At 37.3% G+C, this 72,089-nt stretch overlaps 2 protein-coding genes across 2 annotated transcripts; one reads left to right on the top strand and one right to left on the bottom strand.

Annotated features, from left to right (window-relative positions):
* Positions 1–40,170: 40,170 nt before the first annotated feature.
* Positions 40,171–46,645, top strand: LOC139710118 (NTF2-related export protein 2-like). Its single transcript, XM_071622052.1, has 4 exons — positions 40,171–40,247; positions 42,931–43,020; positions 44,232–44,376; positions 45,675–46,645. The coding sequence occupies exons 1-4, from the start codon at positions 40,224–40,226 to the stop codon at positions 45,833–45,835; spliced, it is 420 nt and encodes a 139-aa protein (XP_071478153.1). The 5' UTR covers positions 40,171–40,223; the 3' UTR covers positions 45,836–46,645.
* An 8,710-nt stretch (positions 46,646–55,355) lies between these two features.
* On the bottom strand, positions 55,356–61,764 carry LOC139710117 (protein SGT1 homolog). The gene is made up of 7 exons (XM_071622051.1): positions 61,698–61,764; positions 60,665–60,823; positions 59,789–59,885; positions 58,197–58,304; positions 57,377–57,464; positions 56,367–56,566; positions 55,356–55,473 (listed from the first exon to the last, which is right to left on the bottom strand). The coding sequence occupies exons 2-7, from the start codon at positions 60,775–60,777 to the stop codon at positions 55,366–55,368; spliced, it is 714 nt and encodes a 237-aa protein (XP_071478152.1). The 5' UTR covers positions 60,778–60,823; positions 61,698–61,764; the 3' UTR covers positions 55,356–55,365.
* Positions 61,765–72,089: the final 10,325 nt, after the last annotated feature.

Genomic DNA, 72,089 nt, shown 5'->3' with positions numbered 1-72,089 from the left:
TTTTTGGGTAGCGCTCGTAGGTCTCATTATATTCCTAGTGTTCATGAGTCTGTTTTATACTGATTGTCCAGCTTGTGGGCCTGTTTTACTATTTTGATGTCTATAGCTCGTATTGGTGAATGATTCGCGGAATGACTCCGAACTATAATGTAGGTATTATACTCCAATGAGTTTGTGCGCCACGAGTGCCGTAGCCATAAAGACGCTATCAAAGGCGATATTATTAGTATCCATTACATGTGGCCAGTACGCATTAAATAGGTTTGACCAATTCACATTAAAATAGCCCGTTTAACAGTGTTACGTGTGGCCTTTTCATGGACCAGTTCAGCGCAAGCACTCCTAAGTGTACCTCGGGCGGCACCATATTTTCGCGATTAATTTCTTATAAACGTTGCGGAATACTTATGAAAATTGTGCGAGTAGAGCGATTTGCGATGTCGATTCATCGTTCTACTTTCATTGGACCGGCGAGTGCATAACAATTCAATTACCTTCACCCACATATCATTGTCACCATTAGCTGGAATCCAAGCGCTGTTCGAATCTAGTCGCCCGTACGGAGCAGTGTAAGAGGAACTGAGTGCAGAAGAAGCCGTCAGACTTGAGTCTGGAATGCTACCGTCCTGAACTCCAAGCTTCTCACCGCTGCTTGTTGGCAGGCAAGGTTCCACTTCAAAGGCAGCTTGAATAACACAAGACAATATTTCAGTACTCTGTTTCCAGACCTTAAGACATTAGATCTGCGACGCAAACGTTAAGACGACGCTAATTAGGCCAGAAATGGTGTTTAGCTCATGCATGAGGCTTTTTCCTTTGGTCAATCCGGATAGTGGCTGCGTCGTCTTAGCGTTCTCGTCGCAGACCTAAAGCTCACTATTATACCACAATATGTTTACGGTACCCCCATCCCTCTCTCTCTCTCTCTCTCTCTCTGTATACCAATATAATGTTATATATAAACAAAGAAAGGGAAAACTGACCAGAAACAAATGATAAATAGTGAAAACTTTGAGCAAAGAAAATAGGTTTTCTGGGAAATGGGAAAATGGGAACCATGATATCTCCTTCATTATAATTCAATGCGAGAAAATGAAGCTTTCAATGGACATATAGTTCAACGGGGTTTATTGCCAAGCTTTCGGTCTTTTCTTTAAACCCCCATCAGGGCTGTACAGAAGAAACACATAAGATGTCATGCATATACCATACAACACGAGGATATAAAATTGGCTGTTATTGTTGTATACCCTCATTTCTTGTTACCAAGAACGTGCGAATTGTTTAGCCTGATATCATTATTCCTTTATGAAATGTAACCAATAACATGAAGTGACCAATTTAAGATTATTATTGCATTTTGTTACATAACAACATAAAATGACTCTCACAGAGTCACGCTGGTTAGAGTTATACTGCTAACGGGTGCAGCCATTAAATTTTTGTGTACCAGTGAGTCATCTTCTGTATACTTTTGTACGACCCTGATGAAGGTCTAAAGACCAAAAGTATGGCAATAAACCACGTTGAACTATAGTTACGACCGTAGAAATCTTCATTTTCTCGCAATATACACACACATATATACATATATGAAGAGCTTGCTTCCAAAAAAGCGCTAAATCCATCATACGTATGCATATATATATGAATATATATATATATATATATATATATATATATATATATATATATATATATATATAGTGTTTGTGTGTGTGTGTGTGTGTGTGTGTGTGAGTGTAGAAAGGAATAATGAAAAAGACTCAGCCTGGCTTTGATGTTATCATTATCGAAGGATTGCACTGAAACTACCTTCGTAGAGGTTATCGTTAGATAATGCTACGTTATCTTCCACTGTGCTATATACAGAATAATAATGATGAATATGGTATTTTTGTTTAAGGTAATGGGCGTTTTGCTTGCCGATTGATACCTGCATACCTTTAAAGATTGATAAAATTTGGATCCACGACGTTCTCAAAGCGATGTATTACCTATCATGTTATGTGGATGCTGTCTATAAAATAAATGTCGCATATCCAAATAAATTGCATAATTATATCAAATCGTTTTGGTTGACATTGTTTTTCTTGGGCGGAAAAGGACCTTTGTAAAGTCGATCTGATGCAGTCATTCTGTTTAAGCCTGCTAAACCATCTAAAGTGTAGGGGCTTCCTCTGATAGAACCTCTCCTCCGCTCACCGATGTTTTCACGGAGTGGTCCGTATCCAAGGAGCTCCATCCTCAGAGATATGGAGGAACTCACATAGGTGCTAATGAGGATCTTCACAATACTTGCGATGACTGGTCTTTGAAGGTGATGTGTGACAGCGCTGGAGTCGTCATAATTTGCAGTAAATGTCTTTCGAGGAAATTAGGCGAGAAGAAAATTCGAACAAGACAAACAATTAAACTACACTCTGAAACTCTTCAGCAGTGATCGTGATTCATTCTAGGCTTTCAAAATGGATGGTTTAACTATATATACTGGAAGCTTGACATTCTTGAAATAAAGAAACAATATAACACAAATATCTGCTTCAAAAAAATTAAGAATTAGAACGTTTGCAAGCTTGTCACTCATATCTAATTCGTCTAACGCATTTGAATGAAGTTTTAGAAATCTTGTTCCAAATGACGGCACAAGGTATAACGTCTAGTGATTAGTCTTTTATCAGTGGTTGTCCTGATTCAAATCTTATTTGTGTATCTTCCGTTACTGATATTCAGTACATAGAGGAAATTCACTTTTAAATAGTTTTCCACCACTGACTGATTAACTAAACTGCAGCTGGTATAACTAAGTATATACTACACTTTTGTGCAGAATTAAAAGTTTGCAAAAATTGTGACACAACATTTGCTTCTGCAACAAATACTCCGGTCTTATTTACTCCAAGGACTCACGGTTAGGTTTAGGGTTGTGATAGGGCTGTAAGTTTAGCTTAACGTGAGGATAAGGATTATACTAAGGGTTATGTTTGTGAGTAGAATTATGTTTGGCTTAGCGTACAGATATTTTATGAGAGCAATTGTGGCCGAAGCATGCATCGTGAAACCTGCAAAGTGAGTGAGAAAAAAAAATAGAACACTCAACAACAGCACTCCCTCAACTTGCGTATCCATGCTTCCTTCCCCAAACTTGTCTGATACAATGGACGTAAACTTACATTAATTGTAATAATCCATTCTTTATATTTGCTCCTCATGACAGCTAATCTCGGAAAGCAATACTTGCAAATCCACTTTCAGACGCGAAATAAACAAAACCATGTTTAGTATTGAGGAAGGTATATGTAAAATCGAGCCATTGGTGGTTTTGACCTTCTATTCTGACTCTTGGGCGAAAGCCACTTTCATGATGATGCTTCATTTTACATGACATTGTTTGTAAAAGACAGCCATCTAATTTTTGCCTTACCTTTCCGCTTCCGGTATAAATGTTTGCGTATGTTGTCCAGATACCATTATTGTAAGACTCTACAGTGTATGACGTCACGTATTCGTTGTAACGTGCCCTCCCCTGGGTAATTACTCCTGTCACAAGATGCTTTGCGCCAAGAGAAACAGTAATATACCGGCCTCTTCCTGCAGGAGTGCGGTACGAGGAAGGTCTGTTTAATCGACCACGGTACGGAGGGGCGTAACCTGCATAGATATACCCTGTTATCATGGAGTCCGGAATGGCGCCGCTTTCAAGGCCGAGAGGGGATCCAACGGAAACGCGGGAATTCCCTGCATGACAGACGTCAAAATTAACAGAAGTCATAATTGTATTAATATTTCAGACCTGTGAAGATGTTACAACAAAAACATCGTAACAAAGTTTATACATTACATGTAGAAAATCAGTGGAATAAACAGAAGTACTGATGATGAGGCACTTTCCTTGTTTTGTTTTGTTTTGTTTTTTTCCAGGGGAAACCTATACTAAAAGGATCTATTATATACCAGGCCATGGAAGTGAACGTTGACCTGTATTGATTTATTATTCCTTGTTCATGGCTTCTTTGACCAAAAGAATATATCTAGATGTTATATGTCATGTATGTATTCAGAATAGATCTCATAATACTCCAAAATAGGTTAATGTATTATGTTCTATGCAAGGTGTATATGTAATATTGTATGTTATTATGTGTAAGTTTCAATCGCATTCTGCGATATGTCTGTGGTGTACCTGTGATGTATTTAATGTTTGTTTTGTTGTGATATCCAATGTATAAAGAATTTCAAGAGTGGACAATAAGGTAATCAATCATTCAATCAATAAAATCTTACAAACTAAGATTCCGTCGATATTATTATCTGTCAATTACTGCTATAGAGTATAACAATAGATATTGAATGTCCCTTCCCCTAGACTTGTGTCATGTAAGTACATGGAGGCAACTGTTTTAGATTCTTTTTGCGGGTGTAGGCCTACCCATGTAATGTGAAGAAAATAGTGTTTAAATCATATATGATATATAGTATATGTAATATAATATAGTACATAGATAATAATGAATGTATATTGTACTATTTTTGCCACAACATTGAAAATGAGTGTATCATGAATCAACACATGCCAACATGCATTATTTTGCACTGAAAAGGTCCTCTCAGAGTATCAGCCTGTGACAAAGTAGAAAGTAGTTTGCATCTAATTCCCTCAATATTGACAAAAGGGACACCATATAGCATTAGATTTAGCTATACTCTCGTACAGATGTCACATTGATATAACAATACTGATGTCGTTCTGTCAAACCTACGAGTGAAACTTTCAATTGTGATTAACATTAAGACGAGAAGGACAATTAAGTTCCTCACCATCACAACACACGATACCGATGCTCTGCTTTCGCCCGCCATATTCTCTCTCCTCCTCCATCCAGCAGTCTGTAATATTTGTGGCATCAGGGGGGCAAAAGACCACGCCCATTTTGGCATACACGTCCCGTGAAGAACCACCAAACGAATCTCCACCCACTGTACCGTAAACTCCTTTGAATCCCAAATAACGGCAGATGAGGATAGATGCATTTTTCATCCACTCCTCGTGATGGGCCAGTCTGAGTGAAGTTGGATTATTGCGAATAGTAAACACAACTCGCCCTTCGTTATTGCTCCGTCCTCCAAGGAGCTCTACAGAATGGATGAACGCATCTACAGAAAAAAAAATAATGTAGCAAAAAAGGATGACAAGAGAGCAGTTATCCGATTTGTATCATGCTGTTATGTAATTAAGCACATTATTGTTTGAATGGAATTCATTTATCAATATGTAATGCTTTCATAGACAGACACCGCTTTTCAAACTTAAAAACGTGCGTGATATCTAGTACTTATAATTTAATGTATATTATAATAATAATATAGACCTGTACCTTGACATCGTTGCCCTTCTCACTAATCTCTCCCGAGAGAGAGAGAGAGAGATAGAGAAAGAGAGAGAGACAGAGAGAGACAGAGACAGAGACAGAGAGATTCTAGCCTTAGCCTGCTGCTCATTTACTGCTTTCAACTCGCAGTTACACTTAATGTCGTAAGCTTAAAGGGACCACCACACTGTGGAAGGCTATTTTTCATCTTAAAAAAAAGAAAATGTTTTGGTTTCTTTCAGACCTTTCTTTTGCAATAGATTTTCATCAGATCTGTACAAAATATCATACTTTATTTTTGATATGTATCTATGCATTATTATGAATATGAATTAAAAAGGGCGTACCGTTTTGGCAGTTGCATGTTAAGCATTCATTTTGTACATTATTGCCAGTTCTGATGAAAAAAAAAAGTCAAATACGTATACGGGACTGGTAGCAGACTCAGGAAGATAGACACCGCCCTGGTAGAACCTTCAAGTTTGACACGGCGATGAACAAAATACACCGTTAGACTTCCCAATTCATTTTTTGGCTCCTTACTTTAAAGCAATTTAAAAGATAATACTCGCAGAAGGATCAGGTTAATGTAAATGATCACTTTCGTATCATGCATTATCAGAAACACAAGGGTTTTCAAGGTTTTGATTTATTCAAGGTTTTCATTTTCATCAACGATTCTTCCCAATCTCAAAATTGGTGGCCAAGGATTCTACAAGGACATGCAAATAAGATAATAGCCTCAGGGCCGTGAAAGAGCCAAGGTTGCTTCAAACTTCCGCGGCGCCCACGTCGCCGTGCGGAAGAAGGACTGCCAATTTTAAGCAAATGCTTGAACAGTCGGCAGGCCAGGAAACATATTACTTTATTTTGCAGAATGGGCAATACTACTCAACATATAAATGCATCAAGTTTTATACTCTACTGCATAATAGAATTAAAGTGAATTATGATTATGATGACAACAGGGTGATGATGACAAATACATATATATATATATATATATATATATATATATATATATATAATATATATATATATATATATATATATATATAATATATATAATATAAAATATGTATAATGTAATATATATATATAGGATATATATTAGATGATAATTAAGATAAAAGTGATGGTGATGATGATGAAGGTAACGGGAATGAAATGAAATGGTAGGCACAGAAATAGTGTGTATAGATTTTCCTACTGTAGAATTGTCATAAATGTATGTATGAGATTCAACGGCGTTAGTAAACTGGTCGATTTAAGGTTTCTCCGTCCATTTCCCTCATCACCTTATTCAATTCATCAACGTGTTTTTTCATACGAATTTTAATGCTTTGCATTCTTAAATTCGATTGACCAAAAACAATGTGAATATTAGCTGTACGAAATTGAACGTAGATTTGAACGCTGTTGTCTGGGCCTGAATTGAAAGGCTTGTAAGAAACTTTAGCTCCGGTTCAATGCAGCACCTGGAACCATGTGTCAGTGCCACCCATCCATGAGCCATATTTTAAGTAATGTTTGCAAAGTTATTTCCGTCTAAAAATAGCAAATGTTACTGTTGAGTCACGACCAAATTCTTGAAGTTTTGAAACACGAAGAAGGGAAAAATTGAACCCAGTTGAATACCTCGTTCACACCTTGCTCCTTTATATCCGTCCGGACAAGTGCAGTTGAAACCTTCATCAATCTCTGTACACGTGGTTCCGTTCCGACATGGGTTCGACAGACAGGCTGCGTTGTGATATATTGAAACATTTGGTGAAAGTTTATGCAAAATCTTAATACTTTTACGATCTTGTTTAATTCCGTTTCTCTCTTGAAAAGAATACCAATTTATCATGATTTTTTTTTGGCAAGATGCTCAAAGTATACAATTGATTTCAGAACTTCATTTTTCTCGGAGAGCAAAAGAGCACTTGATATAGCTCCCCTCGGGAATATTAAGAGATCAGCATTTGCCATGTATAACACAGTAACAGAGGGAATGCTTCGTTTTAATAAAAGTTACTATTTTCTGTATTGCATTTATATTTCAGGATGATACTAACTTTGTATTTGTCACTGCGGACACAAATTATGAATACCTGGCTTTGTACAATGATATCCGCTTGTTAGCTGGTCGATTCCTGGCGGCATTGACGGAAATGTCACCTGAGGATCCGGGATTGATGTCAGCTTCGCTATATACTGGATGGTATCGCCATCCTCTGTCAGCATGATCGGGCATGGTGGCTTGGTGAGATGTGGGCACGTCTCGGGATCTTCATAGCCTGCGGACAAGATAGTGATTAAGCACCACTTGGACATGGTCAATCAATTTAATGCAAATGTTTATGGAAATCGATATCAACATCCAAATGGGAATATTCACTCATTCACTCATTCATTCATTCATTCATTCATTCATTCATTCATTCATTTATTCATTCATTAAGTTTCCACACAAATTAGAATTGTAAAATACATGCAGAGAACAATGAATCATATGCAAATAATGCAAAGTTTAGAGGGCGTTTGTGGAGTTGTAGATGTGAACCTGTTCAACAACCACGCTGAATATATATATATATATATATATATATATATATATGTATGTATACATATATATATATATATATATATATATATATATATATATATATATATATATATATTATATAACTTAGAGGGCACCGAGCAACGTAATAGTCCTACATTTTTGGAAGGAGAAGATAATACTAGTATTGCAAAGAATGCTTTGGCAGTGTCCATTGTGTATATACTTACCTGATACCTGAAGAAAAAGCAGACCGACGCAGTGTACACTCAGCACAAGGCCTACGGGAATTACCTTCATAGCATAAAAATCAAACATGTACGCATTTTCATGCATTAAAAAAAAAGATTCAATAGCAGAAATCAAATTAGAACGATTTGTTCTTACTGATTTCGTAGAACGGAGTCACTACATGATTTTTTGTAGTGATACTAATTTATGCTCAAATGAACTCTCTATAGGCAAGGATTATCTATATCTATAATTATGAAGAGCTTAATTTGGAAAAGGGGCTAGATTCATTTTCGATGAAAACTGAGTTCAAGTATAAACAATGCTGATCCTACACCGTCCGACACCCACAAGTCACACAGTCCATTAGCTCGACACCGGGTATGTAAAGGTCGTAAGTCTGACACTTAAAAGGCACCAAAAGGGCCCATGAGACAAACATTATACATAACTTTTTTCCCCTAGTGTTGGACTCGCGGGCCACGTTTGCCTATAGGGTCGGACTCATAAGCCCTTTTTTTCCAGGTGTCGAGCTCATGGGCTTTATGAGTCATGAACCCTTTTTTTTTTCAATGTCGAACTCGCGTGCCGTATGACTTATGGGTGGCCGGGTTCGTGCGATGACCCCTTTAAATTCTTATGTAGAACTGACAGATATAATTTTGATACCACTGCGAGACCTGACAATAATAATCTATGGTAATTGCAGAATCGCGACTGAAGTGCAGTCACTACGAAATGAAAAACATGATCGATGGTCTGTTCATGAATGGAGCAATAGTAAGCAACTCGAATCCTATCACACAACCCGAATAATCGATGAGAGTATTTTTTTTTTTTAAACGGCTGATTTTTCTTGAGTAGGCCCTACTCAAGATCACTCACTGCTATTGGTGAACACGGGCGATACATAAAGGGTTCAATCAGAAAGTGTCACTGTAATGGTTTTCTATGGTTTTGAAAAGAATAGAATTGTAATTTCAAAATCCGATACTATAAAGGGAAAACAGTAATTGTTGGTGTTGCAGGGAGTCCTTGCTTGGTAAAGAACCTAAAAAATGGAAAGTTGAAAAAAAAGTCCACGAAAGTACTGCAAATCTGTTATCGACAGTGTTTTAATTCATAATTCTACTCTTTTAATGACTCCTTGCCAGAGGTTTAAGACTGAAATCAAATCCATACCATCATTGTATCTCGATGTTACACCTGACAGAAAAAAAAAATAAAATATATATATATATATATATATATAGATATATATTATTTCACATCATGCTGTATAGCGCGTTTGATAACGTTCCTTGCATTTACAAGACGTGCGACTTGAAGCTGGCACGCGTGATAGCTGCATAATGTCGTGTATGTATAGGACATTGAAATAAATGTCAAGGATTCTCTCATTATGTCAGTGAAGGTGGACACATTCTGTACCATAAGTGGTTTTTCTTTTGGATAATGCTGGAAAGGAAAAAGGTTGATGATATACAGGCACTCTTGCTTTTACAGGAAATATTTCAGCTTAAAAAGCTTCGTACACCAAGATTTCTTCAATGAAACAAACTGGCAGCTCATTCTTTCCATATCAATACATAATATCGTAATACCCTGTACCCACCTCTCCTTCTTGTAGCCTCGTAGAGAAAATATTGCATCCGAAGGGCAGAGAGGCAAACATATTTATTCGGAACTATACATCAATAATCAAATAATCGTTAACTTGCAATAAAAGTAATCATCGGCACCAACGCGAGCAGCATGGCTTCTAGTGGCAGCAATCGCTCGCACACTTATCTTTCGTGTATATAAATTTGATGCATTTTTCATGTACGCCGAAAGCGTTACTAATAAATTGTATTGCAGCCGTTTCAGTTCACATTCTTTGTCTATTTTTTTCCACTCTGTTTGTAAAATGCGTTATCAAAAGCACAAAATGATCTGCACCATGAAATTCATCATTCAGCTTCGCATTTCCGTCATTCATTTTCACACCTCGACTAAAAAGGCCATGGATCGAGAGCATTTAATTTTGCCAACGTGCTGGAAAGAGCCTCCTCGAGCGTTTGAATTCGCCGGTTTAGGCGCTATAGTTCGTAATCAATCTATTCAATTGAGCATGTATTTCAGTTGTTGTTGTTGTTTTTTTCTTTTTTTTTCTTTTTTTTTAACGGGGCACAAAACATTGAAAATAAATAAATTGTATAGGCAAATAAAGACTCAACTATACACAGCCCAGTCGCTTTAATTTTGCCAACGTGCGAGAAAGAGCCCCCTCGAGCGTTTGAATTCGCCGGTTTAGGCGCTATAGTTCGTAATCAATCTATTCAACTGAGCATGTATTTCAGTTGTTGTTGTTGTTGTTGTGTGTTTCTTTTTCTTTTCTTATTTCAACGGGGCACAAAACATTGAAAACAAATGAATTGTATAGGCAAATAAAGACTTAACTATACACAGCCCAGTCGCTGTCAAAACGCGTTTTTACAGCGACTATCATGTATAGTTAATAAAGACCATGGTTCGACGATACGCAACAAGAACTCACGAGACCGACACTACACACACACACACACACACACACACACACACACACACACACACACACACACACACACACACAAGAAAAAAACATGAGACCCACACTATGCAAAATAGACTCGAGAGACCGACACTATAACTCTTTGGTTTCAGCATGTTCAGTATAAAGGGATTGTTTTACTATACACTCTGGTCTTTCTTCACATTTGATTTTGTTTCATTTAAATGAGGACAATAGCTCTCTCATATTTGAGCAGTTTGATGTATCCCTCTTCCATAATCAAACGATCCAGTGACAACAGAGTGATATGAATGTTTCTGCATAACCTCCTACCTACTTTATATCTGCGCAATATATAATCTTGATCAAGAGTGCCATAAGTGCCATTAAGCCCTTATAACGGCATTCAAAGTTGGATATTGTATTTGACTTCCATGACATCATATATCATTTTCAACAAATCACGTTCATCCCAAATTTTCAGTCACGTAAAAAGAAGAAGGTTTGATTAAAATGGTATGGATACATCAATAATTCTGGTCTATACACAGTGACAGATATCTGACGACTTCATATGCACTGCAAAAAGTCCGGTGTTAAATATGAAACACCGAGCTGGTGTTAAATTTCCGGTGCTCATTCATGGTGTTAGATTAACACCTCCGGGTGTCATTTCAAAATATAAAATTTTTGTTTGAATAGTTTCTTAGTTACTCAACTTCTTGTTAAATTTGAACTTCAACAAGACGATAAAGAATTTTCCGATAAAGCACTTGAATTTTGAAAAAATGTGTAAACACATTTACACCACAGTAACACCAGTTGGTGTGGTCTCCTATTGAAGCTGGACGGGTGTTATACCATTGAAATTAACACCACCAATATCAAATCAACACCATGCGGTGTCATTATTGAATTAACTCTAGCCCAGTGTCAAAAATATCACCAGCCACAGTGTCAAATTAACACCACGAAGTGCCAGGTGAACACTTTTTAACACCATCACAATACATTTTCTACACCTGTGGGTGTGGTCCTCTATTGAAGCTTGATCGGTGTTAGATTTAAGACCCATGGTGTTAAATCTAACACCGATGTTTTTACAGTGTGGTCTTGCAACTGTCATGGACAGAATGTTACATCATTTTGAGGTTCAGAAATTGGTTCATTTTGTTCAACCACGTGAGATTGCTTTTCATTTGGCAAGACACATGAGACCGATTAAAATTTTTCAAGATTCGTCAACTTCAAAAGCCAGCAACTAATGAATATCAATATTAAATGTCAACGTTTGCATAGGATTCTTGTGAAATGTGATATGCGATCTTCAAATCGTCTTTCGTCATCTTGATCCGTTTATAGAGGAAAAAACTACCCACTTCCACAAAATAAAGGACATTATGTCATGAATTACCAAAGTTATTGGCGATTTAATTACTGCATGCAAACTTTGATTACTGCCACCAAGTCAGCTCTTGAAAGATTTCTTGGTTGCAAACATAAGATTTCCAAATCTTTTTGATGCTTTTTAGATAAAAAGAAAACACTTACCGTTAATGCATTCATCTTTAACGCGTACAAATAATGTGATGCCCGATGTAACACTTCCGACTGGACTTGCATAATGAGAATAAAAAAGTATTTATAGTTGCTTTTACATTCAACCTCTCGTACGCTAATCTCATAATGGGTATCTTTTTTTTAATTACTTTCTCCCGTCGGGGCGTATTGCGAAATGAAATGTCAACAAGGGTCGTCTCATTATAATTACAGTAATAACCGATGATGGGTTACAGCTCTGTTCTCTCAATTGGTATGTTGGTTGAGGGAGGGGGAGGGATGGCGTAGCTGCTGCGTGCATACATCACATATCTTTCCAATGTCAAACTTCAAAGCTTTTAACCCAAATGGGAGAGTTTCTGGAAAGTTTCACCCCTGCGTGACGCTTATCAAATTAGGATAAAAGCTCATGCACTGTGCTTCCATTTTAACGACACTATCACTGACAAGTGAGAGAGTCGTTATTGATGTTGTTGTTTGATGGATTATTTAACTGAAATTGAATATCTTGAAAGTCCTTGTTTAACCGTGGCGCTCCATGGATTAATCACAGACAGCTGCTTTATGAACAAGGTGGAATAATCACTTAGGTCCCAGGGGCGGGGGGGGGGGGGGGGGGGTTGCTTCGACATACCAACTGCACAGTGTACAACAGCGTCGCCAAAAAGCAATTAATAGCAAACAACATATTGTATAGCTTGTTTTTGGCCTTATGTCCCGTCAATGCTTATCGTATGCATATTTACATAGATACACACACACTCACACACACACACGCTTATATAAATAAATAAATATATATATATATATATATATATATGTATATATATATATATATACATGTATATATGTTGTATTATGCTGTATATGTGTATGCATACAATAAACACAAAACTTACTGAAAACGCACCGCAGTGCAGTTGGTGACAGCTATGGCAAAGTTGTACAGTAAGTGTCCAGCTCGTACAATAGAAAGGGTGGTAATTAAGATTATGATAATTAATGAATACGCCAAAAAAAGTATACGATACCAATGCAGTGTGAGTAAAGTGAGCTATTAATATAAATTAATATTTCGTTGCTCTGTGGTCAAGGAGATAGTTGATTGAAAATAACTTGAGTATTTCAGTAATGGATACAAAATTAAATTGATTATTACCAGAGTCGTTTGCACCCGTCTGTGGAAGACGGCATTTGTCTACATCTGCGTTCCTTCACGGTATCGAGTCATACGCCCTTCTTGGACCTACCAATATCTCATCAATAATAAAATTCTGCAAGATTAAGAGCAATGTATGAATTGTTATACAGTTTAGAGGATGTAATTTAATTATGGTCATGGACAGCACGATGCTACGAAGGACATCTCAGGATGGCAGACGTATAACAAGACCCCATGATGCCTGCATGAACCTCCTCGGGAACCTCCCAGCCCAGTGAGACTGTGAGAGGTACGAAAGAACAATGGTCCATGCACAGCACATAAAAACGCTTCAAGAATTAGATTGTAGCTATGATATATAGTTTTGTTGTTGCTTTTGAATATACAGTAATAGCTATCCCCACTTACAGGACAAGTTCACCTTCATAGGCATGTGTGTTGAGTGAATGCAGCAATATTAGTAGAACAATTCAATGAGAGTTTGGGGGAAAATCGGACAATCCGTTCAAAAGTTATGAATTTTTGAAGTTTCTGCTCAATCACGGCTGGATGAGAATACTACTTTAGCTTGTGATGTCACATGTGTACAACCATATAAAGAAAGCATAAAGAAAACTCAACATATTTTCACTTTGCTCGCATAACAAAAGAACACTCGACTACTCCCTTTCAGAAGGCAGTGGGAATAATATTACCTATATACGTCAGTGACAGGTCGAAGAAAATAAAATGTGCACTTTATTCTAAAAGTAAGGTTTTGTGATATTCTCTTGTTATTTTCCTTATATCGTTCTATGTACTGTTCACATCCAGCAGTGGTTGCACAGATACTTAAAAAAGTTTAAAAAAAAAACACCCACCAATATCTCATCAATAACAAACACTGCAAGTTTAAGAGCAAGGCATGAGCAATTTTTGTTAGAGGAGGTAATTCAATTATGCATGATGGCCATTGACAGCACAATGCTACGAACGACAGCTTGGGATGGCAGTTCTATAAAAAGATTCCATGATGCCTGAACCTCCCCGGGAACTTCCCAACCCAGTGAGACTGTGAGAGGCACGAAAGAACAAAGGCCCATGCACAACACATAAAAACGCTTCAAGAATTAGATTGTAGCTATGATACATAGCTTTGTTGTCGCTTTCGTTATACAAAACAATGCACAGTACAAATTGCTATCCCCACTTTCTGTTTAATAACAAGAGAAGGTCATGCCACCAACTGCAGCTGACGACTTGTGATCACCGTTATGATCGCAATGAAGGTGTAGAGAAAACAATTAGTGTGTGTGTGAGTGTGTGTGGGTGTGTGTGTGTGTGTGCGTGCGCGTGTGTGCGGGTGGGGGGGGGAGGGAGGTGGTTCCTAAGACATCGGGCAGTCTGTACGCAAAACAGCGCCATCTTACAATGTCTTATGTGAACAGCGAGCTTTAGTAGCGATTTGATCAGGAATGTGAAAAGCGCGTCTGATCTTCACATTAATTCTTGAATTTTATTCAATACAATACAATTCATTCAATAAAAGGAATGAAAATAAATGAATTTAACTGAATTGAATTAAACTGAATTGAATGGAATTGAATACAACCACCCAGTAACCCTTGGTGTGCTTCGAATACCGGTTGGCATGGAAAACACAATAGCATCATCAGCTATACATGATGTGAAATTTCAAGTTCGGTGCTAGTGCTATATGGTGTTAGTGCTATCTCAACACTAGCATCAGTGATAAAAACGAATGTGAAATCAGTTGGTGTTGCAGAGTTGGTGTTGGACATCAACACTAAGTTACTGCGCTCGATCCGTCGTTTGTGTTTGCAATTTTCCCCAAAATGCACACAATTTCGCAATATTTGTTTTGAAAATGTGTAATTTTGTTATAAACCCTAAATGTCTTCTTGGCTATATCACAAGAACAACGATCTCATGTAATAAACAAGCAGTGTTGCTGCTATTTTCAGGCCTTTTTTGTGTTGATATAATGACGAGGGGTTGATTCCTAATCAAAATCATTCGCCTCATCTGTAATTTTACTCCAATGTATACTGAGCCTTTTTTCTTGCTTAATTCTATGTTTCACCATGCTCACAGTCATTATTAACGTCTCATGACTTCACACGCAGACTTTATCTTACAGTTAAGTCTACTTTCTGTTTCTTTCTTTCTTTCTTTCTTTCTTTCTCTAGCTCTCTCTCTCCCTAAAGTAACTTCATGCCTATCTCATCCCCCATATTCAGTCTTTTTTTATCATACTTCATATTCTAAAAGAATTCTCACCACTTTCACTTGTCTATACAAAATATACTAGCAAAACAAAAACAAATCCACGTAATGATAAAGGTTGAATAAATAATGTACGAAAACATGATCAAATCGATCCCAACAAATCATTTTCTTGTTAAGTGCTATAAAAACGCTTCATATCTTATTTCGTTCTTCACTGACAAAGAAAAATGTCATCTGACAAAGCAATTCAAAATGTTTTTTTAACACTGTTTCAGACTCGAAAATGTGCTTACATTTCAAACATGTAATTGAAATTGTAACTTCATTTCAAAATTACATTGTCAGGTTATTATAATAACATAATTACATTTTGAAGGTATTTGAAAGATTAGATAATTGTATTTTTATACATAATAACGTTATGATTTAAAGCAAATTACATTCTAGGACAGGCCAGCTGCAGTCTGCAGAACAGGTTGAAATAATACTAAAACAGTAGTTTCTTTTTTTTCTCGTCTAGTTTCAGCTAGAGATTGAAGCAGAAGAAAATAATTCTTTTTAACACATACCTGTATCCCCTTAATTAACTTCAACGTCGATTACCTTTCATATTAGCACTTAAAAACGCACCAGTGATCACTATTTCTACGTTTAATCAATGAATTAGGACTTTGAGCAGTGTATCAAGGCTCTTGAGGTGAATAAATTGAAAGAATAGATTGATATTTTAATGAGAAATAAAAAGATCTAGAGATGAAAAGGGGTAAAAATAATTCAAGAAAATAGATAATTCTGTGGAACACACCTGCATCCCCTTAATTAAATCAACGTCCATTACCCTTCATATCAGCACTTAAAAACGCATCAGCGATCCCTATTTCTTTGTTTAATCAATAAATTATTGACTTTGAGCAGTGTATCATGGCTCATGAGGTGAATTCATTGAATGAATAGATTGATATTTTAATGATGAATAAAAAGATCTAGAGATGAAAAAGGCAAAAAATCATTCAAGAAAAACAAATAATCATGTGGAACACATATATACCTGCATCCCCTTGACATCAACGTCCATTACCCTTCATATCAGCACTTAAGGACGTTCCTCAGTTGAGTTTGTGCTCATCCTAGCTGCGCAGGTTTCAGTGACGTAACAAAGAGCGTAGAAGCCCACGCACGAGTGATGAGCTGAGGTAGCTGATCTAAAACTAAGATCTAAACTTGTCTTACTAATACAAAATATTGTTTTCTTTATTTTTGGTTACAAAATACAAGGTCACGACAGTATTACCAAATATGTGTTCATCACTTTCATCATTCAGGTATTAATTTTTGATTACAAATTTTTTGTAACGAAAGGAGAATCAAAGACTCATTCTTTTTTTTTTCGGAGGGGGGGGGGGGGGGGGAGTACTCAAGGAACATATCCATAGTTCACAAAACGCACTTTACCAACCACTGCAACAACCAACACATGCAATCTACAATCAACGTCATTATATTAAGATTTGATTTACCTTTGGTGGACCGTCAGACTAATGCCAAAACTCGCATTTCCTTATATTTATTCTTCTTCCTCTATTATAACTTTCCTCACATGGTTACAGCAAGTGGGTAAAACAAACAAACAAACAAGCATGTCAATGGGGAGTTTTCCACGCTTGCGTCCACATGATATGGCCGGTAAGGGAAATAACAAAAACGCACATGGACCTTCCTCTCTGAATATTTTTCCACCATATCACTGCAATCGTGACACGTTGTTTGTTGTTTGTTTTTGTTTTTGTTTGTTTGGGTTTTTTTTTTAAGAAAATGGAGTTTTGTGTGAACCGCAGGACATTCATGCATCCTCGCAGGGTATATCCCTGCATTGGTTCCTGACCAGATTTGGGTCTTACGATTATTTCTGTTGCATGGAGGCTCTGCTAGCACAAAAGCGAGCACATGAACCCCCTATTTTTACAGTTGTTTTGCATTGAGTAAGTCCTCTTCTACAATTTGATAAAGTTTCGTAAAAATGACATGGGTTTTGAATGTACAACATGACATTTATGAGCCCCACCTAATCAGGGCACCCATGTTAGGTTTGTAACCACATTTGGGGGTCCTAGGATGATTTAATAATAATAATAATTGCATTTATATGGCGCTTCATACTGACGTTTCTAAGCGCACTTTGCTACTCATACAAATAGACTAGAAAACACAATAACATTAACAAAATTAACGTTAACAGTAACAAAAGAAGAAGAAAGAAAAGAAAAGAAAAGAAAAATACATGTGATACAATGGTACAATAATTGATAACTGTGTGCGCCTCCAGAAAAAAAAAATTACAGCTGATTAAACAGGTGAGTTTTAAGAAGAATTTTAAATGATTCGACAGATGAGGCATTCTGAATATAAAGAGGGAGTTTATTCCAAAGAGTGGGAGCAATGGAAGAGAAGGCTCGGTCACCATAACGGGTTTTTGTACGTGGGCCATGAAGTAATTGGAGAGAGGAAGATGAACGGAGGGGTCTGGCAGAAGAGGAGCGGAGAGAGACTAGGTTTTGAAGATATATGGGTGCAAGATTACGTGTGATTTTGTACGTCAGAAGTAGGATCTTGAAAGTAATACGGGAATGGACTGGAAGCCAATGGAGTGAGCGGAGAACAGGAGATATATGGTCATGTCTCCTACTAAGGGAGACTAATCTAACGGCTGAATTTCTATCACATGGGGGTGCTCCCACCACAAAAGCTAGCACATGAACCCCCATTTTTTATTGTTTTTCTGGAACAAGTAAGCCTTCTTCTACAATTTGGTCAAGTTTCGTGAAAATGACATGGGTCTAAATGTACAGTGTGAGATTTATGAACGCATCCTGCCGGGGCATCCTTGCATATTTTCCTGACCAGATTTTGGGCACTTACGATGATATTATATATCACATGGGGGCGCTGCTAGCACAAAAACAAGCACAGGAACCCCCCCTTTTGATTGTTTTTCTGGAATAAGTATGCCTCTTTTCACAATTTTGTGAAGTTTGGTGAAATTGACATAGGTTTTGAATGTACAGTGCAAGATTTATGAACCCATCTTGTCATGACATCCCTGCAGAGGTTCCTGACCAGATTTTGAGGACTTACGATGATATATGTCGCATCGGGGCGCTGCTAGCACAAAAAAGAGCACATGAACCCTAACTTTTGATTATTTTTCTGCAATTAGTAAGCCTTCTTCTACAATTTGGTCAAGTTTTGTGAAAATGACATGGGTTTTGAATGTATATCATAAGTTTTATGAACCCACCTTGTCAGGGCATTACTGCATTGGTTCCTTATCAGATTTTGGGAATTTACGATGATATAATGTCGCATAGGGGCGCTGCTAGCACAAAAACAAGCACATGAACCCCCACTTTTTATCGTTTTTCTTGAATTGTTAAGCCTTCTTCTACAATTTAGTCAAGTTTTGTGAAAATGACATGGGTTTTGAATGTACAGCATACGTTTTATGAACCTTGTCCTCTTGCTCACCCCTAACAGAAAACGTCGATGAGAAGGATTTGAGATATTTCGGTGTTTCTTGCCGCGTGAGGGCGCTGCTCACTCAAGAATGAGAGTGTAAACCCTAACTTTAAAACCTTTTCCTCGTTTAGGGTACCTTTTTCTGCAATTCTTGCAAATTTGGGGAGAATAACGTGGATTTTGAAAGAATTATGGGGATTTAAATTTGTCATTGCAGATTTTGTTGCCAATCATGGTCTTGAACCTGTAACGCTGTTATTTTGGTACAGGATGGCAGATTAGTCATATTCTTCAAAGTCCCGTAGAAGAAAAACAAGCACATGAACCTATGGTTTTATTTACATGTTTGGGCTTCGGATGTGTCAAAGTTACGGTATGGAAGGTTTTTAGAAAATGACATGGACTTCACTTTAACTGATGAACGTCCTTAAAAACGCATCAGCGATCCCTATTTCTATGTTTAATCAATAAATTATTGACTTTGAGCAGTGTATCATGGCTCATGAGGTGAATTCATTGAATGAATAGATTGATATTTTAATGATGAATAAAAAGATCTAGAGATGAAAAAGGCAAAAAATCATTCAAGAAAAACAAATAATCATGTGGAACACATATATACCTGCATCCCCTTGACATCAACGTCCATTACCCTTCATATCAGCACTTAAAAACGCATCAGCGATCCCTATTTCTATGTTTAATCAATAAATTGTTGACTTTGAGCAGTGTATCATGGCTCATGAGGTGAATTCATTGAATGAATAGATAGATTTTCTTTTCTGAATGTCAAATATAAAAGACAACCTCAAAACCTCAAAACCAGAACTATTAAAGAAACTTACCATTCTCTTTATTACCTAGCAAATATACTAAAATATTCTATTCAATCTATCAGTTGGACCCTCGTCGTGCAGTGTATGTAGTTATTCGTTATACTTGTTAAAGGATGTCTTGTCAAAATATGAATTGATAAACACTAAACCCATAACAACGATAAGGAACGGTATATCGAATGGCATAAGTAGATTTCAACTATACTCCGATTTTTTTTTTTACACATGAAGTATTTATCAATGAAGTGATAAAGGTAAAAAATATGAAAATAATTCAAGATTTGTTCTTTTTTTAAATGATTAAATTCACAAGAATTGAATGTTGCACCGCCAAATCAAGATGCGTGCTCAAATTAAGACAAACATGTAACTTATAACCCTCCCATGTCCTATTGGCAGTATAGAAGGGAACATCTATCTATCTTTCTTTCTTTGTTGTTGTTGTTGTTGTTACTGTTTCATTTTCAATTTGTCATTTTGACTCTAAACATCTCTACTGTGTTTGTATAAATGATGTATTAGGAGAATTTTCTCATAACATTACAAGTTGTGTACACTGACATTCTTGCCGTAAACACAATAAAATCTGCTGGGTTCGTAGATTTTGAACATTGTTTAATTGAGTCTAGTAGAATACAGGACATGAGGTCCTTTATCAATTATTGATTGTCATGCACTGATTTTCAACTTCTGCTTGAAAATAACAAACATGCTAATCATAATGGTGTTGCGATAAAAACGTTTCAAATTACAGAAAATTGATATTGATATAACAATGTATAATAATAGATCCATAAATGATATCAGTCGTGGCATTTAAATAAAGATACAACATCAAAGTAATGCAAGATGCTGCACTAGTACGTTTACACGAAAAACATTGTGCCACATAGATGATTAATGAGGCATTAATGTTGTATCACATCTAAACCCATTCGGTTGTGATTATGATACATTTCTTACAAAAGTGAAAACTTGCAGTGGCCACTAGAATGTATATGACAATGAAATACCCATAAGGATACCAATATTAAGCAAACTTTGATTTGAATTATGGAGTGCACAACAATGTGTTGTGCATTCTTTATTTACAGGGGTGAAAACATAGAATCGCCATATTCTTTTTTATTCATATCTCTTCCAATATTTTTACTTAAAAAAAACCCCAACACATTGACTAGTTGGCTGGTGCTTTCGTTTGCTAAACATATCATTCGTCGTCATTAATAGTACGACAACAGCTCAGGATAACTGAACCTAAAGATCATTTGAAATAATTACATGCTGGACAAATGAGTTTAAGTAAGGCCTGACATCACTGTCAAACACTGGTGGTAAAGATGTTATGGAGGAGTGTTTATGCCCGAGAGCCTTAAAAAAAACAAAAACCAAAACATTGCAACGATTGGCAGGTATAATTTATCCACTTGTTGCTGAAGTATACACACACTTTTGTTACACAGTACTGTCGGTGAAACATTGCTCTCTGAATCCGAACTGCTTTCCGTAGAGGTGGGGTTCTGGAGATGAAGTACCCCTGCACTGTTGGTATCTGGAGTAATTTAAATTGCAGACACACAGACACGTTAATTATTACATGAATGATGTGACTAGATGACCTCGTAAATCTTGACACATCCAGGGCCTTTTTTTATAAAAAAAGACCCAACAAATTAACGCAATTTCAAAATTATTCAGGATAGCTTGTATAGCTGTTACGTTTCAAATTGGTAAATGCATTGTCAGAATAATTGCACAAAATTTATTCAAAGATGAAGTAACATAAAACTATGAAGATGTTTCCCTGAAAATCTAAATGCAAAATTCTTTTTTTTTTTTGTTAATATTGGTCCGCATTTGGCACGCAACATTTCATCTGCACACAGACCTTTCCACTCATATTTACTAAATTCCAATCCCCAGTCTTTATTTTTTTCTGTCTGTACTTGAAGCAGAGGTCTTGGATATTGTCAATTCCCTTTACCCCAAGAAAAGTGCAGGTCACGATGGGTTTTCTAATCATCTCATAAAATGTATGATAGATGAAATACTTTACCACATTTTGAATTTGTCTTTACTTAGAAAATCAAAGAAAAATATTCCAGAATATTTCGTTTGTGATGAGAAAGAGGAGGATGATCCACAAACTATTGCTGATGAATTCAATTCGTATTTTGAGAATTGTTGTTCAACTTTATCAAAATCAATGACTCCTATCAACAACAATCATAATGTAACCATTCAATCTTATCTTTCCGACAGTTGTCAAAAGTCATTTTTTTTAAATCTCATAACAGAATTTGAAATATTAGAAGTTTGTAAATCATTAAAGAACAGTTATTCATTCTTTTTCGATTGTGAATATTATGAAGCAAGTTATGAATTTTATAGTTAAACCATTGGTTTTTATTTTCAATAAATTATTAGAAACTGGTAATGTTGCAACCAAACTTAAAGTTGCAAAATTAATTCCTGTTTTCAAGAAAGGGATTGTCATCTCCTTAAGAATTATCGTCCAATTTCTATTCTCCCATGTTTCTCAAAGGTGATTGAAAAGTGTTTATTCAATCGAGTGTATACTTTTTTTGTGTAATAATGATAGTATTTGTAATAGTCAATATGGTTTCAGAAAACATCATTCCACTGCTCATGCAATAAATGGATTTACAAGACAAAATAATTTCATCTATTTATAAGAACAATTTTGGATTAGGAATATCTATGGATTTGTCAGAAGCGTTTGATATTGTTGATCATCAGATATTGTTGCATAAATTGAGTCATTGTGGTATTCGAGGAATTGCTTTAGAGTGGTTTGTTAATTATTTAGATAATCGCTCTCACTATACTGTACATTTTTTGCTAATTGCCACTCATCACAGTCCAATCAAGCGTGGTGTACCGCAAGGCTCAATTTTGGACTCCTTTTGTTTTGTTTTTTATATATCAACGATCTAACTAGATCTACTCAAAATTTGGAATTTGTATTATATGCGGATGATACAACTTTATTTTACACTCAGTCAGAAAAGAAAATTTAGAATGTGAACTGACTAAAGTTGTAACATGGTTTAAAGTAAATAAATTGATTGTTAATTTTGAGAAAACATATCATGTTCCTTTTTATAATAGATCAAATGAAGTGAGTATTATAGTAGAAAATATCACTCTTATTATCGCTTCCCCACAGTATATGTAAATCTGATATAGTGTTAATTTTTTGGGGTATGCATATTCATAGGCATTTACAGTGGAATTTACATGTAGAATTTATAGATAATAAAGTTTCAAAGAGTATATGCATTTCATACAAACTTAAATATTAGTTACCTTTATCTATGCTTCTCGTTTTGTATAATTCTGTGCTATTACCATATCTTACTTATTGTATAACAGTTTGGGGCAACTGTAATCAGTCAAAGATGAAATCATTACTGAAATTACAAAAGAAATGTTTACGCATATGTACAGGTAGTCGCTATCTTACTCGCTCTGCACCACAGTTTAAAAACTGTGTATTTTGAAGATTTATGACTTATATATCATTCATACCGCAAAACTTGGGTTTTCTTACTTCCAAAACTTATTACCTGTTAATATATCAGAGATGTTTAGTATAAACAGGAGTATTCATCATTATAACACCCGCATATGTAATGATTTTCATTTGTTCAAAGTTGATTCGGCTTACACAAAAAGATCTCTTCGCTTTAGCTTCCCACTGTTTGGAATTCCATACCAAGTGAGATACGTTCACGCTCAAATTTACGGTTATTCAAAAATTCTCTCAAAAATTTTGTCTCCTGCTTAATAATACTGATCATTTAATGTCCCCGCCATTTCCTCCAGTTGTTTGTGATATGATGTGTGTTCTGTATTGTGCATGTGTTAATGTAATTTGTTGATTGTGCCTATATATGTTGTATAGAGGACTTTCCTCCACAAGGCCTCTGAGCCTTTTTTCAAGTTTTCTGTTTGTGTCACATTTCACTTCGACTTAATCAAAGGCGTGATTTCAGATTGTAAGAAAGAGTCGATTACAGTAAGTGTATTGTATGCATTGTATTTGTTGTATTTTCTATTTGAAATGGAAATAGATAAACGAAATGAAACGAAATGAAACGAAACGTTTCCCTCGACCCAAGCTTGAGCTATTCTTTTTACAGCCTAATATGTAAGCTTACATTTTAGTACATGTGTGCTTGAAATCCAGTTTGCACGTAAAAGTTTTTGTTACTCCTCTAAACATAAAATAATATGTAGGGCCATCTTGATGCAGGGAACATTACTCTTAGTGCAACTGGGTATCATGTATGGCCTACACCATTTTCTTTGAAACAAAAATCGGTCTCATAATTATATACTCACCGGCGGTCAGATAGAAGTCTCTGGCTACATAATTAATGTAGTCAAATGGGCAACGTAACAGATCGAGAAGCCACTCTTTTTATCGGTTACAGCTATCAAATTTGAAATGTATAAAATGTAATGGAAATTACTGTATTTTAAAGACTGCAGGCTTCAAATGTGCCTAATAACTATAGGGGTCGATCCTTCTGGATTTGCGCACTGATCGCCATAGCATAGCAACGCACAGCTGACTCATTGCATGACCCATTCAATCATAATTTTTATCGTCGTGTTTTGTAAGCTCCCTGCATATGGCCTATACGTAATACGGTGTTTTTAAACTGAACAGATCTACATCTTCCAAAAGGTCTTTAAAATGTGTGTTCGTTTTTGCGTGTTTTTTTTTTTTTTTTTTTTTTTTTTTTAGTGTGTGATATCAACGTGCGCCTATGAAGACGCGGCACCAAATACAAGGAGGGGGTCAAGGGAATATGACCTTTTTTCCCATTCGACTAATGCGTGAGGTAAGAAACGTATTCTCGAGCGTTCCTAGTAATGCAAGTCTTTGAAGGCGGAAGTGAGGATGTCATAATGGTATGCGGCGGCATTTGTTATTTCTAAGATGGGCATAAGACCTTTTCACATCAGCCCGATAAAAATCCAAGCTCGAGTTATTTTTCGCGATCGCAAATTAGCGCGCTATTTCATTTCCTATTCACATCAGCCCGAACATTATCAAATAGCGAGCTAGTTCGCATTAATCATCCTGCTATTTCGGAAATTTCCCAAGTTAGACTCGAGAAATTTTCTCAATCAATTAGCGCGCTAATTTGTATTCACATTATCAAGTAGCGCGCTATTTTGTGATCGGGTTAATTTCCCAAGTCAGAAAATAGCGCGCTATTTCGAAACATCGGGCTGATGTGAAAACGTCTATTATGTGCTATTTTCATGCATGCACGGTTCCGGGTATACATGGACATTCTCGTCGCATATAAAAGCAGAATAAATCACATTTGTGCGGTGCTGTATTTGCATTTTATCAAAATGAGACAGACTAGGCGTTTTCACATCAGCCTGATAAAAATCCAAGCTCGAGATATTTTTCGCGATCGCAAGTTAGCGCGCTATTTCATTTCCTATTCACATCAGCCCGAACATTATCAAACAGCGCGCTAGTTCGCATTAATTATCCTGCTATTTCGGAAATTTCCCGAGTTGGATTCGAGAAATTTTCTCGATCAATTAGCGCACTAATTTGTATTGACATTATCAAGTTTCAAGTTTCAAGTTCAAGTTTATTTAACCAATTCATTAAACATTTGACATTTTACAAAAGGATACAGCATCAAGAATAATGAATGGTTTGGGACCCCAAAAGAAGCAGAGCTTGTAAAAAAGGGATCCTGGATAAACATATAAAACAAAACATACTAAAGTTTTAAACAGATTAACAAGAAGTATAATAGTAACATATTTACATAGGACAGATGCAACACAAACACACACACACACACACACACGCACGCACACACGCACACATTCAATCACACAAAAACGTGTCACAAAAACGCTCATGCACATACATGTAGTTCACATGAAATTGCAGAAAGATACTTTATATTTTACTATACTTTTAAATCCAGCTTCCCTGATCAATTCTTGTTTTACAAGTTAATTTCCCTCAAGATAAATGCGACATGTACGTTTAAAGTTGGATAGTGTTGAGGCTGACCTAATTCTCAATGGCAAATTATTCCATTCTCTAATACAAACATATACAAATGAATTTTGGGCAGTTTGAGTTCTTACAAAGGGTTGATGAATGAGATTACTTTTACGCGTATTATAGGCATGAACGGTAGAATTTAACACAAACGCATCCTTTATGAAAGATTTCGGATCACCTTGTGTCTTAAACATAAATACAAGCACTTAAACTTTTACGCGTATTATAGGCATGAACGGTAGAATTTAACACAAACGCATCCTTCATGAAAGATTTCGGATCACCTTGTGTCTTAAACATAAATACAAGCAACTCAAGATAACTAATTTTTCAAATGGCAAAATATGAAGTTGAATAAACAATGGCAAACTTGGACTTCTATAGTTTGAATTTGTAATATACCTTACAGCTTTTTTCTGAAGAACAATCAACTTATCTATATGAGTCTTATAAGTATTTCCCCAAGCTACATTACAGTACATTAAATGAGGCATAACTATGGCATTATACAGAGTAATTAAGGTTTCTTTTGGTAAATAGAGACGTAACTTGGATAACATACCAACACTACGAGAAACTTTAGTACAAACGTAACTGAAGTGGTCTTTCCACGATAAATATTCATCGACTATAACGCCTAGGAATCGTACATTATGGCTTCGATCAATCTGGTTACCGCCTATTACCAGTGGAACAATGTCATTTTGGATTCTTTTCCCTCTTAATCTAAATACAACATATTGAGATTTACTAGTATTCAATAATAGTTTATTACAACAAAACCATTCAAATATCAATTTCATCATTTACAGAGTTTATTAAGGGTAACAAATAGTGTCGTCTGCAAAAAGCGAATAAGTAAACAAACTAGATGAATTGATAATGTCATTAATATAAATAAGGAACAATAAAGGGCCTAAGACTGAGCCCTGTGGAACACCACATGTTACTTGCCTCGACTGTGATTTAACTCCATTTACCGCTACATATTGCTGTCTATTTTGCAAGTAATCTTTAAACCAAGCTAGAGCTACCCCACGAATACCACAATGCTCAAGCTTACACAGGAGTATCGAATGGTCAATAGTATCAAAAGCCTTCGACAAATCTAAAAATATACCAATACAATACCTGCCACTATCAACAGCATTAACGACAGTATTCACTAAATTCAAGACACCCATGCTCGTGGAACATTTTTCCCGAAAACCAAATTGCTGTGATGGAATCAAAACACTATGATTGAAGATAATCATCCAATCTTTTATACACAATTTTTTCAAGGATCTTTGAGAAAATGGGCAACAAAGCAATTGGTCTATAATTTTCTACACATTTGCTATCATTCTTTTTAAATACAGGGATTACATTTGCTAATTTCAATTTTTGTGGAACAATTCCTTGTGAAAGAGACTTGTTGAAAATATCACACAAGGAATCAGCAATACTCTTTACAACCATTGGAGATACATCATCTGACCCACATGATCTTGATGGGTTTAGGGCAGTAGCAAATTTTACAATTTCATGAACAGATGTTGGAGTAAAATACAATGATGAGGAGTGACTTTGCACAGATAAATATTCTAGAAATGAACTTTTGGCAGCAGGTATATCATTGGTTATCTTTGAGGGCAAATCAATAAAATATTTATCAAAATATTCAGCTTTATGTAAATCTGACTGAAGTGTAATGTCATTATGGTACATTTCACTCGGAATTAATGGTTTCTTTTTTATTAATTTTTTCTTTGACTTCATCTCAACTAAAGGAAAAATTGAATCATATAATATTAAAAAAAGTATCAATAAACTGTTCATAAGAGTCATTAGCATCATACAAATTATATAAACAAGACCAATTAACGTCAGATAACTTTCGCTTAAAAACATTAATCTTCTCTTCATTAATAACACGCCGAAATATTTTACCTTTGCTGTTAACAGCTGTAACAGCATCACCTTTATTGATGGTAAAAATGGGCATATGGTCAGAAAAATCTGAGCACAGAATACCAGAATGAAAATGGTCTTTAACACAGTTTGTAAAGATATTATCAATTAAGGTTGCGGTTGAAGACGTAACACGAGTTGGTTTATTGATTAGGGAGAATAGACCATATGAATTCACAAAGTCAACAAAATCTTTAACTTTATTATCTACATTAATATTCAATAAATTTATACATTAAAGTCGCCCATAATATATATATGTAACGACAACAAATGGAGCCGGGACTCGCTATGTTGCACTGCAAAAAGTCCGGTGTTAAATAGTGAACACCGAGCTGGTGTTAAATTTTCGGTGCTCATTTATGGTGTTAAATTAACACCTACGGGTGTCATTTCCAAATTTTAAACTGTTTTTTGAAGAGTTTCTTAGTAACTGCACTTCTTGTTGATTTTTAATTTAAACAAGACGATCAAGAATTTTACATTAAAATACTAGATTTTTGAAAAAATGTGAAAATGAATTTACACCAAAGTAACACCAGCTGGTGTGGTCCCTTATTGAAGCTGGACGGGTGTTAAACCATTGATATTAACACCAGCAAATATCAAATCAACACCATGTGGTGTCATTTTTGAATTAACACCAGTACAGTGTCAAAATAACACCAGGTACAGTGTCAAATTAACACCATGAAGTGTCAGGTGAACACTTTTCAACACCATCACAGTGCATTTTTAACACCTGTGGGTGTGGTCCTTTATTGAAGTTTGATCGGTGTTAGATTTAACACCCGTGGTGTTAAATCTAACACCGATGTTTTTACAGTGTGGTTACTGGTGTTCTTTATTAATCGCAGGTTCTGCTCATAACAAGCCCTGAAATGTATAAACATTATGTACAAGGGATAATGAGTACATTGTATAATCATTGAATACATTTGACATTTGACATTATTTGTAAATGAGGTACATCAATATAGCATACAGTCTTAATTTGATAGTTTTGTTCATTCTCAATCTTTGTGCTTCTCCAAATGGTGCATTTACAGGTATATCGACATTTATTAGTATAATTACTGCAACTTGTAACTGGCACATAGTCGTTGATTATATTGACATTTCAACAGTGAATGGTTAAATTCTGATAGTTTACGCTATGCTCATTGAGTCTCGTTTCAATTGCATGATTATAGCTATTCCATTACAGATACATATTTACAGTAGCAAATATCTAATTCGCATTAGGTTTCTCTCTAAAGTTAAGTTTATGTCAGAAGTACTGGCACAGATTCCAATGTGAAAGCGTTTGCATTGGCTTCACTGTAGCGCTAGTTTTCTGCAACAGGTGTTCTATGTGAAAGCTCCTAGGTCGTAAATGTGTCAAGAATGCTCTCTCACTGACCAGAGAGGATTGAATGACCTTAGGTCCAAAGTCCGCTCACTAGGTTAAAGTGAATTTGCTCTGTTTTCTAGAATCTTGACGTCAATGTGTTTCTTGCTCGAATGAATTGTTCTACAATACTCTTGAAGTTCATAAATGTCTCGCTATAAACTAACTTGAGCAAGTAATCATATCACAATAATGCATCTAAGCAAACTAATTAGCACATGCAATTAGCAGATACCACAAAATAAAGGAGTTAGCATGATTGCAACTCAATCCAGCAAAGGAGAGATTGATATCTCAGTATTCTCTTATACAACCTAACATAATAAAGCAAATTCCATTTGCTCAAGGTACAAACAGTATACATTCAATACTGGACATATAAGTTCCCTATAGACTTATACTGCTAAACGCTCATATCATCTTCAATAGGCAAGATATGGAAAAAAAAGTGGAGAAGAGTGAAGGAAGAATGGAGAAGAAGAAGAAGAAGAAGAAGAGAGGGGGGTTCCTAGTGCATACACCATTATGACTAGAATAGTACATTCACGGGTGTTCACTCCACAATATAATCACACACACACACACAATGGCATCAATCAAGATGTGAGAGCAGGAATGAACATACATTTCCAAATTGTCAAGTCTATACCTTTTAACCAGCTTTCCAACAAGTTCTTCCTATTTGTCAACTCAACTCAACTTAACGTCCACTCACATAATGTAGGAGCTCGATAACCGATAAACAATGTCATATCAACCAATCTGAGTCTGAGGCAGGTTTGAGCCATACATTATTTTCAGAAGTCAGATATATATGAACGACAATGAAATCTCATGATGTGCCCATGCACATTCGCATCACTCTGTCCAACATAACAGAGGATCCCTATTTCAACTCAATTTGAAATAGCAACAATGTTATCACTGATCTACAGCGCAAGTAGCAGCTCATAGATAATCCTAACACTATCTGGACAACATACTAGACTCGAACTAGACTTCACAGTTTAAGTTTGACAAAGAAGATAGCTTACCCCTGCCGGAGACGAAGATAGCTGACTCTCACGAATTCTGCTCACAATATGTCTCGATGCTTTCCCGTTGTCAAAGATTCCAATATGAAGTGAGGAGAGGAAAACTTTCTCTATTTATTGGGTTTAGGACCCTTCCCAAAGATATACACCTGTATTTTAACTTTAAATTCCAATCCACCGACGCACAGTTCTACGTCACTTTTACTGCCACTTTGTTTGGGTGGAGGGGCTATAACTGGCTATGAGGTCATAGCTTGACCCAAGGAGGGCAGAGAGTGGACATTATGCCCAAATTTGGCAAGTAAAAGTGGAGAATGTGACCGGAAGGATTGGACTTCCTGAATGACGCAGGGTGACTCATTTTCCAGAAAATGTATTTCTATGTTACTTTTTGTTTTAATTTTTTGATTCTTAGAAATCTTTCTTTCTCTTTGTTTTAGCAAAAACCACAATGTTACATTCTCCCCTGCTTCATGTTGGCATCCCTGACAACATACCACAAACATAACTATTTAATATCAATTAATAATACACTTAAATTCTACCCGAAAGTAGAGTAAGGAGTAGCAAGTGCGACTTGCTAACATCCGCCAAAATCTCTTCCGTAATGGTTGGCGGCGGCTTTCCCTGCAGCCTAGCCGAACGCCTCAGGGGTGGAGCTGACTTCCATCCATCTTCCGGGTGCTCCCCTGCTTTTTCCAAAGCAGGGAGGTCGTCCTCCCTCTCGCGGTGGCTGCCTCGCCGTCATCTGTAACTGGTAGGCCTACATGGTCATTGTCGTTCCGTAGTGGACGTCTGGGTTGTCATCTACACGACTGCTCTGGGGACGTCAGGGCTCCTAAGCTATCTCCGGGTTCTCCGTCATCGCATCTGGACATCATCCTCAGTATCCAATTGAGGCCAGAGGATGAACCACACGCATCCTCTTACAACAGCATTACCCTCGCCAGATGAATAGGGATTGCCTGAAGATAGTTCCAGAAGACCAGTCGGCGTCCTTGAAGCTAGATGTCGCTGTTGCTGAAGTTTACCATCTGGACAGGAACTCTTCCCGAGGAGGGCACCCTTACGAAAGTAGGTAGGAGAACGAGTCCATTATGTTGAGGTATCCCTTTCCTCAACAACAGTGACTGAACGCTTCCTTATAGTTGAATAGACACGGCCAGAAACCATGAACGTGACCGTTCTTCCACCCGTTCCGTCTTCAGCTTACTTCCGTTCAACACCTCGATCTCTGCTGATTTCTCCATCATGTCTTCCGGCGAGGGGGCTGTTGATGACCAGTGAACTGCGATCCTGTCCGTGACGCCAATTTTTTTGTAACGACAACAAATGGAGCCGGGACTCGCTATGTTGGTTACTGGTGTTCTTTATTAATCGCAGGTTCTGCTCATAACAAGCCCTGAAATGTATAAACATTATGTAAAAGGGATAATGAGTACATTGTATAATCATTGAATACATTTGACATTTGACATTATTTGTAAATGAGGTACATCAATATAGCATACAGTCTTAATTTGATAGTTTTGTTCATTCTCAATCTTTGTGCTTCTCCAAATGGTGCATTTACAGGTATATCGACATTTATTAGTATAATTACTGCAACTTGTAACTGGCACATAGTCGTTGATTATATTGACATTTCAACAGTGAATGGTTAAATTCTGATAGTTTACGCTATGCTCATTGAGTCTCGTTTCAATTGCATGATTATAGCTATTCCATTACAGATACATATTTACAGTAGCAAATATCTAATTCGCATTAGGTTTCTCTCTAAAGTTAAGTTTATGTCAGAAGTACTGGCACAGATTCCAATGTGAAAGCGTTTGCATTGGCTTCACTGTAGCGCTAGTTTTCTGCAACAGGTGTTCTATGTGAAAGCTCCTAGGTCGTAAATGTGTCAAGAATGCTCTCTCACTGACCAGAGAGGATTGAATGACCTTAGGTCCAAAGTCCGCTCACTAGGTTAAAGTGAATTTGCTCTGTTTTCTAGAATCTTGACGTCAATGTGTTTCTTGCTCGAATGAATTGTTCTACAATACTCTTGAAGTTCATAAATGTCTCGCTATAAACTAACTTGAGCAAGTAATCATATCACAATAATGCATCTAAGCAAACTAATTAGCACATGCAATTAGCAGATACCACAAAATAAAGGAGTTAGCATGCAACTCAATCCAGCAAAGGAGAGATTGATATCTCAGTATTCTCTTATACAACCTAACATAATAAAGCAAATTCCATTTGCTCAAGGTACAAACAGTATACATTCAATACTGGACATATAAGTTCCCTATAGACTTATACTGCTAAACGCTCATATCATCTTCAATAGGCAAGATATGGAAAAAAAAGTGAAGAAGAGTGAAGGAAGAATGGAGAAGAAGAAGAAGAAGAAGAAGAGAGGGGGGTTCCTAGTGCATACACCATTATGACTAGAATAGTACATTCACGGGTGTTCACTCCACAATATAATCACACACACACACACAATGGCATCAATCAAGATGTTGTGAGAGCAGGAATGAACATACATTTCCAAATTGTCAAGTCTATACCTTTTAACCAGCTTTCCAACAAGTTCTTCCTATTTGTCAACTCAACTCAACTTAACGTCCACTCACATAATGTAGGAGCTCGATAACCGATAAACAATGTCATATCAACCAATCTGAGTCTGAGGCAGGTTTGAGCCATACATTTCAGAAGTCAGATATATATGAACGACAATGAAATCTCATGATGTGCCCATGCACATTCGCATCACTCTGTCCAACATAACAGAGGATCCCTATTTCAACTCAATTTGAAATAGCAACAATGTTATCACTGATCTACAGCGCAAGTAGCAGCTCATAGATAATCCTAACACTATCTGGACAACATACTAGACTCGAACTAGACTTCACAGTTTAAGTTTGACAAAGAAGATAGCTTACCCCTGCCGGAGACGAAGATAGCTGACTCTCACGAATTCTGCTCACAATATGTCTCGATGCTTTCCCGTTGTCAAAGATTCCAATATGAAGTGAGGAGAGGAAAACTTTCTCTATTTATTGGGTTTAGGACCCTTCCCAAAGATATATTTTAACTTTAAATTCCAATCCACCGACGCACAGTTCTACGTCACTTTTACTGCCACTTTGTTTGGGTGGAGGGGCTATAACTGGCTATGAGGTCATAGCTTGACCCAAGGAGGGCAGAGAGTGGACATTATGCCCAAATTTGGCAAGTAAAAGTGGAGAATGTGACCGGAAGGATTGGACTTCCTGAATGACGCAGGGTGACTCATTTTCCAGAAAATGTATTTCTATGTTACTTTTTGTTTTAATTTTTTGATTCTTAGAAATCTTTCTTTCTCTTTGTTTTAGCAAAAACCACAATGTTACATATATATATATATATATTATTTTCTGCGCTCACAATTTCCATTGTATCATCAAATCTATCAATAAACGATCTTATATCAGTACCAGGCGCTCTGTACACACATCCAATAACATATTTAGTGTTTGTAATATTCGCTTCTATAAACAAAGATTCATAATACAAATTTGTATCAGATAAGTCACTTTGTAGCCGAAAATCAATTCCCTCCTTTATAATTATATGCAACTCCACCACCTTTTTTATTCAACTGACATGACTGAATAAAAGAATATCCATCAGGGATGTTAAATATAGCTACATCTATTGAAGGTTTAAACCAAGTTTCGGTTATACCAATCACAGTAAAATCATATACTATACTGGATAAAAACACAACAAAATCTTAACATTTTTATAAAGGCTCCTAGAATTAACATGCAAAAGTGACAGTTTATTTTTTTCACTGTAACGAAAATCAGAGCAATTGATATAACTACAGTCATTATCAAATAGCGCGCTATTTCGTGATCGGGTTAATCTCCCAAGTCAGAAAATAGCGCGCTATTTCGGGACATCGGGCTGATGTGGAAACGCCTAATGAATTACAATTTTCATCGATAGGTATGTATATGCCAGACTATTTCATGGTACCGGTATAACGTAAATAGAAAAAGATGTCATTAGATTTGCTTTTAAACATTTGTTGTAGCTTTTTAGAATCCTAGGTTAGTATGTTTTGCAAAGGTGCAATCTAGGCGTTACAAATGCTAATCAGGGGGCCATCTCTGTATAAATTAACGGAATACGTGCAAAAATTATCTAACAGTAGTTTGTTGTAATAAAAAGAAATAGGGCTCCAATCATGCCACTGAATCGAATAAGGAGAAATGAGTTGTGGGGTATATCTTTCGTGATGTTTGTGATATGCTTCTGGGTTTTCACATTCTTCTCTACCGAATATGTTATTGTATCATTGCATCCTAAAACTGTAAATGAATTGTGTGCTGTGATCGTTAGTAGAAACAAAGGATTTAATCACTGAAAATGTAAAATAATCAGACAAAGAGAGAGATCAGAGAACTGCTATAACTGCATCAAAATAGAATTAATGAGACGATTATAATATGAAATGAAAATAATTTAACTCCTCGTTTTGCTACAATTTTCGTTGCAGTTGTATTGTTGGTAGAGGCCAAATTTGATATGTATACCTTCCGAATCAGTATTCCTGTATTCCTAAAGGCATGTCCCCACTGACTCCAGAATAAGATTACTGCAGGAGTGATTTTATCACATCCGCATACAACGCAATCATTAGCAGTATAATATACTATTATGAGCTCAGTACCACAAGAGCATTATTACTTGATCCGGAGAAATTTTGTTTCTCGGGTTTATGATTCTTTTGAAAGATCTTTGGATCATTGGATCATTGCTTTAGGTCTTAATGAGACTCCGATTTGGGACAAAAATGTAAAATTAGCTATATACTTTTTAACGACCAATCACCGTGGAATGATTCTCTGTAAGGATTAATCAAGCAATTTTCTATGAAAATGATTAAAAATTACAAATAAGACAATATACCTCTTCTTCAACCTGCTATCAATTTGTAGGGGTTTAATAACGAGCCGCCACCGCCACGAAATAGGATACAGTGTATCTTACCTGTACAGCTCCAGGGTAAAAAAAAAGAAAGAAAGAAAGAAGAAGATGAAGTTTAGGTTATTATATTTGAAATGAAAAGAAGAAAAGAAACGAAAATATATATTTAAAAAAAAAAACAAATTAAGGGTCGAATCTCACGCAAAAAAAAAAAACCTGGAGAAAGAAAGGATACTGAGCTTTAGCTCAGATGACCTAAAATAGAATGTATAGTGGCAGCCAAGAATGAATGGTTCTTAAGAAGAACACTTACGTATCAACAAAGATAAAACATGGAAATTGCTTGATTATAATTATGTGCTCTGTGAAGTTCATCATTAGCTCGGTTATAAAGGCAAATTCACATAATTCGCTTTTATCAAAATAATAAGTATGATATGTGTCAATTTATTGTTCAATATACATTCCTTAACACGGGAAATTTGTCTATGGTAATGTGATTTAGACTCTTCCATCTTAAACTTAACATTTATAACAATTTACAGCATGTACATATCGCTTGATAGAAGTTGCATCCAAGGAGGTGTCTCACCTCCCTGCATGGTTTGCATCCTACCCTTTCATACTAACGGTAAAATAATCATAATAATGTAGGCTATTTGTTCAACGTTCCGATTAACGTTTGACAGCGCCTTCTACTGTGTCTGATATGAGGACATGATAGGTAATCTTGTAGTGGACGTAGGGATCCAGACTTCACAATTTCTTTTGAACGCTAAACTCGACGAATGTAGGCAAGCCTATCCATTAGGGCCTAATTGGTAGATTATTTCCTGTAGTTACCTAATGTAGGCCCTATCATTGTATCAGTGTATCTGTCACCACACCACCCGCCGGTTGTATCAACTACTAATAGTACTTGATCATATAATTATTACCATTTCAAGTCTACCGTGTATTGATGATATGCGTTATAACGGTTTGTTACATCATAGTAGCTCATGGTTACATCATATGAATTAAAGAATGTACATTCTTATGAATATAATATGGTTGCAGGGCCGCAGAACCGCTCCCCCCCCCCCCTCACACACACACTTTTGGTTCGTGAAAAAAAAAAGGAAAAAGGAAAAAAAACCGGGGAAAAAAATTACAACACCCATGAATTTGAATTTCCAAAGATTCCGCCTTTACATAAAGTTCCCGTCTAGGCACCGGCGTAGCAAAAGGGGCGGGGGGGGGGGGGGCGATGGGGGCGGTCGCTCCCTTAAGATTCTGAATAATTCTGAGTGCACAAGACTTATCACTTACATTCCGAAAATCAATAGTTCCTTCATGTAGACAAGGGGGTATATCTCCTTTTAATCAACCCTTTTCTCTCTCAGTTCCCCCGATCATTTTTTGTTGTTGTTGATAATTTCCCAAAATATTCCGTCAAATATGCGTATAGGAGATATCTCAATTTCAACTTTAAAAAGGCAAAAGCTCCCGGGAACATAGCACTCTCCCGCGCTTTCTCCCTGTTAATTGCCTCCCCCCCCCCCCCCCCCCGCCCTGTGCATACAAGTAGACTAGCATGGCTACACTTTGAGTTTTCCAAATATCTGCCACAAGTGCACCAAAACGTTTAACTGCGATCAGAAAATACAGAATCTCCCTCATGTGAGGAGGGAGAATAGGGCTTATCCTCTCCCACATCATCCTGCTATGTCTCCTTCCACAGACTTGCACTTCTCTGATTGACAAATTTCCAAATATTCCAACAGAAGTGTGCGCCATTATGTTGAATTTCAGTTCTAAAAAATGGAAAAAAAAAGCTCCCTCGAATATGGGAGGGGTATCTTGCCACCCTCCCATTGATTGGTCCCCTCTACAGAATTAGTACACTTTGAGAAATGACACTTTCCGAATTTTCCACAAAAAGTGTGCTTCACATCGGTTTATTTCAATTTTAGAAATGCAAAAGCTCCGTCGAGCGGGAGGGGGCATCCCCCTCCCACACCCTCCCCCTCTACCTCATTAGACTTATACATACACACGGCATGATGTACACACGGAATAAGAGCTAAATGCCGTGATTTTGCTATTAACACTTCCCTGAAAAAAAAAAAAATCACACCCTAATTATTTCCATTATCATTTTTTTTTGGGGGGGGAGGGGGAGCTAGAAAAAATGTCAAGTATTGCACCAAAAGTTTTCACCAGATCGCTGAATTTCAGGTCTGAAAATGTAAAATCACCTTCGTGTGGGAGGAGAAATATCCCTTATATACACCCTCGCGTGCATCCTTTTCTGTTTGATTGCTTAACAGACAGCGTTCATGAAATTCATTGTAAGAATTAATACAAGAAGTTTATTTAAATGCTACCACTTTATAGGCAAATTGGTCAATAATAAAATAATAATCCACATCAAAATATCCTGCTACAAGTGGGGCCGTTTCAAGTCGATAAAACATGCATCAAATTGCACCATTTACAACATCAAAATGCAAAAAGTTCTTACCGTGGGAGGGGGACCCCCCCCCCCCTCTCTCTCTCTCTCTCTCTCTCGCTCTCTCCGCTCGCTCGGACTCGGTCGCTAACCGCCACCCCCCCCCCCCCCCCCCAAGATCATATCCTGGCTACGCCGGTGCGGCTAAGAGGGGGGGGGGGGGGCTTGACCTTGACACCCCCCCCCCCCCCCACACACACACACACACACACAGTGAAAAACGTTCCGCGGCCCCTGGGTTGGATACGCGAATGCTTCACATAGTGAATAAAATAAAACAGAAACAAAGTTCATTTATCTCGTTTCCCTATAACTGCGGGTTGTGTTTCCAAAGGTGTCGACTCCTAACTGCATTGTATCAAAGTTTGAAAATCATATGCATGTCACGATTGTGAAAAGATTAATTGATTTGACGTAGGTCCTACTGTGTTGGTAACATATTACAGTATAGCGGATCCAGAGGGGGGCGCAACCGGCGCATGCCCCCCTTTATTTTTCGTATACAAACAAGAGAAATAAAAAGAAAAATGAAATGAAACCCGGAAGTGGCACCAGAAATATTAGTTACGCCATCCCCCCCCCCCCCCCCCCCACTACAGAATTCCTGGATCCGCCCCTGTATTACAATTTACATAAATAATGTATTTCGTTAAATCTACTGTTTATAAACGGTGCACTTGACAAAACCATATGACAGAGGCCGCAACTCTCGCCATAATGCGTCCTAATATTGCCAACAACTCTCCTCAGAACTTTTTTCTTAATATCCATTCATTCATTTCATTCTATAATTTCCGACGATAAAGTATACAATATAAAATTCGCGTACAAACAATATAAATTGTGCATCAGGCTAATTGCTTTGAATAAATCCATTCATACCAACTTTCAGTACGACGACTATACTACTAGTATTATACCGGAATATTTCTTTCACAAAATTCACTGTAAAAAAGAAAGAAAGAAAGAAAGAAAGAAAGAAAGAAAAGAAGAAGAAGAAGAAGAAGAAACAAAAACAAAAACAAAAACCAAAAAAAAAAAAAAAACCCCACCCCTGGGTTTGGTACGTGGCACACAACGTAGCACACAACGGATCCAGGACAACTCGCCCTCGAGACTAGTCACCCCGAAGACAGCTCGCCCTCGATTTTCGAGGGCGAGTTGTCTTGGGTCCGAGGGCGAGTTGTCTTACTTTGTTTTACTTTGAATGGACCTCTTAGACTTCATTTATGATTCAGGTTTGTATTATTGATTAATGATGCTATATAGTAGGTTAAATTCGATTAATATTTCACTGTCTTTGTTTATTCAGCAGAAGAAGAAGTAGAGTCGATCTCGCCCTCGCCCCTTTTTCTCCGGCTAGCGCGGCGTGCATTGTGGCCTGCATTGTGCTCCCGTAACCGCTCCCGTTATGCAGCCCACACAATATCCGCGCTAGCCGGAGAAAAAGGGGCGAGGGCGAGATCGACTCTACTTCTTCTTCGGCTGAATAAACAAAGACAGTGAAATATTAATCGAATTTAAACCACTATCTAGTATCATTAATCAATAATACAAACCTGAATCATAAATGAAGTCTAAGAGGTGCATTCAAAGTCAAAAAATTTATTGCAGTTTGCCGATGGGAATCAGGAGGCGAGCTCAGATCGGGCATGGACGATTCGGCAATTCTTGCGATCTCAGGGCTGGGAATATGCGATTACAGAATGCCATAATTTTCATCTTAACAATGACTTTAATCAGAGAAAATAGAAACTGTGTGCATTCTGATATTCAACTTAGGCAGATAAATGCAAAATTATTTTGAAGCAGCATTTATTTTGTCTGATATTAAATCAATCATTTGGGGTATATTTATTCGCCATTTGAGACAACTCGCCCTCGGACCCAAGACAGCTCAAAAATCGAGGGCGAGCTGTCTTCGGGGTGACTTGTCTCGAGGGCGAGTTGTCTGGCGCCCGGATACAACGTACGGGGAACGTACAACGTACGGTGGCAACGGTGATCCTATCGCGTCGGCTAATCGTACACCTTTACTAGTTTGCAGGCACAAACCCTTGTTGGTCGTAAAGGAGTCTGCGCCAAGACTACTACATGCACCACTTTGGCACTGTCCCATAGGCCCTGTGTTGAAGCTTCGGAGAGGCTGCAGTGTAGTGTTGCGTGTATTAGTCTTGGCGCATGCAGACTCCTATACGACCAACAAGGGTTTGTGCCTGCAAACTACACCTTTACCGGGGCCATTCATTCCGTGGCAAGCTGCAGACTGAGACAGCAGGCGCTAGAGCAAGGCCCATGCCCAGCAGCGAACGATGGCACTCTCTTCTACTTCCGCAGTAAGTGGTTTTCTTATCAATATCAGATTTACTTATTCAAGAGCCGAATAACTTGGGTCCATGTCAGTCATGGACCCAAGTTTAATGCAGGTTGACAAATTGATAGCTGAATGACAGATACTAGTAGCTCCCATCATCGCGCTAGATATGGTGTAGTCCCACAAGTTCGAATCGGTGTTAGAATTGTCCCAGTGTGTCAAGGTCTCGGAGCGGAGGTTGCATTCATCAGCCTTGACCTTGTGTGCCAGTAGTAAATAGGGCCTAGCTACCTTGATACCTCAGGGGTGATGCCAGTAATCAATTTTGACCTGAAGCAATGTAGCCAGCTAGTTACTTATACTAGTCCGGGATTTTGGGTGGCTGGCCAGCGGACCATACGAACCCTGTACCTTGATGCAGTGTAGCAGCTCGAGCTGAGCTGTGTGTAATGAGGGGGTGCCATTCTGGCATTCAGTGTAGATCTGCTAAATATGTAATTTTACAACTGTCGACAGTCTCACTAATACTCACTATAAATCAACAGCTCTAACACTAACAGGATCAATCACTCATCATCATAGTCGTACAACAAAATGTGAGTAGACTTACAGTAGACCCCTGAGTAGTACTACTAGTAGTAGTAGTAGTGCTCAGTGCAAGTAACAACAGAGTACATCCTCCTACATGGTGGTAGATCCAACAGGAGAAGTGATACAGGTGACTGACGGTCATCTATGACTATAACAATTTCTCTTCTTAGCTCTGGTGTCATTTTGAAATTGCTTTCTCGTAGAGCAAAACATGTGAAGCGTAGCATAGGCACCTTCTTGACTTAAGTAATGTTTGTCTGCATGTAGGAAACATTAACTAGATTTTGACACAGCACTGTTGCTGTACACAAGTGCTTCGCATGGCATCTGCTCAGGCTCAGTTCAGGCGATCGGACCTACACTTTTACACTCCGATCGCGTGAACTCCTGATTATTCAAAATGGCCGTCAATGAAAGACGATATACTGTTCACACACACTGCACATAATCTTCGTTTTCGGTGAGTTATGAATTGTATATGTCAGTATCAATAACATAAATATGAAGTCTAATTAATTAAGATTTTCTTTAATAAGTTTGAGGTGAAAAAAAAATGATGTCGAATATCAAAACTCAACGTGATCGATATGTTCGCTTTGTGTTGGCTTTGTTGTTGTGCACCATCCTGATACGGCCCTGTCGCGTTTTCTACAGCGACTGGGCTGTGGATAGTTGCTCAGCCCCTAGAGCCTCATCACAAGGGGTAGAGTTTACCCATGTTCTATGAAACTTTGTTGTTTTTCAATTGAATGGCTTAATTTTGATGAGAGAAGATAACAGCAGCTCTAAAATTCTATTCAGCATTGTGTTTTATAGGGTCTAAGGTAATTACCCCCTGGGCAATTACCTGGGACCCTCCCTGTGGCCCTAATCCTAATCCTGGACCTAATCGTAACCCTACCCCAAACTCCTAACCCTAAACCTAACCCCAACCCTAATCTTTACTCTAACCTTACTATTAACCTGTTTTTTGCCCTCGGGGGAAATTGCCCGGATACGGTTTTATACCATTTCTAGACTTAAAGGTGAACATGCGTAACATGGACAGACCAAAATGTGACGAGTTGCTCTGTCCATGTTACATGCGTTCACCACTAAGTCTAGAAATGGTATAAAACACAATGTTCTATAGACATTTACAGCTGTTATTATCCTCTCTCAACAAAATTACACCATTTAATTGAAAAACAAGGTTTCACTGAGCATTCGTAAGTTGACCTTCATATGTTAGTACATGGATTTCTGTCTGGGACAGTGTTACATATGCGTTCACCCAAAATTTTTCATTTTGGCAAAAAATTTTGATAGATTGCTTGTTCAAAGCACTTTGGGGGCAAAGTTATCTCTCATTAAAGTGTTCTAGAAGATCAGATTGTGTTTGGGGTAATGCACATTGGAAACAGAAAATAAAGAGACATCCCTGAAAAGTACCCTTTTACTGTGGAAATGCCCAAATACTTAAGCTCTCATGTCTCCTGAAATGGTATTTACTGAAAGACACATGTCACGATGCACAAATCACTTGAACAAGTCATGGCGATTCGTGTAAAAGAAACACTGCACATTGTATGCTTGATTAAGTAAATGCTGAAAAAAAAAACCAAACTTCTATATTGATACAAGAATTTCAGGAGCATTTTTACAAGATTTCCCCACTTTCTTGCAGTCAACTTTTAGATGCAATGGATTAGGGAGGATTGATAAGCAACTTCTTATTGATGCTAGTGATTGAATGTGCAGAGCAAACACAGATTGGACAAAGTAAATTGCAACCACAGTTTCACAGTCATGTGACACTATACCAAATATACAGTGTATGCTAGCAGTATTTTGTCAACATTTGAAAAACAGTCACAATGGGCACTCTTTAAAAAAAATTGCATAAACAGTCTGTGTGGACATTTTGATGTACAATGTATGTGAATGAAATGTTGGGAATGGGTCAAAATCTTTGTTCACTTTTCCCCTGTTTCAGGAGTCATTTACCCTGTCTTCTGTGCATGGCAAGATAAACCAGCAAGCATTTGCTGATTTATGATTATGTTGATTGACATTAACCTTTTGCATTGACATTGATGTGTTTGACCATTTCAATATTTGCCCATCTTTTGAAGACCCAGGAATTTTCTGCTACTGGTCAGGCATGTGAAGCTGGAGAGCAGTTCTACAAAGTCTTCTATGAAACCTTTGACCGCAGGAGATCGGTAAGCCAATTTTTGGCACCACCAAGACAAAAATGCCCCTTGGCCAGCACTATTTTAGATGCATTATGGGATAGCTTGGTGGCAAAGTTGGGGCCAATCTACAATGAAGCTTGCATCTTGCTTGCCAGGCCAGCATGTTAAAAACATACATGGGAGTATAGAGAGTGATATACGCATATTGCATTATAGCTAAAACAAATAAATTCACTACTTTCATCACTATTAGTGGAACTTTACTGTTTTGATGCCTTGGAGTATTTTTCATGCATGCAGGAAAACTGCTATGACATACATTGTTACATTGTACAATGCATTTGTTCAAACTTCCTGCGCTTCCAGCTATCTAGTTGTTGTTGTTTTTTTCATATCCTTTTTGTTTTTCTGTTATTCTGTTACCGTGGTACAAAAACATGTGGAAACTCCTGCACAGTTTAAGATAAATATTCAACAATATATTGTACAATGTAATGGTGGACTTGAGATATATCTCAAGTCATTATGCTTTCCAGGTTCAGATAATTGATAACATTTTGAAGTAATTTTCAAGACCAAACAAGTTCTTCATATCAAAGGTTGATAGTGTACAGTCTTTTTCTTATTGCATTAATAAATTACTATTTTTGTTTTGTTAATTGCACTTGTCTATGTGATAATTTCAGAACGTTTTGGCTCTATATTTTAAAGTGTTTCATCGCTTTTAAAAACAGCATGAAGTATCATTCATAAATTATTCAAACAGGTACAGTGAGTTTACTTTTGAGGAGGAACACACATTATAACTGTTATGTTTCAATTTGGTTGTAACATCAAGCTACAACAACTATGTGTAGTATAATATTTCGCTGTGTTTTCATTTTGTGAATTTTTCAAGTTGACCAGTATTCGTAAAAGGAACTACTCCCCCTAATATTACCACCTGCTAAAGACAAATGCTTGGCATAGCTTCTCCAGGATGGAAATTTGCCAACTCTCTTTGTTTGGGAAGCACTAATATTTCTTTCACCTACCCTTCATGTGGTTCTAGATTGCGAAGTCAACCACCTCCCACTTGTCTTACAAGTCCCAATTTGCACAATACTTCACTTTAGAGATACTGTATACAGCATATGCAATATCTAGAAACAGGATTGAGTGTCAATAGAAATACTCAAGATCAAGTGAAATTGACCTTTATTGGAATTATTTGTTTCTTACATGATGTATACAAACAGTTGCTTGGAAAGCTGTACCTGGACAGTGCCACCATGGTGTGGAATGGGAATGGAGTGTCTGGCTCAGCAGGCATTATGGAGTTCTTTGAAAAGCTGCCTGTCACGGAGCATACTGTGGACACATTAGACTGTCAGCCCATACCAGGTATGTAACAAGGCATCCTTTTATGACTTAAAAGAGAGGCAACGAACTGTAGATTGATATCGATTCTTGTTTGATTGACTCAAATAGCTTGACTGCTTTTGAATCAGGCTTGGTTACATTCTTGGCCCAGCCCTCCCCATCTGCCTCAACCATTCTCTCCCCCCCCCCCCCCCCCCCCAACACACACACACACACATTTGGTATTTGTGATGAAAGTGTTATCATGACTCACACCCTTTGAAATCCAGATAGACATGGGTATTGAGAAAATGCAGCAATATTAGTAAAACACAGCAGTGAGAGTTAGAGGAAAACTTGGACAATCCGTTGAAAAGTTATGAATTTTCAAATTTTGGGTGCCGCATCGCTGAATGAAAAAGCAACATTTAGTAATGTCATTTTCTTTTTTGAAAATGATAAACAAAATATAAGGAGAATTTTGCCAAACTTTATTTTCTGCAAGAAGTATGCATTCCCAGATGTTTTATTAAAGTATGTGAAGGGTAATACTATTCGCCATTTTCAGAAAGAGGTAAGTCAAGTACTCTTCTATTGTGCAATAAAAGTGAAAATATGTTGAATTTTCAATATATTTTTTGCTTTGTTTTCCATATGTGACATCACAAACTGTTGTAGTCTTCTCACCCAGAGATGCCTGCACCAAAACTTTAAAAATAAGTGTAACTTTTCAACGGATTGTCTGATTTTCTGCAAACGTTCACTTCTGTGTTCTACTGAATTGCTGCATTCATGCAATCCACATGTATATTTGGGTTTCATTTCCCCTTATATTCTGCAATATAACTGACAATCAAACTACATGAGCTATCGATGACACTTGACAGATAAGTGATTGTGGAAGGGTTAATAAAGGCATTTTTTACCACTTGCAGATGAAACAGAAACCTAGCTTTAGTGCTTCAGAATGGTTCTAAAATTTGAGTTGGGGATAGAAACAGCCAATGTAAAAATGTTAATCGGTATAATCATAAGTATTGTTAAATATGCAAAATGTGAACAATAGTTATGATAAGATTGTTTCTAGAATAAACCATTGACAGTTATGGTTTATTGAGATTAATAGTGATATCTCTTTGTATTTTAGGCTTTATTGCCAATTTTTTATATGGTAGGATGTATTGTGATACAACAACCCTACTGTACACAGATGCATCACATGTGATTTAACTCCAACATTTTTAAAATCACTGTCCCAATGGTAAACAATACATTTAAATAAATGCAGTGTAATTGAGAGTTTCACCACCAGTAATCGTTTCCTTTTTTTGAACCTGCAGAGGAGATGACGGACAACCAGACTTCCGTCCTCGTGGTGACCAGCGGCAAAGTGAGTTTCCAGGGCAGTAGAAACTTCCCCTTCAATCAGAGCTTCATCTTGACAAAGACGCAGACGGGCGTGTGGAAGATAGCCAGTAATTGCTTCAGATATGAGGAATGAGAAGAGACTGTTACCATGGTGATCCCATCACTCATCACCAAGACTGCAAGAGAGCTCTTGGCAGCCGCATCTCGTGTCTCGTCTACCTGTAGACAGTCAGAGCATGCCACCATTCAGGTTACAGACAGAGTGGACGCGACCCACAGGAGACAAGAATAGTACAAGCAAGCAGTGATTTGTGTGCAGTCTGTAAGGCTCCTTACCTTGAGCCAAGACTATCGCAGAGGTGATGAGAACTCGCCGTGGATGGTTTTGAGTGTGAAATAGTGACAGCAGAAGATGTCTGGTAATTCAGCTCTTGTGCCTGTAGAGGCCATATCTTGTAGGCTGTCAGGGAAAATGGGCCTCAAGTTTTCTTGACACAGGAGACTTACTGCCCTCTACTGCTAACCACCGACGGCCACTGCAAAAACATGGCCGTTTGATTGCAACCAGAGAGAATTTTACACATTTGTGGTCAGTCTTGTTGTTTTGAAATGAAATGAAATGAAAATGAAATGAATGTCTGTGTAATGCAGGTCATTAATGACTGTGGTATGCACCATCAGAAAAGTTCTAACTTTGCTAGAGACTGTGTGCTGTGTCCTGATTGCTTCTACTTGTCCACAGACATTTGTCTGTGTCAACAGACTTGTTTCTGTTTCTGCCAGAAATATCTTTCGTGTAATGATGTGGATACACCAGAATCTTGGGGAAGGATTTTCAGAGAATCCACTTTTATGAGGTTAAACCCTTGGGCCAAAATTTCTTTCACATCTTCATCTGCAGTGATGCGTGATTTCTATTATGATGCAATATTTAGGCTCTAAAATACAGAACAAAGAAGATTTGGGTGCAGCTTACATGTATCAAAAGGTAGACAGGAGATAAATATACTTTGTAAGTGTTTAGCCAATCACACAAGTCGAACACCAGGGTTGTTAAACTCTTCATAACAATCTTTACATGATTCATTATACTTCTGGTACAGCTGTAATGTAAATGTTCTGGAGGTTATATCTATTTTGGGTTTGCAACACAAGCCACTGTGGAATGGTTTACTTTTTATTTGAATTCATTCTGACCCTAAAAAGGTGCTAGAAATTAAAGGAAACGGTACTTTGATTGATCAGTGTTTGCAAGAAACCTAAGCACATGTCATATTTTGAACACATCTGTGTCTTTTGAAGGTATGGGCCTATGTGACTTTATCTCGCAGAAATCTTCCGCTCTGAGAGAAAATCCCTTTGAAGTAGGTCATATATGAATTTGAATCACAGTACAAGCTGTACATATGATATTTGTGTGAAAAATGACCCAGGAATGCATTTTTTTTTCTACTAATGAGCACATGACAGTCAAAGCTGTAGGAAAAGAGATCACATCTAAGTTAAATGTTTGATTGTTGTCACAATTCTCAATAACAACTTGATATTCATATTAGGTGCGTGAAGACAGACTCTCATATTTACATGTGTGGTTTAGAAAGACCACAAACAATGATCTAACTTTATTTTCGATGACAGGGAGGTTGCAGTGTAAATTGTCTCATCGAGCATTTGTTGTGTTTGTTCTTGGTAGCCTAAACTGTAAAGGTGGTAGCAGCAGCAGCAGTACTTTTAGTTTGTCGTCTTACTTTCTTCTTGGTGATGATATCGCCCTCTGGTGGCTCTGCTAAATGACCTTCCCCTGAGCACTTTGTAGCATTGTACTTGACCGAGGGAGATCAGAGCGCTTGACCACCAATCATAATGTGACATTCATTCCTGACAAAATCATGCCTTTGTGCTATTTGGTGTTTCTATGGCAGTATGCTATATGTGTCCCCGTTTGTCATGAATCCTGTTATTTTCTTCGATGTGAGAAAAGGACATTTACACAAATGTTTTTTTTAATGTGTTTTTCAAAGGAAAACAGTACAGTATGTAATAAAATGACTTTTGATATCAAGTACACTTCTGTATTGAGCTTGTTCTGTACTTTTCATTATTATCATACCATTTTTAGAGAATCTGGCAAAGAAACAACCATTATGTGTATATTGCATGGGATTTAACCCTAAAAAGACTGGGCAATTTTGGTAGCTCAAAAGACGGGGGGGGGGGGGGGGGGGGGGGCTAAAGGCCCCCCCCCCCCCCATAAGATCTCGGCCATGGATCGCGCGATCGCCGCGGAAATTTGTACAATGGTAGTGTGCGATGTAATCTACAAGATCGTATATTCAAATTTTCCAAAATAGTTTTCTTTTATTTTATTTTGATTAATTATGCTAATTTATGCGAGAAATCAGACTTTTTGATCTAAATCAGTAAATAAAGCTCCAAAAGTGCTCATTTTTGGTCTAGATATTCTTTGTGGCATTCTTAGCAAATGTACTTGAAAAAAAATTTGGTATCAAAGTTAATTTCTTATCTATTTTATTGTTTTATGAATTTCTTATGTATTTCTTTGTTTTTTCGACCTTTTGTTTTTTGTTGTTTTTTTCAGCAAAATTTGTGGCAGACCCTTTTTGAAGCATAATACTACTAAAACAAATTGATTTTAGCCATTGAGAGAAAAAATAAGCATATTTATATGAACCATGTGATAAAACTCAATTTGTATTGACTTTGTACACAAAATCACATTTTTTGAGCCATTTTCGGTCTCACGTGCATGTACAAAAAGTTATGTAACTTCAGAACCGTACCCCCGGGCGTCACAAATTTGGTGTCAAAATGTGCAGGAAACTGGAAAGAAAAAAGTCATAGAGCATCGCGGAGAGAGCATTGCGTGTTGCAGAGTAATCGCGCGAAATGTTGAGGGGGGCCTTTTATACCCCCCCCCCCCCAGTCTTTTAGGGTTAAATAGTTTTATTGAATTGTGACCTGTTACCAGACCTGAAGCCTGATAATTCCCAAATATTGAGATTTCTGACTTTCTTCTAGCTGGATTTCTGAGACTCTAAGCCTTCCTCTAATGTACAAGCTGTATCATTTCTTAACCCTATTCTAACTGGGGGGTCAATTTGACCCCCCCCCCCCCTCAACATTTCGCGCCGCAATTCCGCAACGCGCAAAGATTTTGCTGCGTCGTTTCATGACTTTTTTCCTTGAAGTCTCCCACATATTTTGAGACCAAATTTGCGATGTCCGGGTACACCGTTCTGAAGTTGCGTAATGTTTTGCGTATGCATGTCAACCCGAAAACAGCTCAAATTCATGATATTGTGTGCAAATCCAATGCAAATTGTGTTTTTTGGTTAAATTGATATAAATTAGATTATTTCAACTTTTAACCGTTGAAATCAATCAATTTTAATGTAGATAAGCTTGAAAAAGTGCCTGCAACAAATTTTGGCCAAAAAACAATAGAAAACAAAAGGTCAAAAAACAATGAAATACATAAGAAATTAGCAAAACAATAAAAAACAAAAGAAACTGATTTTGATTGTGCTACTTTTTTTACAAGAAAATTGTTCAATGTGTCTTGAGGAACTCTTACACAAAAATTTAGCAATCATTCAGTCTTAATGGAGTTATAGGTGAAAATATGATTTCATGCGTAAATTTGCATAATTAACTAAAAATAGAAAATCAAAATTTTTCTTTTGTATGACCATGTAATCTTGTAGTTGACATCCTGCTGTATGTTCAGGCAAAATTTTGCGGCGATCCCGCGATCGGCGGCAGAGATCTGAAGGGGGGGGGGGTCAAATTGACCCCCTCCCCAGTAAAAACTTGGTCTCAAATAGCCCAGTTAGAATAGGGTTAAAATTCTGTTTTTAATTCCACAGTCCTACCGCAGAAACAAGAAGCCATCTTCCAGGCAGAGATCTGAGAGAGCAAGTTGGAAGTTCCACAGACCAATCGGAGCATGCATGAAGTTACAGATTTAAACATACCTGTGTGCTTGTCAACCAAAAAACAGTGCAGTACAGTAAGACACTTCATAAATGGCTTCAAAGTACTAAACATTCTTTAACTCTAAAATTTTTTAAACTTCTTACTTTAAAAAGTTTTAGAACAAAATATCAGTTTGTCAGCCGCATCGTCTTATTGTGCAGTTTTTCTCAGCTTGAATGCATCGGACTGTATTTCGGTAAACTGGCAAAGAGTCACTTGTGTATTCAGGTTCTAAGCATTGTACTTCCCACAGGTCAGTGACAGCTCATCTAGTTCTGTCCAAGACTTGCCCAACAAAGCAACAACTAAAGTATGCAAAAGCTGTTTCAATGGCCGAAATTGCCCTTTGTGTTGAATAGGAATTTACTAAATAGACCATTTGATATTAGGCTGTTGGAAAGTTTTAGTAGATTATTCTGATTTACAGATATGGCTGTATTTTTTTAATTTTCTCATTAGCATCATTTAGCTGATCAGAATCATTAGCAATTTTTTTGTCTGCTTTACAGCTTTTGTGAATCTCATTAAAACTAAATCTCGGTCAATATCCATTCATTGCTTGTTGCTTGGTACTTGTAGGACAAGATTGGAAAAGCTTTCTTGTATCAGCAGCACCAGTAGTACACCAAGAAGCCAGCCTGAGTCACTTGCACTGTATGCCAGTTTCAGAGTATTCTTCCTTCCTTTAGCTTTTTCTTTTGAATTCTTCATCAGAAATGAAATTTAAAATAATAGAAATAATAATAATAATAATAATAATAATAATAATAATAATAATAATAATAATAATAATAATAATAATAATAATAAAATTATCGTTATTATTATTATATATTATATACATTTGTATTATATTATATTATATATCATATCTATTATATTATATTATATTATACATTATATTATTATAATACATGTACATTAAACACGGGTTTGACTAGAACTGTAAATCAATAAGAGACTTGTTAGCCATGGTGCCATCACCCCATCAACTTTGTATAATAATGGTTGCACAAATCAAAACTTTACAATTCCATAACTTAGTTCAATTTGAGGAAATCCTACCACAATAGCTTTGTTTCTACTCTATTCGCGAAAACCAACCGGGACACCAGCATGATTGGAGGCCGACCAAAATATGAGAACCATGAAATACAGTACCTGCCAATGGACAACCACACAGAAAGAAACAGGGTTCAAAACAAGACACAAAAGTTGCATGAAAAATGTGACACAAGCAAGTTCATATTTAATAGCCAGAACATAGCTGATCATTGCAAATCCACACTTGTTTTCATTGAGAATTTGACCTTTGACGTTATCCTCTAACAAGGATACAAACTGTCTTCATATACAACAGTTTTACCATGGAAGATATGATGAGGAGATAAAAGTAAACTGGTAATTGAAAAAAAAAATGGTGGGAGGATTAATCTCCACATATGCAGGGTAGAACAAGGTCAGTAGAACGGTAGAATCGATAGAGCAAATCCTACAAGTGTGAAATTACTAGATTCCAGTGGGTTGCTCATGACTGACTGTAGAGCTGATTTGATTCACCCATAAGAAAGAAATCAGGACAATACAGTTGTACAAGTTTTGCTAAAAATCAAATAGTTCCAATTGATTTCAGTTCTCCTGTCACAGGTCTACTTAAGCATATGATACAATGGGGAAATTTCATCATGCTCTACACTTATTTCTTGATCAGGCAATTCTCAAGTCATCTTTTGATTCATTATCGAATGCATGTATTGTAGTCAATTTTCAATCCAAAAACTACAGATTGTAGATTCCTCTAAAACATGGTTAGCTGTGACATTGCAAATGAGGCTAAGAGATGTAAAAGAAATCACAAAGGATGGATAGATACAAAGAAAGCACTGCAAGTTATCTTTAAAGAAGTACGTTTCCTTACTTGGCGCATGGCAATGGATAGAAAGCAGGTCTAAATGTCAATGATACACCTATGAAGGTGGAAATTATTATGGAATTGAATAATGACTTGTTTTATGTGGCCAAAATGGAAGCAAGAAATGCTCAAAAGAAGAAACACAAACTTTTAAGCCCCCTCAGAAGATGCAATGAAGATAAAGAGCTTTGCCAAGGGGTGCAACTACTGCTGTCAAAGTACTCAATAAACCTCACAATTGACAGGTCTTGTGCACTGAGCAACAACAGCTTGTTCTGTTATCATATTTATCCTAATACTATTCTATTCACCAAAAGCGTTATGTATAAAATGGAGACCATAATATTAATAAAAATGCTATTTCAAAGTGAGAAAAAAAAAATCATGTTATTGTGCAAGTCCTAGCTACCTATACAGGGGTATGTTTGCTGGCACTTGTAGTTTCATTACCAGTTTCCAGCAAGTTTTTACAGTACTGTACAGTACTATTCTCCCTTGTTTACAAGATCCAAACTATATAACATATACACGATCAACAGTACTTGAGGAGTGTCCCATACTAGAGCATATGTTGCCTCATCTAGGGCTCCAGTGCTGAATCATCTGATCTGTGAGGGGGCACCATTCTTGGCTTTTGTAACTAATCCTCCCTATCGCATAAGGTTCTCCGAATCGCTCTAATATTGTACCTTTAATTCTTGGGATATAAACTTCCAGTTATGACCACGCGATGTGTAAATGTACGCTTTAATGCATACTGAACACCAAAGTACTAGCGAGATTGCAAATAATAGTTATTTTCTAATCTGTAACTTTACACTTGATAAATGGGATTCTTCTGCGAAGCATCCCAATGCTGGGCCGGATGATGCCACACAAGGAAATTATAAAAAATATCCATAGATGAAGGACGTGACATGGGTGAAGTTCGCAATAGACAGAGTTCAGCGGAGTGTGTGGAAAAATCTACTTCACAAGAAAGACCACTTCGACCTGAAGTCAAACTCGCCAATTTGCTCGAGACATTTCCAGAAAGGAATGTACAATCAAAGATCCTACGCTACGTAGGAGCTTTGGTATGATATTCCAGAACTGCAAAACCGGAAGTTCAGCGTATACATCCCAAAAGCGATCTATCAGATATCAGTATCCCGATGTGATATTGTTTGATATCGGCTATATGCGATAGGGAGAATTGCCCCTAAAGATCAGCAATCCCACAGTTGCATATTACAAAAGTAGACTCACTGCACAACTTAAGTATATTATACCCCCATTTCTGTGTGAATACTGTGGGTTTATCCCACTGCATTCATCTAACTGCCTAGACAATGCAACAGCCTCCTGTAGCTTTCTGGGTAACATACAGATAAAATTTTGAAGGAAACATCACCCCATAGGTGATATTGAAAGAAAGGCCTCTATGCATAGGATACCTGACAATATTACCCTCCTCAGGCCAAATATTTTCTAGTATCCCATTTAGTAGCAACCAATATAACACAAATGCCTGAAACCCATCACCAAATATAACATGGCAACAATGAGATATGATTACATACTGCAGCTGATAACTTTTTTTGAGATTACAATACAATGAAACAAACATTGAGGGATAATCTTTCACCCTCTGATTCTATTGTGCATTCAACTATTATGCAACTGAATTCATATTTTGCATATCCGGAACAAAACACCACAAAGAAAAAAAAAATTGGAATGTTGCTGATGCAGAGGCAACTGTGAATCTTGTACAACTTTTCCTTGTGGCTACTGGAACATAATGTAAAACCAGTAATTTTAAAAGGCATGAAACTTTTGTCAATTTCACTTGCCAATGTCACAAGGAGACAAGATCTGCAAAAGTAAAATGTGCAAGATAGGTTTTGAATGAATCATATGCAATGCATTGAATGCCAGTGGCAATTTGCAGAAGTTTCAGGCCGCTAAAAAAGGCCTTTAGCTCCAATCTGAAAAAGTTTCACACCAAGAATGTCTCTAGTTTTACTGTAGCCTGCTTAATGCATTACCAGTACACTGTTTGAATTCAAATGTGAATTGTGATTTTTTTACTTTTTATTTTCTTTTTATGCAGCCATTAAAGAAAACAAATGAATGCTTGCAAGAAATCAACCATGGGATGGAAAAGTGCCCTCCAAAGGACTAGACCGTGAGGATGAAGTACCTTGCAAGAGGCATAACCGTTACAACCAGGGGGCTCAAACTAGGGACCTCACAGTGGAAAGTCTATGTTACTATCCACCAAGGCACAACAGCTTCTACTATAATCATTATAGTATTGAGCCCCCCCCCCCCCCCAAAAAAAAAAAAAAAAAAATCAACAAAATCAACATAAAGGAAAGACAAACCATCACAAACATAATTCAGGAATCCCAGTTTTCAAGGAAAAGCCTAAAAGTTCACAAACTTTTATGTACATCATTGCTTCATGTATTTCAGGCCCTGTCATTCATTCTAACTGGCATCCCTAATAATTTCAGGAGTCCTACAGTTCTTCAGTTCATTCCAAAGTCTCATAGAATCAGTTTTTAAAGACTCAGATTATCTATGGCCCATGGGTGAACTGTCAAAATTTAGCAGACTCATAAAAAGTTCATGTTTTTGCTGGCGAACTCCAAACACAGTCTGCATTATCATTCCAGTATTTTCGAGCCATTTTGTTCTGATGTCAATGCTACTAACAATAGTATTGAATTGCAGAGCACCACCACCAATTCACTGGAGTAAAAGCAGTGTTTGATGTTGGCTATCATGACTGCTACACATATTCTTACATCATAAGTCATTATCATTTTTTTCCTTTCCTCAGATACAAATTTCAATGAGTATCTGTAAGTAATAGGCAGCTCTACTACAAAACACACAAAAAATTCCAGTCATTTTCTCAATATCATTAAGCCACCAGTACAGCCATCTTTTCCTAAAAATACAACCAAAATGGCCCTGTTCCTCTAAAATACCAAAATTACGCTCCTCACCAATGATTTCCTCTGCAAAGCTTCCACATAGCATCCCACTGATGACAGTGCAGCACAGCATGGTTGTCGCTCTGTTGTGTAAAAATCTGCATTCTGAACTCACATCTGTTTGGCTTTGTACAAAATAATCATCTTTATATATCAGGCCGGACTCAGAAAGTCTCATTCAAAGCACTAGTTAAAGGGTGTGTACAGTTCTGGTCGAGGTGAGGATTAAGCTTTTAACGTTTTGCGAGATATTCAGAAACACTCTATGAGATGTCAAATAGCATGCAATTCTAACGGGTATCAAAAGTTTATTTGATGAAAACTGGTTTTGAAATGGCTGAGATATCCAAAAACAAGGTGAAACTAAGTCTTTAAGAGATCCTAATAAAAGGTGTGGCCTGTCGCCTTTAATTATTATCACCTTTTTGGACATCTCAGCCATTTGAAATTCAATTTTCATCAAATAAACGTTGAATCCTTCTTAAAATTACATGCTCTTTCATATTTCATAAGATGTTTCTCATTATCTCACTTAGGAATGTTCAAAACATGAATCCCACCTCAACCAGTACTGTACAGTCCCTTCTGCCCCCCCCCCCAAAAAAAAATAATCATAATAATAAAGATAAAACAAATCACAGAGTCCGCGAAGGAAATGTTCACATGAGATGACACAACAGATGAGATTCCAGAAAAGGTCTGATGGCTGGCAGGAGGGCACAACACTATGAATCCCACTTCTTGTGCTCCATGCCATAGGGCACAACACTATGAATCCCACTTCTTGTGCTCCATGCCATCAGGTGGTTTGATCTCCGTCTTCTTCGATCCAATGTCCTTCCAGTTGGTGCTCAAGACTGTACCAGCTGACTCCATCTGTTGAATGGGTGAAGAAAATGGCACAGATGAGAGACCACATCATTAATGCAAGAGAACAGTCTCCCCTCATCCTCCTCCCCCCCCCCCCTCCTTCCTGCTTGTAATAAACACAATGACAAAACTATCACTGTCAGATTTAAGCATATTCATAGTAATCTGGAACCCAAGTTACCACCATTTGCAAAAGGCATCTTGTGTGTTGCACTGCTAGATCTACAAGCGTGGAAAATTTTCCCTAAAACATCAACAAAGGAGAAGTTGTTTACTTTGCAAGGGTTTTCCATAAGATTTTTTTTTTGTCAAACTATGCTGTTACTATGGCAATGCACTTGCTGCTCCTAAAAAAAAAGAAGAAAAAAAAACTCTTGCACTGCAATACCTCAGAACCAAAGTGAGTCTCTGATTTCATACAAACAGGATTATTTCACACACATTTTTGAAACAGTCAGACCGAGCATCTGAACGCCCAACTCTCCAAATGATCCAACCACATCCTGGCTACTATTTCTATAACCCCTACAAATTCTTTTTGGCAGGGGTATTAAAGGGGTGGTACAGTTTTGGTTGAATTTGGTTTTGAAATAGGTGAGATATCAAAAACCAAAGTTTAAACAAAGTGGTCCAAATAAAAGACAGGACCCACCCTCTATTAGGACCCTTTATTTGGATGTCTCAGCCATTTCAAAACCCCATTTCATCAAATAGAATTTGAATTCCTCTAAGAATTGTGTGCTCTTTCATATTTCATACAAGTGGTTTCTACTTATCTTGCAAAATGTTAAAACCCAAATCCCAATCTCCATCAGAACTATACCACCTCTTTAAAATGGTTCGATACAACTCTGCCAGCAAGTGTGCTAGGTTTTTCCTACTCGCCCGTAGGTACTTACAAATGACTTGTTCATTGCCTTCTTGGTCTCCTCATCTCCGCTGGCGTAGATCTTCTGGAAGAGGCTGTTCAGGGCTTGCTCTCCTTTGTTCTCCTCCTCCTCTTGCTTCTCAAAGTCGTGGGCGATCTTGTCCCAGTTCCGCGTCACATGACTCGAGGTTGGGTACTTGTGAATGGTGTCTTCGGATTCTGTTGCTGAGTCTGAGTTTAGCAGATATCAAATGTGATGGTCAAGCTTTGTCATTTGCTTTTAAATGTTTCGGACATTGAACAATATCCTTCCCGCAGCAATTCACAGATACTCATTTGGCTGGACAAAAACTACACATTAAAGAGCATATAAAACAAATCAACTACTGTATACGGCATATATTTCGTGACTCTAAATATTGGCGAATCGGGAATTCCTGACGATTTTGCAAGTGGTTAAATTCACGATCATGGAGCCCTGTACTGAACGGAGAAGTGTACACGCCTACGTCACATTCACATCGGGATCAGAGTCAATATTTTCATGTGTCTTTAATTCAGCGAATGACACCTGACTCGCGAAATTTGTGAAGATAAAAACCTAGCGAAATATTTGGCATATACAGTATATAGACACACCTGAATAAAATGAAATGTGTTGCTAAAATGCATAACATGCTTCAGCTTGCAACTGACTGTGAAAATAGCTGCAACAACAAAAGGACAGAAAAAACAATGGTACACTGAAAAATATGTAAATGAAAGATATTAGAACCATCATCTGTAGTAATGTGTGGTATCATATAAGACACCACAAGCAAATGATTTTGAAAAAGCATGTCTGCACAAGGACAGGCACACCCACATATACCCCCCTTCCCCCCCCCCCCCCCCCCCTGAAAACAAGTCCCAGGAATACTCTGGTAGGTGTCTATGGTGAATGCGTGCTATGGCAAAATCAGTCCATCCTCAACGGGGTAAAACAAACTGGGAGAGAAAGTGCAGAGACAGCCAACTGATGTTTGGAGAGCATGCTCTTACCTGGTAATTTTGCAACTTTGGGAACAGGGTCTTCCCCTTCCAGCTTGTTCCACCAGAGGCCTTCTTCCTTCTGGAGTTTGATTTCAATCTGATATAGAAGAGAACGCATGAAATGATGATCTCTTTGATCATCTGAAGCTTTATGCAGATAACCTCACATAAATAGCATACGAAATTCAGGCAAAGGTAACTCATTTCTGTTCATGATAAATGCAGGTGTAATTTGAAACTACAGACCCATTCATAAGAAATTCATAAGAATAAGAATATGAATATAATCATATCAAATGAAATAAACAAATCTGAACAATGTGAAAAAATGGTATAAAGGTACCCGGCCAGATGAGTACATGTTTCCCACTGACTTTAAGAATGCCACTGCAGCTTAATAATAATTATCCAATTTTAGTACTGAGAAAAAAAATGTAACAGAAGTATGCAAACAGAAATATTTCAAAATCAAAATATTACACTTATTAAATCCGGCAGTCTACTCTCCACACAACATCTCACATACAACAAAATTGGGAAAGTATTAATTTCAATATCAAATTGAAAAAAACAAAAAAAAAACAAATGATAATTTGATCTTAATCCACTTACCCCTCTGCTAAGTAACACAATGTCTGTCAAAGATGCTTACTATGAGACATACCCTAAGACAGGGGAAAAAAATATGTAATTTGACCCCCCAAAAAAAAAAAAAAAAAAAAAAAATCTTCTTTTGGTGTGTTTCCTTCTTTTCTTTCTGTTGGAAAGTAAACTAACAGGACCATTAACTACTTCAATTAAAAGAAAAATGTGAGCAGATCATGGGTACCTTGCTGCCAAGAACTTTTGTGCTGCTCTTTTCTGGAATGATCGGATGGGCTAGATCCAGTTCCAGACTGTAGTCACTGCCTGATGGCAATTTAACAGTAGCGCTCAGCTGAAAAGAAAAAAAAAGAAAAAAAGTTTTTAAAAAAAGTTAGGACCAAGAACCTTATATGGCTTTCAACTTGTTATTTGTTACTTGTTGCAGTAATCCCAATCGCAGCTCCAAGGAAGCTATAGACCGATTCTGTGACGCGCTATGTGTATTTTTGGCATGGGCAGCGCCATTACTGCGGTGTCTTAGCTGACCCCCCCTCCCCTCTCCCCCACCCCCTTCCGCGCGCGGAATGGAAAACTGATGCATGGTCGTTTTAGCCAACAGGCGTCTCGTACTGAGTGCACGAACGCTTGCTTAGTGCGTGAACCTTTGTTACAAGTGCGTGATAAACATGTTGCCCGGGGGTGGGGGAGAGGAGGGGGGGTCGGCTAAGACACCTCAAAATGAGCTCATGGCTGCGCCCAGTGCCACAAATTGTTTGCTGCCCTCAACGAACCCGAATCAGTCTATACTGGGATGCTCAACCTCTGGAGACCACAGACATACTGATGAACACTTCAAAGTAGAATAGAATAATTCAGAAAGCAGAAAAAAGGGAGAAACTAAAGCAAACATATCGTTTTAATAAAAATAATAAAGCAATGGGGCAATGGTACATACAAAGGATGCTATTCATGACATTTCATAAAATGAAACTTTTTTTTTTTCTAAAAGCATCTAGATTCTTCTCTTGGATGAGGACAATCACACCAAAGCAAGCAAAAGTGTAATATTGTTTGTGCTATATATTTAGCTAGTCTAATTTTACACAAATCTGGACTTCCTTACAATTTCATGAGTATTTAAATTTGCGCTCACGGAGAATAATAAATACATAAATGTATGTGTGCATGTTGCATTCATGTCAGAATCTGAGACATATTTTGGTGTTTTATTGATTAAAATCAATGAATAACATATTTTCTTGTTCGGAGCGATGTCACAGACAAATTTCATCATAAAACAATGGAAAACATTAAGTCGAAAAAACAAAGAAATACATAAGAAATTCAAAAAAACAATAAAATACTTTTTCTGATATCACAATTTTTTTTATTACATTTGCTAAGGACACTAAAAAGAATATTTACACAAAAAATGTGCCTGTTTTGAGCTTTATTTTGTGATTTATACCAAATAGTCTGATTTTATGCATCATCATGCATAAATTAGCATAATTTAGCATAAATGATGATTTTTTGAAAAATTAACTTCATGGTATATTAGATTACATCATAGGCAATGTGTGTGCCAATTTTCGTCGCGATCGCGCGGTCGACGGCCGAGATCTGGAGAGGGGGCCTGGGAGGCCCCCCCGGCTCTATCAACTACCTAAATAGCCCGGCCTAGTTAGGGTTAAGGATATCATACGGAAGATGTATCATTATAAATAATCATTCAGATTCGGAGCAACAGTCTGTGTTCAATAACTTTTCATCAGCGATTTCATCAGAAACAGAGGAAAGATACCAGCGAGAAATAGAGAGGACTGTTAAACTTACTGTTTTGCTTGTCAAGTCAACATGGACATCATCGGGTTTTGCTCTCTTGATGAGGATGCAAAGTGTAACACTGGAGTCTGCTTGGTACCAGTCATGTCTGCAATGCGAGGGAACAACAGCCTGGTTTCATAAATACCAGTACACTTGTTTGTGAAAATCTGCAACTTCTGTATTTCATTAAAGGATTATGCTCATTTGATTTTTTTTGTTGTTGAAAGTTAAGTAAACTTGAAAGCAAAGTCATATTAGCCATTCCCTGAAGCAACTAAACAATTCCACTAACTATACAGTTTCATAATGAATTGATCATCTGTAATTTATATATGTTACCTAAGAACATTCTGAAATAATCAACAAATCTCAATGAAACAGGTGGCAAACAGGTAGTTCATATTGGTATTACATTAGTGTTCAGGGCATATTATTGGGAGCTTAGTACACTGACAAATGTTGCAATTACCCTGTTGGATACCAGTTCTTAGTATTCCCAGGCTGGGGTAAATGGGAAGTATGTGTTAAAGAAAATCAATCCATCTTGAACGGGTTAATGTCATGATGTCTTTAACCAAGATCATCAGCTCTTAGTGTGCTCATGCACTTCATTGTACCTTGCCAAGCTACATGTATTTTTACTTTTTCATCAGCAGTAACCCAGAAATATGACCAAGTCCGAGAAAGCACATATCTGTAGTTTATGCTGCATTTATTATTCGAAATTTGTATCCCCTATGTAATATTGAACCCAATGTATTACTTATTTTTAATATATGATAAATAATTGGCAAAATTCTGTATTTTTAAAACACATTTTTTTTTTGTACATTTGATGGTTTCAACCAATCCATCTACCTCTCTCCAACATAGGATATGCAATACCTGTACTTTCTTGGGGCTGAAATTGTTGTCTTTGTGGAGTCTTGTTCTGCTGCTTGCTGCTGGTTCCCTTCATCCACTGGAATAGTTTCTCCAGTACCACTAGTTGATGCCATCACTAAGTACACGATGCTGGCACAGTAGCACTAGCACTAGTAGTAGCTGAGAACAATACACATTTCACATGTGAAATGAATGCTAATTGAATGTCAATAAATTTGTAACTTCATAAGGCCAAATGAGAGTTTGCATCACATCTTTATTGACCATGGAAAGCCAAACATAACCAAAGATCTTTGAAAGCATGGATCATTTGTTTTTGATGTGACCCTGTTGCTGAAGCTCGGCAAAACTTGGAGGAGAAAGTTGCAATTTTTATCTGTAAATCTTAAATTCATTTTATTTTGGGAATTTGTGATCACATTTCCGAATACTGCGCCGGTACTTGCAAACTTTATTTGTAATGTCTCCCTCACCATGCATTACTCACCTTTCACTTTGCAATAGGAAAAAGTCAAATTGAAAAATGAAAACTATTTTGCTGACCGAGCTGTAAACGGTTAGTGTAGCTAGTCGTCTGTATCTGTAGCTTTTGTTTAGAGGGTCTGTAATGAAGTTCACACAAGATCTGGACAAGCATGAAGAAGGGCCAACTTAGACCAGGGTCTCTGCATAATACATGTATGTAAATTACTCTGGAGTCTTAGATTCTCTATAGCTAGGCACCTATATAGGTCTAGTATTAGTAAATTACACTGTATGTAGACATGCAGTAGGCTAGACGCGTAGACGTAGCGTAACAGTTAGTCATCACGTCTACTCTACCTTTATTAATCTTGCATACCGAAAAATGCATATATGGGACTAAGAGACAGTTCTGCGTTCCGATTTGTTTGCGATAAAGAGCTAGATTTGAAACAAACAAGGTCAAAAGCATTGCCACAAGCACTATTAAAATATTTCAACGCCAAGCAGACTCGTACTACATGAATGAATAGAGGATTAACACGTTTCTGTGAATAACAGACTAACTTACATTTTTGCAATTTACGCTGCAGCCACACAGACTTCACACTTGCACTTGACGCGACGGGGATCCCCACTTGACGCGCGTACTTTTCGGTGTCTATCTAGTCTAGAAAGTTCCCCAATTCTCATACTCAGTATGCCAATGCATTGATTTACTAGTACATTCGTATGTACCCATGTGGGGGGGGGGGGGGGGGGGGCGTGTTTTCTACTTGACGTCTCAATACAAGAAGAAGAAGAAGAAGAAGAAAGAAAAAAAAAAGAGGTGGAGGACGAAGAGGAGGAGGAGGAGCGCCAAGAGGAGGAGGAGGAGGAGGAAGAGATGATTTAGAAGAAGAAGAAGAAGAAGAAGAAGAAGAAGAAGAAGAAGAAGCCATGCAAGAAGAAGAAGATAGAGAAGGAGGAGAAAAAGAAAAGAAGAGTTAATAGGTCCTAAGGCCTAACAATAGCAACATGTAGGCCTATATATACACACACACATCATGCTTTGACATCCATAGACAAATCAAACAGAAAAAAATTATGAAGTGCACTGTAACATTTTTTTATAGTGTGTGTGTGTGGGGGGGGGGGGGTGGGGGTGGCGGGGGTTCAGTGGTCAATCTACCACGCCCTCCTCCCCCCCCCCCCCCCCCCCCGCCTTACGGCCCCTCTCTTTGATGGGAGGGTTCTCGGGACGGACCGTTAATTGAACTGCATGCTCTCATAGATCAGGGGCGGAGGTCTCCCGCAAGCTATAATTCAACATCAGGCCCTATTTGGTAAGTGAGAGAATCACGCAACAATTGTAGAATTTGGATGTTTTCCTGCTTGATGTTAATAATACCTTCTTTGTTATCCTTCTATGTAATATCTGCCACCACTCCATTCATTGCCGTTCATTTTGTCATTGCCCGTTAGGTTAAATTATTCGCCTTCATATCACACATCAGTGAAGACGCACAAAAGGTGATCAACAGTTTTTTCTTATTTTTTCTAATTTTTTTTACTGAAAATTTCCCGAAGATTTCACCAAAAGTGTGCACCAGATCTTTGAATTTCAATTCTCAAAAACACTTTCTAATAATCTTCGAATAATTTAAGCTGGAGATGAGAAAGTCAAGCAATAATTTTAATACGGAATTCGGGAGTGGGAGTTTTTTTTTTCAATCTTGATGAATAACCAATGTATTGTCTTACATTTTCTATTCAAGAATTTGCCAATCCACATAAAGTGTGCACCAATCTATAGTTGAATGTCAATTCTGAAAATGCCTATAGCTCCCTCTATAGCGTGAGGAGGAATACAATGTCTCCAATACCGATGTCCTCCTACCTAGTAGACTTGCTAAGGGGATAAACGCTGCACTTTTTAGTACAAATGTCCTACTTGGCACAAATGTTCCCTAGGGCAACTGAAAAATTTTCATCTAAAGAGACACTCTGTATCTATGCAAATAAGCCTTAATTTGCATAATATATGCAGAATACATATTAAAATTATTTTAAAAATATATGTGCGTCCAGCAGAAATACCTATTTTGTTAGAAGTATTCTATAGAGTAAGTGGACACAATTCCTGCAAAAATTTATTTCATACCTATGTAAATAAACATAAAATTTGCATAATTACGGAAGTTATTGTGCAAAAATCTGCATTTCTGAGAGAATTTCTAAACTATTAAGCACTGGATCTTGTAGTACAAAGTTTGAACCTAGGATGGATGTTCCTTGGGGCAAAAGTAAATGATTCATCTGAAGAGACAAGCTGTCTCTATGCAAACAACCTGTTATTTGCATAATATGCATATCAATACCTATACATCTACAGATAATCAGAACAAACATAAAGCCTTAATGTGACAATGTCTTAAATCGCTTTGAACTTAATATCCAAAAAGTTAATAAAATAAGACAATATTCTCACAACAACACTTTTCAGTTGCTTAAATTGTTTCCATATTGTTTAATTAACTTAGGCATTTTATGCATAGATTATGTAAATAAGTACACCAGACGTGAAATTTTGAAACATATTGATCTTTGAAACAATTTTTGCTATCAATTTTCCCTCATTGCATAAATGCTTTGCAGGGTGGGAAAAATAGCAATCGATAGTGACACTCTTTAAGTATGATTATTCAAAGTAACATTAGGGCCTACATATTATGAACAGATGCCAATCGGAACAATATTGCTTACAAAAGGACTGTTTTTCCCTTGCAAACAGTACACAACTGAGGTCATCGTTAGAAAATCATCACAAAAAACACTACCATAGTGAAAGTGTGAATTCTGATTATCAATGTATTTTGTAGGCAACCAAGCTAATAAGAGGCTTTTTACATCAAACTGATTATAAACTTGTGCAAATTATGTGGATGCAAGGGTATCTGCACACATTAAGAACTTACAAGCTTGAGTTAGAAACAAAGTCTGTTTCTGAAAAATAAAAATGTTAACCCAGTATACCATGAGCTACTATGGCATGGAAACTATGCTAGGAAATTTATACACAATAACATTTTGATGCAAGGTCCCTAGTTGTGATTGTTTTCCCTTGGGATAATGTAACTCCCTGGCGGTCCAAAGAATGTTATATTCCACCACATATCAGCTAATACCGGTATAGATGATCATGACCTACATGATCTTGAAGTTTTTTCAAAAATTATGTTAACTGGTTTAGTGTAAAGATGTCAGAGGTTAATTAAAAGAAATACACAGGTAAAAATGTAAAAGGTAAGAATGTCAGAGGTTATACATGTGTGCATCAAAATTAACTTCCATGCGACCCATACATTAAATGTAACGATGGTGATGACTACACCATGTCACTGAATTCCATGTCCTTTCCTACTTATCAAGAGGAAACAAAAACACTTTAGAGGGGAGGGTTTAACATTTTTTCGATAATCAACAAAGGTATCACTGTCAGGTAGAACATGCATAAATATGTTCTAAGTTTCATGATACCTTGATTCACATTCAAGATATGAAATAAAAAGTGAAATATAGCACTTTCATCAGAACTTTGTCATTTTGAGGGGAAATTTCCCAGAGAATATCCATTAGGTAATACATGTATATACAGGTATTAAATTTCAAGAAAAAATCCTACAAGCATTGCAAAAACATGAGGGAAATAGTGAAATTTTGAAGGCCCAATTGACCTTGATCCTTGACCACTGACCTTTGACAAATGACCCCTAAATTCCCTAGAAAATCCCTGCCAGTACCAAGTTCCATGAAGACACCTTGAACCATTTGCGAGATACAGAGAAAAAAAAGATGAAATTTTAACATTTTCACCTGAACTTTGACCTTTGACCTCTTCACCTGAAACTCTCTGGAGAATCTTATTTTGGTAGTACATTGTATGCAGTCACTAAGTTTTGAAGAAAGTACCCTCAGACACTGCATAGATATGGGGACAATAATGAAATTTTAGCATTGACCTTGAACTTTTTGACCTTTGACCTCTTGCCGATTTTACTTAAAAACTGCTAAATCACTTGCCCCATCATACGTCATCTTTGGACCAGGTTTGGTGAAATTTGCATTATCCAGTCTTGAGTTATCGCGTGAACTGATACAATTTCTTAAGTCGACCTTGACCATTGACTTCTGGTACATTCGGGTATTAATATGTACAATATGCTAATTAGATGGTATTTGCATAGACAAATAGTGTTTTGATATTACAAACCATTTCCTTTTGACTAAAGGAAATGCATACTACTTCCGTAGTTTTCATTATGAAATGCAGTTCTTAGACTGTAAAAAAACTTTAAAAATAATGTTTTTTACTTTACTTTCTTTAGTAATTATGTAAATTTAGCTGGTAATGATGGTTCGATCATTCAAATTCTTTTCTCATTTTGTTACATAAAGTGTTTCTACAGGGTTATATCTATCTAGGATGAGATTTAAGGGGAGTTTCATTAAGGTTTCATTAATGCTTTTTATTTGTTCTGATTATCTAGATGTGCATATTTGATATGCATATTATGCAAATAACAGGTTGTTTGCATACAGTTTGTCTCTTCAGATGAATCATTTACTTTTGACCCAAGGAACATCCATCCCAGGTTCAAACTTTATACTACAAGATATAGTGCTTAATAGTGAAGAAATCCTTTCAAAAATGCAGATTTTTGCACAATAACTTCCATAATTATGCAAATTTTATGTTTATTTACATAGGTATGAAATCAGTTTTTGCAGGAATTGTTTCCACATACTCTATAGAATACTTCTACCAAATTAGGTATTTCCGCTGGATGCACAAATATTTTTTAATAATTTTTATATGAATTTTTGCATAGATTATGCAAATTAAGGCTTATTTGCATAGATACAGATTGTCTCTTTAGATGAAAAAAAATCCAATTGTACAGAGGAACATGTGTGCCAAATAGGACATTTGTACTATAAAATGCAGCGATCACCCCTTTTTTTCGCCCTTAGCAAGCCTACTAACCAGCCAGGAGCGTCGATTCGTTTTCTGAGGATGGGGTGCAAAACTTTGTTTGGTATCTGTGCAAGGGAGCAGAGCGGAGTGACCGAGTGGGGGAGGGGTGTGGAAGAAGGTACCCCAACACCTCCCATACAAAGTATATCTCTATAGTATATACACTAGACATGAAATATATGGAAAATTGTCAATCAAAGAAGTATAGGACCTAAAATTAATCTATATGGACAGGAACGTGGTGGGGGGGGGGGGGGGTAAATTGAAATATGATATCCCCTCCTTACCTGTATGAGGGAACTTTTGAATTTGTTGGTAATTGAAGTGACAGATTTAGCAGGGGCCGCAGAACCGGGGGTGGGGGGGGGGGGGGGGGAGGGGGGCTGCAGCCCCCCCCCCCCCCACACACACACACACACACTTTTGGTTCATGAAAAAAAAAGGGGAAAATTCAGGAAATAAATCACAACTCCCATGAATTTGAATTTCCAAAGATTCCGCCCTTACATAAAGTTCCTGTCTAAGCACAGGCGTAGCAAAAGGGGGGGGGGGGGGGGGGGGGTGGGGGGAAGGGGGGCGATGGGGGCGGTCGCCCCCTAAGATTCTGAATAATTTTGAGTGCACAAGACTTATCACTTACATTCCGAAAAATCAATAGTTCCCTCATGTACAAGGGGAGTATCCCCTTTTAATCAACCCTTTCCTCTCTCAGTTCCCAAATCACTTTTTTAAAAATTATTTTCCCAAATATTCCATCAAATATGCGTATACGAGATATCTCAACTTCAACTTTAAAAAGGCAAAAGCTCCCTCGTACGGGAAGGGTGGGGATAGCACTCTCCCAAGCTTTCTCCCTGTTTGCCCCCCCCCCCCCCCCCCGAATACAAGTAGACTATGGCTACACTTTGAGTTTTCCAAATAATATATGCCACAAAATGTGTGCACCAAAACGTTTAACTGCAATCAGAAAATACAGAATCTCCCTCATGTAGGAGAGAGAATAGGGCTTATCCCCTCCCATCATTCTGCTATGTCTCCTTCTACAGACTTGCACTTCTCTGATTGACAAATTTCCAGATATTCCAACAGAAGTCTGCGCCAGATTGTTAAATTTCAGTTCTAAAAATGAAAAAAAAAAGCTCCCTCAAATATGGGAGGGGTATCTTGCCACCCTCCCATTGATTAGTCCCCTCTACAGACTTAGTACACTTTGGGGAATGACAATTCCCGAATTTCCCACAAAAGTGTGCTTCAGACCACTTTATTTCAATTTTAAAAATGCAAAAGCTCTGTCGAACTGGAGGGGGCATCCCCCTATCAAACCCTCCCCACCAACATTTACTCATTTAGCCATTCATTTATTAATTCATTCATGACCATGCACTCATTCATTCTTCCTTTCACTCCCATTCATTCATTCATTCATTCACTCAATCAGTATATATATATATATATATATATATATACAGTCAAACCTGCCTTAGCGGCCACCTCTCTATAGCGGCCACCTGTCTATAGCGGCCACTGAAACCCCCCCCCCCCCCCCGAGAGAAAAGCAATGTTAAAGACCCTGTGTATAGCGGCCACCTGTCTAACGCGGCCAGCGGCCACCGGCCACAAATTTTGTTTCCCGTGGTAGATTTTAACCTGTCTATAGCGGCCCCCCCCCCCCCACACACACACACACTTTTGGTTCATGAAAAAAAAGGGGGAAAATTCAGGAAATAAATCACAACTCCCATGAATTTCAATTTCCAAAGATTCCGCCCTTACATAAAGTTCCTGTCTAAGCACAGGCGTAGCAAAAGGGGGGGGGGGGGGGGGAGGGGAGGGGCGATGGGGGCGGTCGCCCCCTAAGATTCTGAATAATTTTGAGTGCACAAGACTTATCACTTACATTCCGAAAAATCAATAGTTCCCTCATGTACAAGGGGAGTATCCCCTTTTAATCAACCCTTTCCTCTCTCAGTTCCCAAATCACTTTTTTAAAAATTATTTTCCCAAATATTCCATCAAATATGCGTATACGAGATATCTCAACTTCAACTTTAAAAAGGCAAAAGCTCCCTCGTACGGGAAGGGTGGGGATAGCACTCTCCCAAGCTTTCTCCCTGTTTGCCCCCCCCCCCCCCCCCCCGAATACAAGTAGACTATGGCTACACTTTGAGTTTTCCAAATAATATATGCCACAAAATGTGTGCACCAAAACGTTTAACTGCAATCAGAAAATACAGAATCTCCCTCATGTAGGAGAGAGAATAGGGCTTATCCCCTCCCATCATTCTGCTATGTCTCCTTCTACAGACTTGCACTTCTCTGATTGACAAATTTCCAGATATTCCAACAGAAGTCTGCGCCAGATTGTTAAATTTCAGTTCTAAAAATGAAAAAAAAAAGCTCCCTCAAATATGGGAGGGGTATCTTGCCACCCTCCCATTGATTAGTCCCCTCTACAGACTTAGTACACTTTGGGGAATGACAATTTCCGAATTTCCCACAAAAGTGTGCTTCAGATCACTTTATTTCAATTTTAAAAATGCAAAAGCTCTGTCGAACTGGAGGGGGCATCCCCCTATCAAACCCTCCCCACCAACATTTACTCATTTAGCCATTCATTTATTAATTCATTCATGACCATGCACTCATTCATTCTTCCTTTCACTCCCATTCATTCATTCATTCATTCATTCAATCAGTATATATATATATATATATACAGTCAAACCTGCCTTAGCGGCCACCTCTCTATAGCGGCCACCTGTCTATAGCGGCCACTGAAACCCCCCCCCCCCCCCCCCCCCGAGAGAAAAGCAATGTTAAAGACCCTGTGTATAGCGGCCACCTGTCTAACGCGGCCAGCGGCCACAAATTTTGTTTCCCGTGGTAGATTTTAACCTGTCTATAGCGGCCAAAAACTCGATGGAGCCGTAGCCGAGCCGATAATTCAGCGTGTTTTTCTTCTTGTTAGCCGTGCCAGTCATTCCTGGGCAACGTTCAGTGATCGCCATCGTTGCATTCATCACTTATTCAGTCACAATAATGCACTAGTGTTAAGCTTTCTTCATGACTGTGCACATGCTACATGTACTGTGCAACAATTTCATAAACACCGGCATTGTTCTATGTATGATACACACATGTGCATACGTACACACATACATGTACATGTAAGTATATATAGATGTATACAACGATGATACATGTTACCTGTCTATAGCGGCCACCTGTCTATAACGGCCACTTTTCCCGTATCCCTTGGGTGGCCGCTATAGACAGGTTTGACTGTATAGATATATATATATATATAATATATAATATATATATATATGAAGAGTTTGTTTGCAAAAACCGATAAGTCCATATTTGCCCAATGGAGATATTTGCGATTAAAGGTCAAGAAAAATAAAGAGAATAATAAGAAAATTTGTGCTTCTTTTGACCATAACTTCAAAAATATACCTTTATATGTAGTGACCAATATATCATTTAAAAGGTATTATTTTGTACTTTATGACAGAGAACATAACTCAAAATCTTTAAAAATGGACTTATCCGTTTTTGCAAACAAACTCTTCATATATATACATATATATATATAAAATGAGAAGAAACAGATGAAATTTCAGATGAATTAGTAGAGGTCCAGGGTAAAACAAAATAAAAAACAAAATAACAGCAACCAACCAACAAAATACAAAGCATCATCTTATCCATCAGTTTTACATTGTGGCCTTGAATTGAATGTAAGTGCCTTGTAATCTGAACGAATCATGAAGTACTATCAAGCTTTTTGTGACTAATGTTTCACTTCACCATCGTCAACTGCTACATTATTTTGTAAACATGTTTGCATTCTGACTGAGAGTAAATGTGTGTGCATATGGAAAGAGGAAAGACTTAGATCAATCTTATCACTCTGCACGTCATCATGACCACACTGTAAACAGCACACGACCCTTAAGCGACAACTAGTACTTGCTTTTCTGTCCTTATTTACAGCTATGTGTATTTATTTTCAATGTTTCATATACATACATGTTCATGATCCATGACAATGGGATACTACAACACCTAGATTACTCAACTCTCGTACGTTTTTGGGGGACATTTGGTATCATATCAGCAAAGATAAACAACATTCTTGAAATATGCAAAAAAAAACATCAACAATAGCACCATATAAAACGAAACAAAGCAGCAAACATAATAAAACAAAATAAATCTTACAGAAAACAGCCATATCAGAGCCAAGATAGAAATACTGTATTTTGCTATAAGTACAAGTATAGAAATCTGCAGGATTTATTTTCTTTATAAACATAGGCTAGAAGTTGGTTCTGGTGGCAAGAGGGGTTTCATACTTTGCTTGGGTATAATAATATTGCACAAAGTCATTTTTCATGACACTATATCATGTCCCATTGCTTCATATTTCCTCTTGGTTCTTGCGACACCTGTGATATTTGATATCTCCTCAACTAAAAATAGTATCCAAGTGCGTATCTCTCTCGGAAACATATCCTCTTTATAATTAGGAGCATACGTATCATATATGACAGCAGTAAAGCAATCGGCCATTGAATATAAAAACCACATCCTGATGATGCTATGATAATCCTTGGAAATATGTTTATCAGTATAACATTGTTAATAATTGACAAGCTTGTCACCAGCAGCACTTGACAGGCAAAGAAGAAAGAGAAAAAAACAACAACATTGGCTCACAATGCACACATGAAGCTATATCTATTCTTTCAGAGTGAACCGCGTGACGCAGTGGTGAAATGCACTGTATGTATGTGCACTAGACAGATCTTGCAAGAGAATAAATGACACATTTTTGAGAAAGTAACTCAGAAATTGCACATCATCATCTATCCATGATACACAGTGGATTCTCATGCATACACAATAATTCCGCACAGTAGATATGTAATTATGTAATTATTTTTCTATAAAAAAATGAACTTCCACCTTCTACCATATCATCTCTTTTGAGATATCATGCAGTAACTTATGCATACATCATCAGTGGGAAGAAAAGGTTTCAGCTAAATATCTTGCATACAGCTTTCAGGAGGGATTCTTCTTGTTGTTGTTTTTTTCCAGCATACAATAATTGGCTACAAACTATATTATGTGAACTCATGTATACTGGTGCTCGATTGTTGAAATAATTATAAAATACCCAAATTCATAACCATTTTTTTTTTCTGGGAGTGTAGACATTACACAAGGGTGACCTAATTGAAGGAGCAAAGGGACTGAGTGAGGGCACAGAGAACTCCAGCTGGGGAAGGGACTGGGGTATGGATGTTCCCTCTCCTGGCAGGGTACAGATTACATTGTGACATTTTCCCATTCAAACATCAAATTGCAGCTTAGATACAATTTTGAAAACAAAATGGTTTCACTGATAGCAGTGAACATGATTAAAATAAACTCATCTTTTTTTTTTTTGATTGTCTCTAGTGTCAAACATGTGCTATGAACATGAACAAAGACATAGCAATAGAAGCTGTGATCAAACCAAAATAAAATCAGAAATTGATATGTCACATCTACTTTGCACTACTTGACTTGTTTCAATCTCCACCAGACTGAGCTTCCTCCTGCTTAGTTTAGAGTCATGTCCATTTTAGCACTCACAACATTTTCTTCACCACTCCCCACCTACAGACCTGAAACCTTGCTTGAAATACCAAAAGGCCCATTCAAAGACTCCTGAAAATAAATACATGTACATATATATATATATTTTTTTTACTGCAATGGGACAAGAGATAATTCTTATGTGTGGACACTGCAATCCGCATCGTGACAAAAAAAAAAAAAAAAAAAAAAATCTTGTTCAATCTGATCTAGTTAGGAAACCCTAGCAATAATAACGCCCATGCAATGTGCAGAGAAAGGCACTAAAAAAAAACCCCAAATAAATAAGTCATT

Source organism: Diadema antillarum, unplaced genomic scaffold (assembly GCF_040938485.1).
Source record: "Diadema antillarum isolate AM-2024a unplaced genomic scaffold, OU_Dant_1.0 seq00001502_RagTag, whole genome shotgun sequence".
Lineage (NCBI taxonomy): Eukaryota > Metazoa > Echinodermata > Echinoidea > Diadematoida > Diadematidae > Diadema > Diadema antillarum.
The sequence above is the reverse complement of the archived record's forward strand: the minus strand, read 5'-3'. Positions and strand labels throughout refer to the sequence as shown.

Excerpts from the sequence above, each read along its gene's own strand:
- LOC139710118 (XM_071622052.1), top strand. The coding sequence starts at position 40,224 with ATGGCACTCTCTTCTACTTCCGCA. Across the intron at positions 43,021-44,231 it reads CCTTTGACCGCAGGAGATCG|TTGCTTGGAAAGCTGTACCT; the intron begins GTAAGCCAATTT and ends GTATACAAACAG. Across the intron at positions 44,377-45,674 it reads AGACTGTCAGCCCATACCAG|AGGAGATGACGGACAACCAG; the intron begins GTATGTAACAAG and ends TTGAACCTGCAG.
- LOC139710117 (XM_071622051.1), bottom strand. The coding sequence starts at position 60,777 with ATGGCATCAACTAGTGGTACTGGAGAAACTATTCCAGTGGATGAAGGG. Across the intron at positions 58,305-59,788 it reads TTGACTTGACAAGCAAAACA|CTGAGCGCTACTGTTAAATT; the intron begins GTAAGTTTAACA and ends TTTTCTTTTCAG. Across the intron at positions 57,465-58,196 it reads CAAAAGTTCTTGGCAGCAAG|ATTGAAATCAAACTCCAGAA; the intron begins GTACCCATGATC and ends CTTCTATATCAG.